General features: G+C 42.7%; 1 protein-coding gene across 2 annotated transcripts; it reads right to left on the reverse strand.

The window, feature by feature from the left end:
• Nucleotides 1-22,918: 22,918 nt before the first annotated feature.
• LOC117772621 (bromodomain-containing protein 4A-like) lies at nucleotides 22,919-59,562 on the reverse strand. 2 transcript variants are annotated; one of them, XM_034603891.1, is made up of 6 exons: nucleotides 59,442-59,562; nucleotides 54,160-54,307; nucleotides 52,427-52,495; nucleotides 44,947-45,040; nucleotides 38,305-38,406; nucleotides 22,919-23,788 (listed from the first exon to the last, which is right to left on the reverse strand). In XM_034603891.1, the coding sequence occupies exons 1-6, from the start codon at nucleotides 59,488-59,490 to the stop codon at nucleotides 23,540-23,542; spliced, it is 711 nt and encodes a 236-aa protein (XP_034459782.1). In that variant the 5' UTR covers nucleotides 59,491-59,562; the 3' UTR covers nucleotides 22,919-23,539. The 2 variants fall into 2 exon arrangements, with proteins under 2 accessions (XP_034459782.1, XP_034459783.1); XM_034603892.1 differs by lacking the exon at nucleotides 52,427-52,495.
• Nucleotides 59,563-69,375: the final 9,813 nt, after the last annotated feature.

Here is a 69,375-nt window from a genome sequence, read left to right on the forward strand (position 1 = left end):
AATCGGTGTCATAAAAACCCAGTCAAGTCATTTAATATTCACATCGGCCCATCTTCCCCCCCCGTGCATACATATGCAGTAATTGAAGTGTGATAAACAATAGCATTTTTGCCATATATTATCCACATCTGTACACATCTGTTTACATGTTGAATGTGTTGCATTTGTAGAAGGGGGGGGGCATATCGAGTGCTAACTAGAAAACCAAGAGGGAGTTCAGTGTGAATGACTGCTGCTGTCATGTATGTGGGAGACATGACCCCCCTTCTGGCGGTGCTTTACCTTGCAATACCCCCCCCGCCCCGCCCCGCCTCCTTACTCCAGCTGTGTGCTCCATGGGTCTGTCTGCATCCCGTCTCCTTGGGCTCTAAACCATCATTAACAGGCAGAGTAATCCGTAGCCTGCCTCTCTCTCTCTCTCTCTCTCTCTCTCTCTCTCTCTCTCTCTCTCTCTCTCTCTCTCTCTCGCTTTGTGGTTTCACATAAAGATGAAACCTCCTATGTCGGGGCCTGGCATTCGTGAAATGTCAGAAGAAATTGTCCCAAGGCTTTTCCGGCCCCGTAAAAAACGAAGGCAGACATACAAAAACCCGAACCTCTAATGAAGTACATTAACCCGGAGCACCGAGCAGCCACTCACAGCACCGTGTTGTTTGCTTACAAGCCACCGTGGGAGGACAAACAAAAAAAAAGCAAGAGTGATGGGAGGGAGATACACTTGACAAGCATGTTATTGAGGGAAAAGAGTCTGCAGTGACTCGGTGGCGGGGGTTCGCTGATAGATTGTCGTAGCCTATATCTTCTTTAAGGACGGGAGAGATGAAATGCTTTGTCCAACAGCACTGATACCACAAAAAGAAAAGAAGGACGGGGAAAAACAGAAGTGTCTGTGGAGCACATTTATCTGGTCGACACAACTGATGTCCCCACATACCACTGCGTCAAAGTGAGCTATTGCGTGTCCAGCTTTTTTGAAAAGGCTTTAAAAACGCATTTATCCCAATCGTATGCAGCGATTTTGTGCCGCTGACTTTCTGTGGAACTCACACTGGCATTTAGGGTTTGGACTTTAACACTGCGATCTGTCAGCTCCGGACTCAGCCAACAAAAAGAGTCTCCTCTGTTTGTGCCGCTGAGTTTATTATAAGTTCGGCCTCATACATCTGCAGCGTTTGGTTGGGATGTTGATCGATGCCGTCGACACAACGATTACTTGCCCGAGTGCTGATTTTCTGGCTTTCACAATTTTCTCCGTCCATTTACAGCGGTGTGAAAACGACGGGTTGGTGCTGAAGGCCAATGCAGAGTCTAATGCAAAAGGGTATAAGGGGGTTTGTTCAGTTAATGTTGTCTCTCCGCTCCATTCGCTTTCTCATCCCCTGTTGGAGAAGTACATTTAATCGCAGGCTTGCAGGAGCCGTGTCAGAGAATTGTTGATGCAGCGGATGGAGGCGGACGTGAATGAAAACATCAAGGGGCTAAGAACGTCTTTCCCAAGGCCAAGTTTAAAGGACTAATTGAACTTCAAGTCCAGTGTGAGCTTTGTTTGCATAAAGAAATGAGTGCAGGTGGATCTCAGCCGCTCAATGTGAGAGGGAACAAATTGATTTCGTGTTTTAATTCAATTTGTTAATGCACTTAGGTTTGTAAAGGTGATCTGGGATTAAAATGAACATGTTATATAAATGGCCTTGTCCTGTCTGTTTCACCCAAGGACGGTCAATCTGCACCTCAGTAATCACCTTAACAAAAAGTAAATCTTGAATAACTCGTGACAAAATAAGCTCTGTTACTGTTCATGTGTGTGGCTTGTTTGAAGTTTGATTGATTGCTGACATATCGCATGTCCTCAGATCCAAGTACACAATTCAGGCAGATAAAAAGCATGGAAGCAATAAACTGTATTTCGTTAATACATCATGTGTCCTTATTGCACCAAACCCAGCACTGTACCTTCTCTCACACTTTAAAATAGACCGAGTGTGAAGATGATTTGATGAATGCTTTGCAGATACAGACGGACTGAAAGACAAACAGAAGTTTGTGGCATTAGAAGTTAGTTTTGGTTTAAAAAGTTATTTTACCTTTGCTTCACTCCGATTTCACCATGGTAACAGTACTTTTACTCAAGTATATATATATCACCTTGTTATAGTGGCCGTGTTGGAGGAGAAGTATAAGTGTGTACTTTCAGATGTGTAGACGTGAGAGCTTTCACATCTTCTGAATCTTCTGCCTCACACACACACACTGAGAGAATATATGGATGAATTCCTTTGCAGAGGGTTCAAACAGCAGGTCGATAGAGGTGAGCAGCTCCTGCAGCAGCCAGAGGTCAGCGAGCTGCTGAGGGAACTTCCATTCACTCATCCTGCATTAACTTGTTCACAAGGGAAATACACATGACAGGTTTCCACTACTTTACTCCTTATTGATTGGTTAATAGATATATATGTACGTTATGGTAGTTAATTGAATTAGCAACAACAATCTGACAATATCATAATAGTAAATCATTATTTTGTTGATTTATTTGTTTTTATCCCTTCATTATCTACAGCTCTAATCCTGTGAGGGTTGCTGGGACCCCAGCAGTCATTGATCCAGAGGGAGGGTACAGGGACAATCATATTCACGTTTACACCTTCAGGTGATTTAGAGACGCCGTTAAACTTGTTTCTGAATTGTGGTTTGATGCTGGTGAAGCTCACACAGGCACAGGGCGCACATGCAAACGACACACACAAAAACCAACAACCTTCTGGCAACTGTGCTAACCACTGCACCTCCATGCAGACTTTCTGTGTTATTATTTGTCATTGTTTGTCTCGACAATAGATGATTTGTCACAACATTTTTCTACAGATATTTGTGCCTCTTGTGTTTCAGGTCATGATGACAATTTGACAGGGAGGACTAAAGACCTGCATTCGTGATGACATCCCCATTAAGATGGATGACAAGATAAACATAGAGCATCTTTCACACCTGCAGACTTTAATCTAGTCAGTTTCTGCTATAGTTCTATAATTTTGTCCAATAACTCAAACATTATAACACACTGTGAACTGTAATTTACCTTGTGTACAAAACCTGCTGAAATCATTCATCAAATATTATTCAGAAGAGCCGTGCTGCAGAAGCCCGACACCCACATTGGCCCCAGTCGGTCCACACATCTGTAAAATGATGTCACGTCTTTCTACCCAGCACTAGCTCCAAATGCAGTTATTTTTTTTACGGTTCCCCCCGGTAGCTTTTCATTCCAAGTAATGAGTAACAAGTGTAGCAGGTCACTGGTTTACATTCATCTCACAAGCTTGTTTTACAACAGACAAGATGACGATGATCTGTCCAATCTGTCCGGGAGACGAGGAAGAGGCAGGAGGGCCCGTCAGCAGAAACGACGGCGGGACCTTCCAACCCGCTGGACGACTGTCGGTCCATCAAACGGCTCCGCGGTGACAGGAGTGAGAGAACTGCACGGCTAATGTGGCGCTTCCTCCTTCTGCTTCCACGCTCGAGTGCGTTTGGGAAGAAAAAACCTGTCACATTTATGACTAATCGGGTCCAGAATGCGTCTGATTGGTGTCCAACTTTAAGTGGTGACTGCAAAAGGCTAAAGAAGGAGATTTAGAATTGGCCCACATGGGTTTCACCATATGAATCACTCACATCGTGCACAGCTTCTGCAGCAGACTTCACGTCCATGTGGCTCATGCTGTTACCACTGTTCTGGGAAACATACTGTTTGCCAATCTGAAGCCCCCCCCCCCCCCCCTTTACTCACATGGTGAAACTTGTATCTCAATCATTATAAAGTAAGTCTATGTAAAGAAAAAACACGTGTATAGATAATTCATAATGTGACAGAGTGAATGGGGTTATACAGGACGCTGCTGTGGACGCCTCTCCTTAGCTGACATTTTGAATTGTCCCCCTTTGGCAGCGACTGTTTTAAGATGGACCACTCGTCACTGGCCTTTCTGAAACTTAATTCATCAGGAGCCAGATTAATCGAGTTAATAAATTGAGCCAATTATCCCAGTGCCGGCCAATTATCAACTTATGTTAGGTGACAGCTGACTTCAGAGTGATGGACAAGGAGGTACAAGGAGCCGGGTCGTGAATTTCAAGCGATATTGTGCGTAATCAGCGAGTGAGTGAGTGGCAGCGTCACCGATACAGAGTCAGTGATATAATGTGATTGAGTTTCAACTTTTTAAACAGAGGATGATCAAGGTTGCACCTGGAAAGACGAAGAGGAAAGTTTCATGTGTTTTCTGTCGCACAGAGATGGAATAAAATGCATATTTAAAATGTTCTTATCCATCTACAGTGTCACCGGTTTAATGACGTCGATGAATTGGACATTTCATTTTTAAAGGGAAACACTTAAACAATAAAAAGAACAGATTAAATGTTAATTCGTGCAAAGATAATTCTCTTTTTGATGTAGAATTGTTCCGGTCTCTCATGTCTGCACTTAACTTTTCAGTTATGAGATAAGATTAATAATTGTTGAGGTGTCCCAGTAGAGGGCCCACCACTCAACTCAGGCATGAAATGTGACGAGCGCTCTGCGGAGATCAACATGTGGCCGATGTTCAGATCAAGACAGGAAAGGTGACGACGAAACGAGAACTCATTTTCAAACTCTCCATTTCAGTGGCTGGTGACGTCCCCGCCGACTCGCTGTTCCCCCGACCTGTTCTGTGGGTATTACATCTATGAGTCACAGGAAACACGAAGCAGCCTAAGTTATATTCCCACCCCTAAAAGTGCAACCTAAATATTTCTTCCGGTTTTTCCTAATTTTGTTTTTGCTCTTCGCTCCTCACACATTTCCACCCTGCAGACTATGACACCCCCCCGTTAACTAATGTCAGTTTGTTCACCTCCTGGTGCCGGAACCTTCCTCATTATTCCTGACTTGTGGCCCTGACGCTGTCTCCTCCTGGACACACACACACACACACACACACACACACACACACACACGTTCCTTGTGTCCAATCAGCAGAGACGGGAATGTCTTACACCTGTGTTATGTAGAGCGGGGCTGCATCAAAATCAATATAATCAGAATCTTTTCAAGAAGATCTTTTCAGAGTCATCTGCGCTCATAGAATTGGATTTCACAGGCACAAAGCTGGTGTCTCTGGCAAACTCTGAACAGCCGATGGCAAGGAAAGAACTGGCAGCTCCGAAAGACACCAGGAATCAGAATGTGATGTTATAGTGGAATTCTTATATTATTATCATCATTATTTTGAATGTGTGTCTGTTTGGCTAAAACCAAATACAACTACATTGCAGTATAGGTCATTAACCCTGGCTCCTCCATATTAACAGATGGGACTTGGGCAAAGTACACACCGAAAGTGTTCAGGCATGAATGTTCAAGTGTTATTTGGTAAATTTGAGATTATTGTTTTGATGCTGTAGAAATGGGATAAAACATGATGACTGACAGCTGAGACTGACTCCAAATTACGTCAATAGGTCAATGACATCAGATTTTCCCTCCTTACGACATAACGAAATATATTAACGTGTATCTGTATGATTTTCTGCATTGCAAGCAGGTGTACAGGTGTTCCTAATAAAATGCTCAGCGAGTGCACGTTTGCCAGGAGATGCATCCTGTTACACATAAAAAGAACAATAAATACAAAGATAAATGAACCCTAATGGTGGTTGGTTTCTTTTCCGTGAGTTCATATTGTTGTGATGTATCGCTCTGACGGATCAGTTAATAGCATAATAACCTTTTAACTGTGTTTATCTGCTTCATTAGTGCTCAACATACCAAACCACTTACAAAGACATTTTATTCTCCCCTCTAAGAGATGAACCGTGTTTCAATATCATGCGCTGCCTTTCAATAAAAATGTGCAGGAACCGAGGCCTCGGATTTTTAGTGTCGGCACAATGGCTTCGATGTTTTGAAAAAAAAGGCGTTCGAATTTTCTGCCAATTCCCCGTTAACAGCTGCAGCTGCGATGGAACACCAGCTGCTGGTGACATTATCCAGCACCTTATGTTGTATCGATAAAATATCATCGCATATAAAAGTGTGATTCGCTCACACTGAGTTGCCGACATGAGACCGTCGTTAATGGCCCTTTACGCAAGCAACCTGCCTGTTCCCACTGTGAGAGACCTGGTGTGTTCACGCCCTCCTACTTACCTGTTATAACCATGTAGGATACAGAGAAAACACAGAATAAACATTAAAAAAAAAACACTTTACAGTGTCTCATGTGCATAAATTATCAAATACACACACAGACCTGCAGTGAGTTTGATATGAATTTGCTTAGATCTACATTCTCCCATTATTGCAGCTGCTGCAGCTCAGAGTTTTCTCTGGCTTTGGTGCCCTTTAAAATCAGATGTACCAGTCATAGGCGTACAATAATGGTAATAATGGTCCTTATTAGTTCCATCCTGCTGCTGCCAAGGACCACTCCTGTGTCATAATGACCACACAGTACACGTTCCAACTCACCAACGGGGTCAAAGTTTTTAAAGTGCGCAGATAGGATTTTACGCAGAACTTTCAGCGTGTGTGGTTACTGAAGATGACGTCTTTATTCCTCCCACCATGAAGCTCACAGTCTGATTCCCTCGCTGCAGTGGGGCCCATGAGCAGCGGAGCGTAACGTTGCACTGCCTCGCTTCTCCTTCAGATCAAAGGACACGTTTATCGATCGGATGAAGCAGCCTCGGTCGGCTCATCGATAGGTTCACACGACCTTCCTTCGTCTGACCCGAGCTCGTCACACGGCGAAGCCACAGGGTGACCAGTTGCTGACCAGTTGCTGACCAGTTGCTGACCAGCTGCTGACCAGTGTCACCACCTCCCAGTGACCCGGGCCGATCGTTTAACCAGCTCCATTGAACCCACCACCCGCTTCCTCCATCGACTTTTGTTTTACCACAGCTTTTCCTGCATTAACATTAAAACTGGTCTGTCTTTTTTTGCAGGACAGTTGCTGCAATTTTAAATTTGTGGCCACAGAATATTCTAGATCATTACATTTGAATCAGGGGGAAAGTCTGGTTCTGTTTAAAGATTTAATAAAATCCACAACAAGAGCATTTTCTCACCTGAAAGTTCAAACCACGATATCTTTGCTGTTTGTTTACATTTGATCTGGTTAGTTTTGGTTTCACATTGTAATTAAGGGACCTCGCTGAAGAATTTTGTCTGAAATCAACGTGTCGTCAGTTGGGAGGGTTGCAGAAAATTCATGAACCAGTTAATTTTGTTTAAAATACAAACAAAAATATGTTTTCACACTGCAAACCGCAGTCCAGTTTGATCCGGACTGAGACCGCCTGTATTGGTTGGACTGACTTTTGGTCCTGTGGTCCGACGCACCTTCCACACCAGGTATTTTGGTTTGGAGTAAACTGAAAAGTCAGAAGGTCTGGACCAAACCAGGTGGGTGTGAAACCGCCCTGAACCCTGACCAGTTATCATCCATGATGAAACCATACCTTCATCTGTACGATGAAAGCTTCCACATGGATAAACGCTACAAGCCCCAGTCAGCACATATTGGTTTGTTGTGTCTGTTTCCCGTGTTTATGCTAAACCAGGCTAACTAGTTGTTAACCGTCTGCAGCCTTGAATTTAAGACAATGGAAATCTTGTCAGTCTTCTCATGTCTCTTAAACCTTTTAATATTGTTTCTCCAAAAAGTGGAACCACTCCTTTTACCACTTTTTTCAAAACCCTGGTAGCCGGCCAGTCTTTCTCCACCCGACTGTTCTTCTCCCGTCGAGCTCCACTGGTGCAACTCAGTTTTGCTTAAGGGCACCTTGATGGGAGCTGCTGCAAGAGAGAGATCAACGTTTCTCATCCCACACCTGGATTTTCTATCTTGAGTCACCCTGTGCAGTCAGACGTGGGTTTGACCTCTGGGCCGAAACTCCTCATCCACCACCGGCTGCTCCGCGGGACGTCGTCGGAAATCGTTATTAATAAGCACATCTCAAGAGCAGCCTTAAAAAGAGACAATTCAAAGTTAGATGACCATTAAATTAAATCAAATTAAATAACATTACGTAACTGAATAAGGTGTAAAAAGAATCGCACTGTGACAGGGTTTGGGAATTAGCAATTATCTGCAGCTGGATAATAGTACTTTTATTCATTATAATGATACAGTTCTCCCTTTTAGGAGCACGTTTTCACTGGGTCTTAGATAAGTTAATTGAAATAAAGTGCTGCTGTGATAGAGCAGCTCTCACAATTGAATAATACCCATTCTGAGACATTTGTCAATTATGGCAGGTTTACATCCAGGTCATGTGGAGTGTGATGAAGTGCAGCCTGCTTTTCATATTTATCAGCAGCTCAGTTCCAGGATATGAAATTTAAGGTCACGGTGAGTGACTGCCAGATGCATTTATAAATGTTCTCCTTCTTATTGCCTTCTACAATCTGCATAAATAAGCTGTGTTATGAAACCTAATTTTTATTTTAATCTCTTCTGCACTTTTAAATGAATTTAATCAACTGAGCCAAATATCTTGATCAAGATTAATAGTTAACTGTCCCATCGGATCACATGAGCGCGGAAAGAAATGCAGTTTGAAACTCTGCAGTATATATTTGAAATATCTGCAGAGTCATTTTCTTCCTCTCCTGCTTATTAAGTACCCGATTTTTTATACTTTTGCATATTTGGATGAAGCCTTTTTCAAGTCACCTTCAGATGGAGCCATCAGAGTTTAACTTTGATGAAAGCTTTCTGTGGAATCGTCAGCTGGAGTCCGAGCTCCTGCCGAGTTTACACAAGGTGGCTGAGATTGGACTTCAGAGCAGCGAGGAGCAGAGATGACAGACACGAGAACAGAGAGTTAAAGAAACAGCTTCATCTGATCTGTGTGGAGGTTTTTCAACTTGCTCTCTGTGTGTCTTCTCGGGATTGGACGCCTGCAGAATCTGTCACGTCTGTTTGGACAAAGTTAGAAAAACTACTGAAGATATATTCAAACTGTTGATTCTCTACAAAATCCACATGATGTTAGTCGGCCTGTTCATCACCGTACAGCAGCTGGAAAAATCCTATCAAACCACATTTAAATCTGGATAAAGCAGATTTAAATGTGGTTTGATAGTATTTTGATAATATATTTGGATCTGCAGCAACTTTTTACTGGGTTCTTCAAGTTTCATGGAAATCGGTTCAATTGCTTTTTTGCACAATCCTGCTGAAAAACCAACGAACAAAACAAATGGACGAGGTGAAAACATAACCTCCTTGGCAGGGGTGACTTTTTCTAATGTACCTTAAAGACACATGAAAGTCTGCCAGTCGCTCAGCGCCTCAGTGTAAATGCCACAGTGAATATACGATAAACTTGCGTCTTCAAAAAACCCTCACAAGTTGCTTCTTCACGCCTCAGCGTGGCATTTTAATAATGTAAACACTACAAACCAAGACAATAAGCTGGAAACACAGATAGAGGATGAGTTTGAGGAAAATACAAAACAAATATGTCAACATGTGAAAAAGCAGCGGAAACAAAACTACAGCGGCCCTGGTGTCAAAACCCGAATCACAACCGGTGAAACTCCAAAAGAAAGAAGAAGCTGAATGAATGAAGTGTTGGGGGGGGGGGGCGATAATGAGAAGCACCGCGCTTGTTTTGATTTGCATGAAGTTCACAGGCTCTTAGTCGCGCCGTTGTTCAGCGCGACTCGATGAGTTAAAGAGGGAAATTAGCTTGAAATGTCTCCAACATCACAGGCAGCCAAGAATGAGGGAGTTTAAAGGTTGGAGTCGGCAGCAGATTATTACTGCGCCTCAAGAATGATCAGGAATAATCTCTGTTGTTTGTTGTCCCACTTTGATACACACACACACACTCACACACACACACACACTTCAACCGTTTGAAGTGCATTGTATGAAAATTACTTCCTACACGATATCACGCGGCACCCTTCTCCAACCCCTTATCTCCGAGGTTGTTTTTTTTTGTCTGCCTCCTCGCTGTTGCTCTCCATTTATCAGCTGCTCTGGCGTTTCCTGTTAAAGCCCCCCCCCCCCCCCCCCCCCTTCGCCCGTGGCTTGTCTCCTCAACAATGATGGACACAGGTGGTCAGAGAAAGTGTCCACGTGGCTGAGGCCGGGGCACCGTCCCGCGGCTCTGGCAGTGGCCTTGAAGGCTTATCGTCCCCGTGCAGAAGTGCTCTTTCATGCTTTTGATCTCGTGTAAATTTGTTTCTCTGGCTTTTTTTTTCTTTTCTGTTAAAGCAATTTCCCCCCCCCCCAACCCCCTCCCAACCCCCATCCTTGTCACTGATAATCCCGGCGGCGAGGGGTGCGATCAGGAAGTTATGGGAGTGTCAGTTGCGTTGCCCTCGCGTCTCTGTGGCGGTGACCTTGATTGGCAATCTTAAGGGGGGGGGGGGGGGGGGTTTAGGAGATAAAAAACGTTATAACGAGATAAATACAATTAGCTCATTATCCGAGCTCGCGAAGAAACACATCTGCCATCGAGAAGAGGTCACAAACAAACCGTCCTTTACTAATTCATTTGGATCTGAAATTTAATAGCTCTCCTCCCACACTCGATTAGAGGCGATGAATTAAACCAAATAATTTGAAAAACATAACCATAAAAGACAATAACAACATAAAGAGATGACATCAGTAAGGAACACATATTGTTAGTAGCATGTGTTATTTGACAAATCAGACTTTACAGGTAGAAAACACTGTAAATGAATGCAGTATTTAAACAGCATTTCATTGGATAAAAATATATATATTCATATATATAAATATACTCTTTGTTTCTCTTCTGCTGGCAGTCCTCATTGGTTCAGAGAAACCGTGCAACACAGGTTTACTCACCTTAAAAAGCTCTGTGTGTTCTAACACGCGTGCCTTTAAGGAATTAAAGGCAAGGAAACACAAAATAGCAGAAAGAGAACGTGCAACACTTAATGAATTTATATTAACACGGAGCCTGTTAATTCAGGGGTTCATCTCATTAAACGTGACACATTGCTCACCTCTACCTGATGAGTTGCTGCTTATAATAAAAAGGAATGGATATCAGTGGCTGTCTTGATGATCATGTAATTGTTTGTCTTGATTATAACCACAATTCACTTTTTTATATATGCAGCGATATTCAAATAAAGACACCTTAACAACTTAACAATTTGCTGCTCACGTTGGGTTTAGTGGGAAAACACTGACAGACTGATCCTGAACCTGTGAGCGATTGTTAATTGTCAGTGATCGAGGACATAATCAAATCCATCACTGACCGTGTCTGTGACGAGGAAACACACAGGATCCTCGAGCATCACGTTTCTCAATCTACTTTATTGCAGCGGTGCAGAAAAACCTTTGGCACGATCCTGAGGAGGAACTTTAATTCCTCGCCGAGGCCTCGATGGATGTTTAGCTGCTCTGCTTCTGCGCTTCCTGCCCCGAGGCCTCCAAAAAAAATAATGTTATCTCCTATTCATTATTTGACTTGTCGTATCAAATAAATTACGTGAGAAGGGAGCTACTTCCAAATAATATGAATCAGTTTGGAGAAACTCGTGCCACAGTATCAATAAACTGCCGCCAGACTCAGCCGACCAGAACGGCTCCATCAACAATATGTGATTAGGAAACAGAGGAAAAAAAGGCTTTTACTATTGGGATTGGATATGATGTATAGCAAGAGGAATAATGCTTATTGGTTGTGGCCCCAGCGAAGGAAGAGCCCGTCTCTCGGCTGCCGCGGCACATCACATGGAATTTGTTTCCATTTCTACAAGCCACCGAATTAGTCAATTTCGTCCCTGTTTCCCTTTCCTCTTCTGTGCATCCCAATAAGCTTAACGCCATATCAGAGCATGGCAGCGGGCTGATGAGAAAAAATGAGCAGCGAGCCCGTCTGAGCTGCTGCTTCGGCACAGCCGGCTCCCGTTTCCTGCAACCACACGCGAGATCTTTGATCTCGCGTGTGGTTTGATCTCCTGCAACCAATCTTTGATCAACCCGTCTTCAGTACGATGCACACTCACACATACAGAAACACACACACACACAGACACACACGGAGCAGATGCATTTAATATGCTTGTCTGAAAGGTCAACCGTTCAAAGGTAATTGCCTCATCCAACTTAGTGGAGATGGTGATGAGATGGAATTGTTTATGCGTCTTCTGAACACTTGTCACAACTGATGCTTTTTCTTCTGGTTATTCTCACGCACAACCGAAATTGAGAAAATCACTTTAGCTTCATTTAAAGTGTGTTATTTATTCTCTACTTTTCAACACCACGACGGTTGGAACAAAACTGTAAATGCGTTCAATCGCAAATTCATGAATATCTCTCCTCGGTAGCCACCAACAGAACTCTGTAAAAAACTACAGCTCGGTTTTATAGATCATTTAGATCATTTGTTCGGAGCAGTTTGCTTTCGGTTCCAAATTCAGATCAATGCGGTTGAAATAATGTTGCATTTTCACAGACGAATGAAACTTCACGCGAGAAACAACAGATTATTATTCTTTTCTGAAGCTCCGTCACTTTATTCCACTTATCGATACAAAATTGGTGACAATTGCAATGAAATGTGTGATTATATAGAGAAAATAAAGGTGTAGTTATCACTGAATAGATGTTTTTCTTCCGTGTGCAGCAGGAGGTGACAATCAGTGTGATGCTGAAGAAAATGTATGATGCTACGACGAGGACAGGATCAATAGGTCAGATCAGCACTTAACTTCTGATGATAATGGATAAACAACACATGTAAACAATGAAACTCTAGCTTTTTGGTGTATTTTGTTATTGATTGTGTTTGTTTGTGTGTCAGTCGTATTAAAGATGAGACAAAGAGGAAAGAAAAAAGAAGATTTGTTAAAATTTTGGTGCAGATCTGAAAAAAGAGGCGTTTCCAGGACTCTATTTTTCTTCTCTTTAACATTTTTTTTATATTTTCAGTAATTTCCAAGGGAATAATTCATAGATCTTGATGATAAAACCCTGATATATGTGAGTCTGTGTAATATAATGTGGCTTGATTGAATTCTCGGGGACTGTTGGCAGTGATACGCGCTCTGCCGAGGGCTTCTGTGTGAGTACATTAAACTGTGAGAACAGATGGTGAAATACAGTGAAGCCCACTGAACAACGCTTTTGCCTGTGTCTCTTTATCATATATTGTTTTACATTACCCGGAACAAAACAGCTATTGTTTGTTTCTAACACAATAATTCATCTGTCGTGAGAGGTACAGCAACAGTTTGTTTTTGTTTTTTAGCTGCTCGGCTTCAAATATTTGGGGATGAGAAAGTCGAGGTTCGGAAAAAACAATATTATGTATTTCGCGATTGTTTCAAGTTGTTCTTTTGGTTCATTGCACTGAAAGCAACAAATAGTCTTATGGGAGAGGGAGAGAGAGAGAGAGAGCGAGAGAGCGTAATGCTGTCGTTACGGCAGTGTGAGAATATTCCGTTTGAAATACAAAGTGTATTTTTGCAGCAAAGGTTAACTGACGTGCTCCAGAGCGTCTTTGACTGTGAAGACTTTTGAAAAACGTGAACATGCAATCGAGTGTGAAAACAGTGGTTTGAAAAAAGCTGCTCCTGCTCACTTCTCCTGTCTTTTATTTGAGGTGTGAGAGTGAACTCTGTAAAAAAAAAACCTGTGTGCCGCAGGTCGGCTGATAATTCCCACACAGCCTCCCTGAGCTTAGCTTCACTCGTCGCCTGGCAACCAGGGAGCTCGTTAGCCATTTGTTTTATTTTCTGAGGTACTGTATATGGTGGGGGGGGGGGGTGAGATATCACACGATCCAAAACAAGAGGCTTACAAGACTGTATCCAGTCTTTCTGGCGACGGAAATAGCTCAACACCAACATGGCAGTTTGAACTGAGTCACATTAATAACGACCAATGTCAAGTCTGAGAAGTAAAACCAGAAGCAGTGACCTTTAACCATGTGTTATATGATTGATATGAACTACTGCTATAGTCACACCAGTGCCACATGTTGCCTGTCCAGTCTACGGGTGTTGATTTGTGCACAGAAAAGCCGAAACAAAGCTTCTGTCGTTTTTTGGCCCCATCTTTGTTTTTTGTTCGTTTGTATTGAAATAAATAATGGCGCAGTTTGTCTTGCAGCCCTGACACAGGACTCATTTATGATGATCAGTTTGTGTGATCATCATAATCACGCTTGGGACTGACGGCTTTCAAGGTAAAGTGCCATGCTAGCTCTTAATGCTAGCTCTTAATGCTAAAGACAAGCACACGGAAATAAAATTAAGAACACGAGCAAGTCCAGTTGCTCACGTTCACATCTACAGCTCCTGAACCTGTTTTGATCAGATTGGATTGTATTTCCGAGGCTGTTGTTCGTAACGTCGTCAAACAGAACAATCGATAACAAGTCAAGTCACAGAGGAACATGTTATGTTATATATTATTGTATTAGAAATTGGCCAATAACTCTTTATCTGGGTACATGGAGTTTACAGAGTAATTATAACATTTCAATAGGTTATTAGTTGACATATAACAATGCAACTGTCCAACTACTGAGTATTTGTGTATTTTTGAAAATTGCTGAGAATAACAATCTTCCACAAACAATTAGCGACATGTTCCAAAGACTCGTGGACTTTAAAAAATATTTTGTAAAGAGCCACAGACATGAATTTGTCTTTTATGAGGAAAAAAGAAACGGTTTAACACATCAGCCAATCTTACCAGTGGAACTTTGCACAAAAAGTGATGTCATACTGTAATTGGTAGAAGTTAAGTCTGTGTTGCTGGCGTCTGTTACAGATTTAAGAAAGACAAAGCAAATTGAGGAAGAGCAGACAGACGTGTTACATAAAAGTGACACAGAGGATTTGTTCCAGAAGACTTCACCCAATTCAATTAAGTGGGCTTTTCTGGATGAGCTCTCAAGCGTTTTCTTGCATCTCTCAGGAGAAAGCACTCAAGTTAACCTGTCTTTTGGTAATGGTGAAATGAGCTTGTTTTCGTAGGGTTACAAATGTGTTGTTGTGCGGGATTGTGTACTGCCCACACAGACACACACACAGACACACAATCCCCAGCACTGCAGGGTTTAAAACTGAACGCCAACGAGAGATGTGATCATGTCTTGTTATCTTTTGTTCTCGGAGGATTTTCTGCAGCACCAGCAGACGCCTTTAAATAGCTGAGACTTGCTTTGTTCTGTCAAATATCACTTTACCTGCTGTGGTGATGCTCCAGACTTTGTTCAGCAAAGTCTGAACAAAGTGTGTGTGTGTGTGTGTGTTTGTCTTTGTGCGAATGTGTTCCTCTGCTTAATTACAAAGCTGGGAATTTGTGCCAGTCAAGCCTGAAGGTCAGACATGATGATTACTAGCAGAAAAATATGTCTTTCATTATTACAGAATAGTCTGCAGGGGGTGGACACACAAACAAAACCACATGTCAATATAACACGATACAAAATTCAGCTCAGACGCGTAGCAACAAAATACCGTCTCCTCCTGTAATGTGCAATTGTATGGTAATTTAAGTTGTGTGATCAGACTACATTTTACTGCAACGTACATTTTATTCTGTCCTCTCCACCTCCAGCTCTAAATATATATTAATCATTACCATTTTTGGGCTCCCAAGCATTTCCCTTATAAGATAAACAGATTATGAAAAGAAAAAAGAAAAACATTGCCTTAGTATACACCAGGGGGCGCTGTAGATGCTGTGCCGTTACTACAGAGACACAGTTCATGACCTTTATGATCTTTGAATTCTGCAAGGAAAAATCTGTTGTTTTTAAAAAGAATAATCAAATATTTCAAGAACAATGTAGTAATATTACGAGAAGAAAGTCGTTATTGAAAAGTGGATTTGTAAGTTAATGAGAAAAAAGTCGTAATAATATTAATTTAACAACAAAAAGGTCATAATGTCACGAGGATAAAGAAAATAATTAGGAAATAAGCAGCAACATGAACCTGCGTTCCTCTGTCTGGATCCAAAATGTTACACACGCATCCATATCTCTGTTTCCTGAGAAACTACAAAGTCCCTTTGAATCCTGCAATTTCCTCCAAGTCTGTGTGAATCTATCTCTGGATTATACAGTCACTTGCAAAATAAGTTTCCTTTGATAATGTGAAGCTGAAGAAGTATTATAGTTGTGAAACGTGCACTAAAGTAAAGCTTAAGATGTTCCACATTCCATTTGAATGCAGGCGACGGACGGATCTTGTGATATTCCTCCTCTAACATGACACTCATCTAATATTATCACTTATTGCGACATTCTAAAACTTTCTTGTGAATTTGAAACTTTATTCTCTTAATATTCCAACTTATTCTGATAAATTTACAATTTTTGGGACTTATGAAGTTCAGCTGTATTATTCTCACTGTCCCTAACATGTGGGTGGTGTAGATGTAGCTGGTGTAAATCCAATCAGTAATGTGCTCATTAGAGAACTAACAGTTTACCGCTGCTGATTGGTGAGAAGTGGTGGAGGAGGAGAAATCTATATTTACACAATAATCAGTGCAGCAAAAATGTTTTCTGTACAGTTCGAAACTCTCAGGAGAGTCAGACATTGAATTTAATTTCAGTGCATTTAAAATTAAAAACGTGTCTCCACAGTCAAAACCCGGGTCTATTATTCTTTTCCGTGCACACAGCAGCAGTTTGTCATTCAACAACGCTCGCTTGTCAAGCCGAGACGTCGTCGGGACAATGGAACATGGAGGCTTGAGTCCGGCAGAGAAACCTTTAGAGTTTAATTGCGGAGAACAATGAAAAGCTTCCAGTCAGGTGTGCAGACTGACTTTAACACCGAGTAAACTAAATGAGTTCACTGTGAGTTCTTATTTCATCTGTTATTCTATTTATTTTCCGCGGCAGGAGCCAAAGAAAAACAGAGCAAGGTTCTGATGAAAGTGTCACACGCTGCCAACGCTTTGTTCAATTTTTAAAACTGACCAACCCCCGGTCTCGTAGCTGCTGCTTCTATTGTGACGTGGGCTGTTTTTGAACTGTGACGATCGTGAATTATGACAAACTGCGTTGACTCTGTGTTTTTATCTGAGTGTCTGACGCTCTCCTCCTCTTCTTCACCTCTCCAGTGGCTCTGTCTCTTTCGCTCTCCTCCTCTTCTTCACCTCTCCAGTGGCTCCGTCTCTTTCGCTCTCCTCCTCTTCTTCACCTCTCCAGTGGCTCCGTCTCTTTCGCTCTCGTCTGTCTGTCACCCTCCTCATCTCCTCTCCTCCCTCGGGGGAAAAAGAAGGGATAAGAAATACAAACATACAGAATATGTCAAACAAAATCCATCACTTGTTATTCTTTATCATAGAAATTCACACATTTTTACATTTGCTAGTCAATCAGCATTATATGGCTGACGATCATTTGTTTGTCTGAACTACTGAATGGATTATTATGAAACTTGGTGGAAGGATCTGGTTCATGTGATGATATACAATATTTTCTTTAACGTTGAGAGAAGCAGCATTTTCCACATTTCAACATTAAAGCACGAGCCATTCTAATTTCTCAATTTTCTTTTTGAACACAACAACTAATATCAGATTATACAAACTATTAATCCATCGTTTCATCCTATCGTGGCTAAATAGTCGTCAACGCTCACTGTATTGTTTTATATTCTCATTATATATGAGCTGACAGTCTCACAGCAACACTTCTTGATTACTGCTGCAGACCAACGTCCGATCGATGTGCATCAATCCGCATTATATGGCTGCTTATGACTTTATATGGCTGTTTATTACTTTATATGGCTGCTTATTACTCACTTTATAGTGCAATCAGTGGATTCTACGCTCAGATAACATCCATCCTCCAAAACCTAATCTAACATCATCCCAGAGACAACACGTCTGAGTACTTGAAGCAGCGGGGGGGGGGGGGGGGGCGGCCGTTGGGCTGTTGTGTGATTTCGAACTGCGCCACACAGAATAAATCAAACCTTACAAGTTGTTGTTATTCTGTTGAGATGAAACCATGTTTTATCCAGCGTGTTGGAGATTTGCGACTGGGACCCACAGAGAAGTGACTCTGTAAAAGTCACAGGTTCAGTTCTGGTACTTTTGGTTGCAGTGTTATTTTTGATCAGCTGCCTCAAACACTGCGTAGGTGTAACTGACAGAGCTCTGCCGACTATAACTGCACCGACGCTCTGGATTCTTACTGCTCCTGATAAAACGGGCCTCAGAATCAAAGGCTTTTGAATATACACACTCTCCTAAATCTAGTTTTTGAAGTATCCCCCAGAGGCTGATTGTCTGAATACTGTACATTGCAATGAAAAGTAGAAACACGCGGCATCAAAACAACGCTGAAAATCAAGCCCTTGCATGTATTACCAATATTAGACTGTATACTTCTATAACTCTGTTAAAAAAAAGCCTCCACTTGAGATCACATTCCTCCCACATTACCGTCTCTGTATTGGATCCCTGTAAAACCCTGAGAGGACAAATCTTTTTCCTTCTGTGCAAAGCCCTTAACAACCGAACCCCATCATAAAGAGCTCACAGCAGCGTATTATCTCAATGGATACAGTCGGGGCTGGCTCGTTATATTATATTTACGCTTCTATAGGCCGAGACTGCTGGGAAAACCTCCATGATGCACTGGGCACTTTCCTCTTCTGCTCTCTCTCTCTCTCTCGCTCTATTTCTCTAATGTATTTATTTTACATTACAACCTGCTTTCAGAGACATTTTCTGAAAAGGTTCCTGCCCTCCCCCTATAGCTAAAATGTCTGGCAAATGTGTGAATGAGCCCAGCGAGCGAGTTGGAGTGACGATGACGTTTACGTGCATGTGACGAACATGAAACTGGAAGAACACAAATATCTCAGGACGTAAAAAACGAGGAGCCGTGCACGTAGAAGAAATCTACAAACGTTATGGACATTTTTCCTATTGTCGTGAACACGTCTGAATCCTGATCATCTCCTGCTGCGTTCTTCACATGAGAAAGATAAACTCTGGAAAATGTATTTTCATGTCTGAAAACAACAACGTCACTAACCTCCCTGTCCTCATGATCGTCATTAAAAAAATCCCTTTTATCATTATTAGTTGCTTTTCTCATCAATGCTGTTATTAATTATACTATTAAATCAATGAGCATAAAGTGTAACCGTTATAACAGCCAGTCTGTTCAAAGTGCATGGGCACCGTTGGATTTCTCTTTATAACATTGTAAGGTCTCGACCTCAATCTGTAAAGCACCTTCAGGTACTGATACGGCATTAAACAGCCTCTATATATAAATAAAACCGAATTGAATAGTCAGATTAATTGAAATCCTTGGACCCAAAATGTAAAGCAGCAGCAGGAGGTCAAAAAAACGATTTCTTCCTTTTAGAAATCTGTGTAAAAAGGCTAAAATGTTCTGACACGACATCCTTCAGCAGCTGTTGTGGGAAATATGTCGAACTCTTGAAGGACGTCGCAGGAAGGAGCCAAAAGATCCAGATGAAGAGATGTTGTTTTGATGTGTTGGACACGTTACACGGGAAGTTTCCTTTAACAATTTTTTAATGGATGTTTTAAAAAACATGGTCTCTGGGCATTCAGGTCTTTGAAATGCAGGTCTCACCTCGTCCAGCTCGGGTCCTGGGGCTCGCTGTAGGCTACACGCTCCCCATCAGCCAGTCTGCAGCCCCCTTTGGTGCCTTTGAGTCCGGGGTGATGTTTTCTTTGTGTTATTAATTTGTATCATTAATTCATTTGTGTTTTTTCCCAGGTTTAGATGAACTCACATATTTCCTCCACTTCCTGCCCTTTGTGTGTGTCCTCCGCCCTGATTCGTTCCACCTGGGTCTCGTTGTCGTCCCTTCACTCGAGTGTTGCCCTGTTGGTTGCTTCACTCTGTACGTAACAAATCCAGCTGCACTCTTCGGGATAAACACCCGTTTTCGTTACCATGGTTACCCCCAATTAAATCTTACCTGTGGCATTTCATTTTCTGTTTTTTTTTTTTATTACATATCTTCTTGTTTTTTCCCCTTTGATATTTATAAGCTCCATGGTTTCTGCAACAGTCCTCGTAACTATACAACACTTTGCAATAAAATGAACACATGTACCTTTTTCTATGCCGGAGAAGGGGTTGGCCTGTGTTTGATCTGAAATATAATATAACCTTTAAGTTGTATTTGTACATGTTCGGCATTGATACTCACTCACTGGTGAAGGGTTTTAAAACCAACTTTCACTCCCTGCTGATTAGTTTGTGATGGCACAGGGGGGGAAGTGGACAGTGAGAGATTGACCGGTGGTTTGAGAACAGGTTTGTCTTGGTCCCTTGTGTCCAGCGGTTTGTTTTACGTCTCATTTTTTCCTGGCTGTTGGTTTATGATGGTTTATTCTAACCTCACCTCAGTTTACTACGCGTCAGATTGGTCTGCCTGATCCTCTGAAGGTGTTTTTGAACCTTGACTATATCCTGGGTCGAGCTTTTTGTGTTTTGTGTCCAGTTACACGAGCCAGGAACAACTGAGTGCAGTTGATTTCACTTTCAGAGTAATCACGAGTATAGATTCGAGTGATTTACTGCTCATTTCGTGTGGGAACTCAGCACTTTACACACTGATGATTAATCAGCAATCCAAGTCACAGATAAGCTACGGCTGCTTGGCGACGTCCCTTATTGGCAAAATAGTAAAAGTGGCTATAAGTTAATGTTATTAGCTGAACATTTTAATGGCGTTTAGGTAAAAAAATTATAATTATTGACGTGATTAAATTCCACGATGCATTAAATCATTAGCATATTTCATTACATGCTGCCAACACCAAACAACAGAGACAGAGTTAGCAACTGGGTGGTGAGCATTTAGCTGCTTAATGTTTCCCTCAGGAATTAAAGGAGTAAATATATTATTCTTTTTTGATGAGTTTTTCAATAAGTGAATCAATAGTGAAAACAGTCGACAACCATAAGACGGGTAGTTTGTGAAGTTTAATGTTAAACTGCATAACTTGTTTTTTGTCACACATCAGATACATTGTTAATATATTTACATCAAAACATAACTCCAAATAAAAAAAAAAAACACAGGTTAAATCGAGTCACGTCATTTCAATTATTTCAGTCTCGGCAACAAAAAAAAAAACACAAAAAAAACCATGATCCTAATATTTATTCAGGTAGTATCCTTCCACAAAATGTACAATGAATGTCAAAAAGAAAAGTGCTGTACGCCTATACATATGTATATGTTAAAAAAAAAACAAATAAACCTAAATGTTACAGTTTTACAAAACACAAAACAACGAGGTCAAGGGTGAAAAAACAAACATGGCCATTTTCTTCAGGACATTGGAAATAAATCAATGCGACTGAAAAACGTAAGGATGAAAACAGTATATGCAAATGCAATCTTAAGCGCAATATAATAATAATAATAATAATATAATCATGATGATAATATAAGGAAGGATCTCTTGAATAGTAGATGTGTCACAAAAAAGACAAAGTAGTGTTTCAGTGTTTTTTTTTTCACACAGCGGGTACGGCAATATCAAACTCCTTCAGCGGTTCAAACCAGACACCGCTGCTTAAACTAAATGCTAGCACACATATCGAGCCATCGCAAGACAACAAGGTGAGCACGGGAGAAAGTCTCACACGTTTTTTTTACTCTCTCCCATCAACCAACCAGTAAGAGTAAAAACACTAAATTACCTTCAACATCTCACGGATTGTTATTATTATTTTTTTTTCACATTGAGCACAAACACGAGTATTTTCTCTTCTTTGTTATTTTTTTTTTTTGTCCAAACATACATCTAACATGGCAAAAAATGTGAACTTTCGATTTTTACGCGAATTAGCTAAGTCCGGCGGGCTTGTGTGTGTGTGTGTGTGTGTGTGTCTGTGTGTGTGTGTGTGTGTGTGTGTGTGGGAGGCAGTATCCTGGAATTGGCTCGTCAAGCACATTAGCTTATGTATGGTCTGAAATCAACAGTCACAATGTAAATTCTGAAAATAAGCGGCATGCCTTCGTATATAACCGAGCATTCTCTAAAAAAATACAGTAGCAAGCTTTTCTCTTCAGCGTTTTTCTGATTATTTAAACTCTATTACTACAAATTAAAATTCCCCAAAATATAGTTAAATATGTTCAATGTGCGGGTTGCCCCGGTCCCTTTTAGGTTTCTACCACAGCGACGGAAAATCATTTGCGCTGCGTTCCGTCCAGGACAACCCGTGTATGTGATTGTCTTCACCTATCACACCTGCACTAAGGAGCGCCTCCTGGTGGCTGGTAACACAAAGGACCCATGAATCTCACACCCACCTTCATGAGGAACTCAAGTTTTTTTCTCACATACAGATATGGAAAATACAGCATATGGCATAAGTCTCATGTAAACTGGGAGCGTATATAGCACATTGCCAATCAACTTCGTTTAATTCACATTAAACCAGGTCGTTTTGATGTAAACGCTTGCATGAAAGAAAACGGATTACAAAATACAGAATGAAACCATATGTCTTTGGCAACTACTGGTAGATAATAATAATAATAATAATAATAATAATAATAATAATAATGAAATTAACCAGGATAAATGAATAGTAAAACATGGAGAAATAGAAGAAAGGCGATACTGCTAAATCTCAAGCCCTTTGTTTTTTTCCCCGTAGCTGATCAGGATAACATTCGCTTCCGATTGGCCGAAATATCCACGACAGCAAAGCTGCGGTGAGACGGAAACGAAGGGTTCAGTTGAGCGGCCGCCAATTCACGTCTTCACACAACAACCCTGTGGTTAACTGTCTTTAAAGGGGTAGTCCGCGTCGTTATAGATCGATAATTAGCTTCACAAATCAAATGGCAGTTGTTCCATTTTTTTGTTTTGTTTGTTTGTTTGTTTGTTTTTTCACGAGAACACATCCAATCACACAAACAGCATAGTATACGACTTTCAAAGAAGCAAGCATATGATTGACATACAAACAGAAAAAAACAGAAAAAAGAATAAAGAAGAAGCACGATGCTCGGGAGAAAGGTCACTACCACTGCGGGAGGTGTAGAAAAACAGAAGGAGAAAAAAACAAAAAAAAAACATCTTGAGTGATACAATTTCAAACTCTGTACACAGTTTAGACGGTTGGCATGAAAGCAAAAATATTCAAAAGGTTGAGGGAGCAGTCGATAACGGACAGCGTGAGTGGGAACAGGTGAGGGTGGTGGGGGGAGGGGGGGGGGTGGAGGTGTCAGCTACGCTAACGTCAGTGGAGCAAACGGTGCACAATACACAGAGGGTTCAGGGCCACAGGTTACACACACTTCCATCATAGCAGGGGAAGGGGGGGGGGGGGGGGGGGGTGTTTTAATCTTATAGAATAAACAGACGCAGGGTGGGGATGGATGGATGGATGGATGGATGCACGTTCCGTTCAGCAGAGCTTGGTTTCCCGTGAAGCGCTTGCGGCCCCCTGATGCGTCCCGTGGAGCCGAGAGTTGCGTGGCGCGTCACACGGACTGCTCTTTGGGGAAGGTGAACGGAGCTCGGGGGCCCGGGGGGGCGGTGAAGCTGGTGTTGGAGTACATGGGCTCGCTGGCCAGTTGCTGCGTGTAGGGGTGCTGAGGCAGGAAGGTGACAGGCGGAGGAGGGTAGGCTGCGGCGGGCTGGGACTCGGGGAAGTGTTCCATGTTGCAGACGCGCTGGTAACTCATGTATTCAGCCGGGTTCAGCAACTCCTCTGGGCGCCCCCCAGAGTCCTGCGAGCAGAAGACAAGAGGAGAGAAGACGATACAGCAGGGTCACAGGGTTTTTCTTCATCTCAGACGGGGTTCGACTGAGCCCGACATGGAGTTTCACTACATCAGAACATTACAGCGCACGAGAGGACAGCGTGTCTGAACTACAGAGACGTTAGTGAGCAATGGCACAATCCAACAATTCTTCATAAACTCAAATTCAAGCAGATTCCTAAAACATCTTCATGCACATGTTCATTTAGAACGAGCAGCCAAGATGCCGAAATGCTGAATGTCTTTGAATTCTCTAATTTATACTGTTGTGTCTGTTGTTGACCTGATTTCTGTATTGACTTACCAGCTTGTTAAAACATGGCAAACCACTAACGTCAGCCATTATGTTTATATATTTATTCTCATGATTCAAAAAAGGTGCAGAAACAAATGTTGCACGCTGATTCAGGTCAGCAGGAGTTCTGTGGTGGTGTAGATGTGAGAGGCGACAGATATACATGTATATATAGCAGTGGTGTTTGTTTTAAGGTTATTGTTTTTTTATGTTTGGACTTGGATCAGACAAACTTTGTAATACAATAAACACACAAAACAAAAACACAGAAACAAACAAAAGAGATTTGCATTCAGTTGGAAGATTTGATATTTGATTAAATGTCAACAGTGGGAGCAGCGTCCGTTTAAAGAAGAAGCTCTCCAGAGATTTGTTTGTTTTGTTGTGCATTTATCTATGTGGGTGTGTCTTCGCAGCACGTTCCTGTATTTGGTTGTGTTGTGTGTATTTGCAGTGCATTTGTCTATTTGGTTGTGTTATGTGTATTTGCATTGTGTTTGTACATTGGTTTGTTGTGTGTATTTGCAGTGCGTTTGTATATTTGATTGTGTTGTGTTTGTACATTTGTTTGTTGTGTGTATTTGCAGTGCGTTTGTATATTTAATTGTGTTGTGTATATTTGCAGTGTCTTTGTATATTTGTTTGTAGTTTATTGTGTGTATTAGCTGAGCACGCTGTTGCCATAGTGACGTTGTCTTAGTTTGTTCATGTTCTGTCTATTTGCATGTTTTTTTGTTAAGTGTGTTGAAGTCTCTAAGGCACCATTAACATTACAGTTCCCACAATGCAACCCAGTAGGAATCGTTCATGTGCCACTCAGCGACTGGTAAACTCTCACGTCTCTCAGACCCAAACGCTCAGTTTGATGTTTTAGACTTTTTTATTCTAAGAAAACAGCCCATAACGACACAATGCGTTAATCGACAAATGCCTTCGTGTAATTATCATCATCTCCACAAGGGTGAACATCCACTTGACGCTCGGTCCGGACAGAATCACACGAAGAAGACATTTAAACTGCACTCGTTTTGTTTCCTGCAGCTTTCAAACAACTGCAGCCATTATTCTGCTGAATATCTCTTACATCATGTTGTTTGAAACAATCCATTCTCTGTTTGTCTGTTACATTTCCAAACACAGCGCTTCTACTGCTGCTGCAAAGTTTATAATGGCTCTGAGATGTTTGATGGAGCCGCGTGCACTCAGTCCTCAGGGTGTCACTCATCACGCCCACGTCTAAACCTGGAATCTGGCGATGCAGCTTGAACAAGCTTTGTCTGCAAGAAAGTGCTGAAGATTCTACTTCTCAGTGTTTTAAGCTGCATCCATGACACCAGGTTGAAACCGGCATTTTGAAACTAAAACTTGTCCACACAAGCATTTTAGCACTGAATCAGTTTTAATCCCTGTTCATACTAACACGCCAGAAAACACATATCACGAGTCTTCAAACAGGTGCAGCAGCGTTTCCACACTTCTATGTTTTAGCAGCTCTTAAACTCCAGAGTAGTGTGAACGTCAGGAGTATTCAGAGCAGAGTTCACACACACACTGAAAAGCAAGAGAATCGTACAGTACATCCTGCTTAGTGGAGAAATGCACTGGTTGGATTTAACTTGATGAAAACTCAGATTTTCTGATATCATAGCACTAGGATGCACTTTGGATTTGTGGATATCTAGTGTGCGCCCTGCTTATTTTGGCCATGAAGTTACAACAAAATACACAAAGCCCTAAATATCCTGTTCTATGCATTGATTATATTAACATTGTATATTTTGGTTACTAAAAGGGTTTTGGTTGGGTTTTAAATAATCTTATATGAGTAAATTAATTGAGCAAATAGTTTTGGGGCCAAAACTTCCTTCTTTAGAAAAATCCAAATGTTAATGGGGAAATAAAACAACAAAAAATGGAATACAAGCAACAAACAGACTATTAGATAAATAAAAATGGATGTTTTCATTGATAATTTGCATTCTGTGTCCCCTGGTGGCCACATGGTCCCAATTTTTGATTTATTTTTTGATTCCTTAAATGAGTTTGATGTCTACGAAAATGAAAAAATGAAAATCAATTAAACGTGAGTATTAAATGACAGCAATGAATAACACACATGCAAAAAAAAATAAAATAAATGAGAGTGAAAATGGAACTTACGAATATTCCTCAAGCATCTCTACTTCTACGAAAACGATGATCCCAGCTCTGAAAGTGCATCGTGGGAGGCAACAAAACCACAAACTGACTTCAAGCTTCCTATAGATCATTGCATTCGATAAACAAAATATAGAACTGTTGGCAAAACCATGAAGCTGGCACATTAAAAGATATATGTCATGGGTAAAACATGGGGAACAGAGCGAGGGATTTGTTTTAATAAGCAGGTTGTAAGCAAACAAACGTAAATATATATAAAATCACGTTTGTGTAGTGACTAATATAAGAAAATAATGTTGCGTCCATCTTCTTTGAAATTATCTTTTCCCTCAGCTTTATTAAAAGGGATTTTTTAAACATAAATTTGGACCAATACAGAGATTGAACTCTCAAGAAGTCATTTAAAGCTCCTCTGTGGGGGATGAGTGGGGAAACAGCGGCTCTCAGACACTCAGCGGGCCGAGAGTTGATCTTGTGTGAAGGTGAACGGTGTTTCCACAGCAGAAGACACACAGGTAAACCCGTCCTGACACACACGCCGCGCTCCACGATCCGACACGAGCGCCCGAATGGCTTTATTTGTTTCAGGTCAATATCAAGGACCGTTTCAAACTGCCGGAGAAAACTTTGCCCGGAGACTTTGTCAGGTTATTAATTTCTTTGCTCGCCGAGGAGACCTTGGTGAGTTCCAGCCGTTTCCAGCAAATCAAAAGCAACAGCGTGAGGAGAGGTTTTCTCTGCGCGTGGGTTTGACTCAGGACAGTTTGAGAGTCGGAGCGGAAACGTAAGCAAACTGCTGTCGACAGGAGTTCTTATCTGGTTTCTTGAATCTGTGCAGAGAAAATAAAGCATAAAAGGGACAATTGTGTATAACGATGAAGGACAAGTGTCAACTTCTTTCCCTTGTACAAAAATAAGGCCGAAATACAAACGAGTCTGCGCAGTAGTACTTTGTTGTGTGGAGCCGCGGTGTCAAGGTCACATCAATACGCATACTTCAGTCAGTCTCAGCTGACATCATCAAATAAATAATAAAAACCACCAACTTATCAGAAACATGAACATCTGAATGTACATACATGTGTGATAAGAACTTTGTCTATGATTGTACATGAGATAATGTGTCAGACGAGGAGAAAGCAGCAACTTCCTGTCGTTTTAGCTTTAGTAATAGTTGTTTTTTTTCAAAAATGTCAAACTATTCCTTTAAGAGCGCAGCGTTAACACAGTGAAAGAAGGATTTTCTTTTGAATGGTAAAACTCTTTGATTTAAGAGTTGGTGACATTTTGGAAATAAATGTTTTTCACTGGACATGAAAGTATTTTGAGAGACAGACACAGCGAATTCAAAGTAAAGGTTGTTCTGTTACTTCTTTCACTTCATGATGATTAATTCATCATGTTACACAAAGGACTGTAGATTTCTTCCATCAGAAAACTGGAGACGGTGAAACACATTTCCAGGAGCCAAAGAAACACATCTTTCTATAAATGCTGTGAGAGCAGCTCGTCAAAAGGTTTCCTTCATAAACAATATTCTCCAAAATAACCTTTAGATTTCAGATTCTTTTTTTCATTGTACCACTGGGGGCATCACAATTTAACCTCTTTCAAATCCTACATATTGGGGATTTAAATAAGTTCATAATGTCAATCCGCCAATTATAATAATATCAAAAAAAATAAAGTTGTTTTATTTCCTTGAGTTCTTAAGTTTGAGAGTTTGACCCGTAACTTTCTTTTCTTTCATCAAAAACATGTTTAAGACTAAAGTCTCTTCCACCTCAGCTGAATGTGTTTTTTCTGTTTCTCAGCTCTTCCAGAGTTTCAGCATCAAACTCCGGGCAGCGGTCCAAGGATTTATATAATAGATGGACTATCGGATAAAGGCCAATCTGAAGACATATGGTTCTTGAAGGGAAATTTAATGCAAAGAAGCTCATAAATGGAAAAGAGGAGATAATTAGATGGTCAATAAATACTAGCAAATAATTCAGGAGCTAAATTGCTCATCCGCAGAGGGTCAGAAGACGGCTGGAGCCAATCACAGCTGATAGTGGGCGAGAGTCAGGAAACAGTTTGTTCTGAGATACAGAAAAACAACCGTTCACACCTCAGAAATCTCACAGAGGCAGAACATGGAAACTCCAAAAAAGAGCCCAGAAAACTTCAGTAGATAATAATACATAAAGAATAAAGCAGCTCCTCGCAGGTTTTTTAATGTAAAAATCAATCTCATCGTCTCATAAATCACAAAATTAGTAAAGCAAAGACTTGTGGGCGTGTTCCCTCTGAACGTTCCCGTTACCGGATCAAACTCTGAAACAGGAGTTGATTGAAAACAGTGACTGTTAACTCTTCAGTGCTCGTTCTGCCTCTTTCTTCTCGTTCTTGTTTGACACTTTACGCAGAAACAGATGCAACATCTGCTGGGGAACAACATCTGGAGCTAAAATTAAACTTTCCCTTCACAGGATGTTATCGTGAACTGAGACTGTGTCAAGTCATTATCGTAATTCATTACTGTTGCTCGTCTTGTCTTTGTTATATGAACCTCATGCAGCATCTTGTGGGGCCATTTTAACAGTGATTATATAACTTCAATTCAACAGTCAACAGGGGGATACTTGTTTCAGAAAGTTTTACCACACTTGCAGCTGAGAGGATGTGTTTTGCTGTTTTTGCACTTTTCCACAGATCCAGCTTTATCTTAAATCACTTCCATATCTTGTTCCAACGTTTAGCAGAACAGTAAAAACACTCATTGCCCCGGTTGCTCGTTGAGATTTATTCCTGCGTTGTTCAGCATCTGGGCCGCGTCCGAACCCATGAATCAAAAGATCTGTCAAACAAGAAGCTGCAACTCAATAGTCTGATCGATACAACTGAATTTTAAACCTGTGCAGTTTTAATCTAAACTTATTCATGAATTTATTCCATTTACTTCCACAGTGGAGCATAATGTTATGTAAATCAATGTCTTTTCCTCACACGTCCCTCCAGCCTCTGACAGAAACTGTGTTCGGAGTAAATAATTTAGAAAAAGGCTCAAAACCTACAAAAAAAAGTTTTAAAACTATTAAAGAAGACGACTTATTGTGTTTGATCTGATTCTGTTTCTACCTACTGAAGAAAAAAACGAAATGAAAACAGCAGGTTTTAAAAGCCGAATGGACGGATGATTGCACTTTGATACCGTTTCAGGACCCTTTGTTAAATCTGCCAGTCGAGCGAGTGCAGACACTGAAAAGCACAGATCAGAATAAAGAGGTGTTTCCATACATTACATTCAACTTCACAGCTGCTCACACAACAAGAATAGAAAAGTCCGCCGCTCGGGAAATGGAAGATTCCACAATTATTCAAACAGCAAAAAGCAACAGATGCTTTTCTTTGTGATTTATTTTTAAAATCAATAACGCAATTGTTTGTGGCTTTTGTACTTTTCTGCTGAAAACGTAAGTGGCGAGGTGTTCTCTAAGTTTAGTGACCCTCTTTCTCTTTTTCTGTCAGGTCCGACTTTCTCCTCCATCCCTCGCTGAACTCAAAAGCTCTTTATTGAAAGTTTGTTGAAATGCGCAGCTTAAATGCATGAATTTAAAAGTGCGGGTTAATCTAAATGAAATCTGGATCACCTTGAAGTCATTCCCGAGCAACAGCGCGTCGGGCAGATAGGATAACCTTGGAGAAGAATGGCCCCCGTATAAGTTTCTGTATCTGAGAGTATAATAACTCAACTGTCACAGCAAATGGATGCTGGGAAAATACAATCAGGCCGTGATTAACAACTGGCCGATTTATTCCACTGATTACTTTCCAAGTCACTGACCGAAGCCTTTTATTCTTCTCCCCAGAATAAAGTGAGGATTTTGTGGACTCTGGATGTTCGGAGCTCGTGGTTCAGGCTTTGGCTCGGTAAACAAAGATTTTATTGAGTGGTTGTAACCTCGTGACTGGAGCGAGTCAAGACGAGGCCTGGTGCCTTATTACAAACACAGAACGTCAACAGGCAATTCCCACTGGGACTTTTGTGTGGAAACTGTCGGTTCCCCGGTGACAGTAAAACCGCCAATTCACAGAGCTGCTGATTGAACAGCTTGTGAATGCCAGGGTTAAGAAATGAATCGATATTGGTTCGTGTGTCTGGTCTGTGTCAGAACTGGTGGTTGAACATGTTTCCATGTCTCAGGGGGAAGAGCGGGTTGTCCACTAACCAGATGTTTGGTGGTTCGATGTCGTTGGGCAAGACACTGAACCCCTATTAATACTGGGTGAATGTGATTTGAATACATTTTTTTACTGGAAAACCTCAACAAACAATAGAAAATGTTAACGTCACTTCACATATCAATTGTATTAGGGTTTGTAATCCCTGAACACTTTGAAATTATGCAACTGATTCATCTAATCCCCTCCTATTGGTCCTCTCGTCAAAGCCACGCCCCCAAAATCCCATGAACGTGCACTGCCTGAGGCGACGACTTTTCGGGGATTTACTCACTAACTTCTGATTCAACGAATAAAAATTAAAACTATCTCAAAAACAAACTTCCAACGCTACTTTCCAACAACTTAATGCCTCACATTCCTGATGAAAGAACGTTATTTTGCTATTTCATCCCCATTCACTCCCGGACATCTTTAATTGTACCCATGTGTTAAAAACATGGTGACATTTTAACTATTGTTTTGGAGAAAGAAAAAAAAAAGGGAGAAAGTAATGAAGAAATTTAAGGTCCAAAAGTCAGAATAAATTATATCTAACTATGGATATTTCTGCCAGACTTTCAGGAGCTGCCTCCCACATGCGGCTGCCAAAGATTTAATATCAAAGATAAGTTCGGGATGTTAATGCAGCCCTCGTTCTGGAGCAGAGTTACAGTGTGTGAGAATATTAAAATCTGCTAATTTCCTCAGGCTTAATCACGGGGGGGGGTGAAAGCAGCATTTGGTCTCGTTGAGTTGAAAAACTGCTCTGTATATATATATTCAGATTGAGTTATGGTGTTGGGTGCATCGCAGTGTGAAATGTTCCGTATCCATGGCGACCTAATCGATACCTATGAGACCCCAGTGTGTTTACTTATTTTTCTGCCATTATTTTTGAAAGTGAGTTACACATGGAGTGAGGATAGCAAAAACATTTTTCTGGCCCAGTTTCGGCCCACGTCCATGGCCTGAATTAGTATTCATATTCACCACATGAGCCACTTTAGGTCCAGATGCAGATTGCACCATGTTTGCCGTATTCGTTTTGGAATATTTGGGCCACAAGACGACCAGAGGAGCCACATTATTGCCTGATCCGTGTGCTGTCTGTGCCTGATACGTTATTTCCAGGGGACGGAGCCGTGGGGAAAGTTTATTTGTTCTCCCCCCACAGTTCGGAGCCTGGTGTGTTCTTGCATCGAGTGTTGAACTCAGGTTGTACATATTTATTCACCGGTACAATGAGGGAACCGCTAATTTATTCAAGAGGCAAATGAACCTTTAAAACCAGCAACAATACAAACTGTCAAATGGAAACTTGACACTTTAAAAAGATAAAACTGGACCTTTTGTCTTTTTTGTGCCTTTTTAATCTTATAAAACCCATTTTTATAATAGACCTCGTTTGTTTTATTCTTTTATTTATGTTGCCTTTAACCAAATTTATTGCTTTTGTTCTGTTTTACGTATTTTAAGTACTTTGTCAACCTGTTTTTTAAAGTGCTATATAAGTTAAGTTTATTATTACATAACGCGCTTGCAGTTCACTCACGTAACGTCCCAGGAATCCCAAGCAACTGACCTGGTCTAAATTCTAAATGTGTGTCCTGTTGCCGTCCGGCGAATCCCAACGAGTGAATAATGCAGCTTTAGAATTCTGTTGTGTTACAGTTGTGAGTCGCTGCAAAAGTTCCTCAGTTAAATCTTCTCATTCTGACGCGGCTCTTGATACATTTGAGCATCACACCCACAGATTCTCCAAAACTGAAAAACAGCTCATTCCACTTATACAGTTGATTTAATCTTTGCAGGGCTTTTATTGCGCCCATAACGCACTTGACGACTACATTTAGATGAAATTGTCTTCACATGAGAAGAGAATTGCTGCCACAGTATATTTCTATAATAAACTCTTTGCCGTGCACCTCGCCGCGTCTCAACGACTTCCTCGAGAAAAAACCTCCTGCATTGCCTGGAGAATTATTTGCCTTTGGAAGTTTCATGGAAAGAAGCAGTCCCAGCGACATGGCGATTTGTGTCCCCTCATATCACACTTTGCTGTGTGTGAATAATGAATATTTCGAGTGGTACAGGGGGGGATTGTATTTGTGTGTGATGGCAGGATGTCTTCCTCTCCTGTGTGGTGCAGATGAGACATCAGAGCGACATCTCGGAGACGAGAGCGTGTTTTGCGCTGCCGCCAATCAGGATCGTCAAGTATGCCATAATCACTTGAGGAACCCGTTTTGCATGTTTGTGTCTGTTCAGGAAAAAATACTTTGCACTCGACATGTTCAATATTTTATACCGTCTTTGTTGTTGTTGTAGGAAAAACAGTGACTTCAAATACCCTACAGCACAGTTACATCCCGTTTTAATATTATTCAAAATGCAAATGCATGGATAACGATTCACCATTCCACCGAGATGTTCATGCAGAAGACTCATGCAGCTAAATCTCCCATGTTTTTGATATTAGAGGGGATTGTTAACTGTTTAGGGAGACGCTATAGATTTCTCCAGGATCAGGATTCATGCAAATGAAGTCTAAGAGACGATATGAAGATGAAGGGTTTTAAAAAATGTATTTTTCTCGCCAATGGGTCATATTTTACATGACATTTTCTTAAAAAATAATAGAGCTCTTATGCGGCTGATCCTATGATCTTACGCAATAATGTGCAAGCCGGGCTTAGGCTGCGTTGTTCCTCTGTTGCATCAAGGAACTGCATGTCTGTGTCTGTGCTGTATTGTAGTCGAAATAATAGCCTGGAAATATATGTCTGCCCTCAAACTTTCTGCAGAGCGGCAAGGGGGGGAAATCAAAAGACGGCCAGAGACTAAAGAGGGAGGTAGACAAGGGAACCACATGGAGCACAGAAAGGGAGGTCGTGGATGTGAAGGGGGCATGAGCGGCGGGAAGGAGTGCATCAGTCTGTGTACCTTGAGGCCAAAGTCTGAGGGGAAAGGCCTATAATGGCATGCGCTAGTGTGAGCTAGGCTGGATGGTTGCATACTCGACAAGGTCCCCAGGGCCAGTGTGAGCAGAGCTTCGTGGGCTGGGGGAGGAGGCCAAAGCTGCAGTATCCAGCTCCGCATACTGGACATCACAGTCCTTGTGGCCAGAGTTCTGGAGACAAGAGAGGCGAGAGGTGTGTGTGAGGAGTGAGGCAGCCAAAAATATGAGAGTGAGAGAGCGAGAGAGAGTGAGAGAGAGAGAGAGAGAGAGCTTGTGTGTGTGTGTGTGTGTGTGTGAGAGAGAGACAGAGACAGAGAGAGAATCTTGACTGAAGATCTGATGGTCATGGGGACATTTTTTTGCGTTTGTGAGCAGTGGTGTTAGAGAAGGAAGGCAAATAAAAATGTGTTAGCATGGAACATACAAAATGTCAGATTAAGACCGAGGCCACATCCACTCCAGCACATCTTCGTTTGAGAACGGCGATTTCAAACTAAAATGATCTCTGCCCACATGAGAGTTCTGGCTCCGTATCAGTTTTCATCCCTGTACATAACACATGACGACTCACAAATACTGGAATTGTTTGAGTAACAGCAGTTGTATCATTGTAAAATGCAGAATTTAACTGCACAACAGCTGTTAGCAAAGACAACAGAGTCGGCAACGCTTGTAACTGATGATCAATGTTGCGATCGTTAGCCGAGAGTAATGCCCGTTGTTTTCCTCCAGAAGGGGTCATGTGATAGGAGCCTGACGAATCAGCAAAGGCTACGTTGGGAAAAGACCCAATCAGCAAGCGGTTTGAGTGTCGAACTTTAATTTAGGAAGGTCTCAGTTTCTGAATAAAATGCTAAACGCACAAACTAAAGCAGAACTAGCAGCGTTTCCAAACTTCTCAGGTTCAGCGGGTCTCAAACTCCGGGGTTGTGTGGACGCCGCCTCATCCTGAGCAGAGCTGATGCGTTTTCAAACGAGCACGTGCAGAGTGGATGTAGCCTTAATGTGACAGACAAAAAAAGATGGAGATGTTGCACAGAAAATCATCAGACAGACAGAAAATGTATAATTATAAAGACCATAAACCAAAAGTTTGACACACGGAGAAGGACTCACACTTCGTTTACATGCACATCGGGTTCAGTTACAGGATTTTGTTTTCTTTCTGTGCAAAACTAGAAACCAAACACATATTGGACATGTGTTGCATCAATAAAACTCGGATTGAGGTGAACTCATGTCCACACAATCTTTCAAAAGACTAAATCTATGAGGACAGTCAGTGGATTCATGTGCTGCTCACATGAATCCACTGATTTTGGCTGTAACCACAGTGACTCCACACATGGAGGCATTTACACAACCAACCGTGACCATGTCCACGGAGCCGCTGTGCATGTAAACGCAGACAAAGACCTTCATTCAACCAGCATCCGACCGCTGTGCACAAACACAAGTCGATGATTGACCGACCGATTGACTCGATGGGCAATTGGCCGAGTAGATGATTGAGTAAATGACCTTAATGGGATAATCAATAAATGACAATGGAAAGCTTGCAGCGCTGTTTTTCCAATTCCCCCCACCCCACCCCCAAAAAATAACTAGGTTCTGAGACTTGGAGACACTGACACACAGAAACACGAAGGAATAATAAGAGACAACAAGGTAACACGAGCACATTCAATGAGGTTTTGATTTCCTCTGCCCTTCTCTGATGAGCTTTTTAATGTTGTGACAGAACTGACACGTAGTTTTAATCACTGACCTGAAATGGACGTTAAAGATGGAATAACATGTCATTTTATGAAAAAGCAAAAACAAAGTGGAGGTGGGAAGCAAGCGTGAATCACAGAGCGCTGATGTATTAAAGAGAGAACTAGAATTACACACGATGACAGGAATCAAAAGATAACGCTGCCCACATTACCAGGAGTAAAAACCTCCCAGACGTTTTTTTTCTTTCTGCTGCATAATGTTTTTTATATCTATTCCTGGAGCAGAATTCGGCTGCAGGAGAAGTGATTGGATCAGATGGTGGTGCCTCTGCTTTTTAGTCCGCCTGCTTTAATGAAATCAGTGGAGCAAAAAGAGGGTCAGGAGGAAGTCAGTGCAAAGCAGAGCTGTGATCTCCCTACATCTCAGGGTGGATGTTAACGGGGGAGTGTGATGGAGGAGATACCTGTTGTCCCCCAACTGCACCAGTGGACCTTATTTCCATCTGAGAAAAAGGATTACACAGGAATGATTGAAGCCTTCACATTAATAATTTAAAGTCTACAGTGCAGTCGCTCCACCGTTGCACATTTCCCCACCTCTCACACTCTGCACTCGCTGGATATTTAAATATCTGGAATATTTGTCATGACCAGTGTGCAATCAGGGGGAAAATTACAGCCACATCGCATTCAAAATTGGCAGATAGTGTTTTGCCCCCAGAGAATCATCATTAGTAACACTTGATGCTCAGCAGTCAATGCATGTCTCTCACAAATAGTGTTTTGCAAACCTCAGTGGTGGCTCGTTCATCTTAAGAGCAGCGCTAAACTCCAATTTAAGTGGAATGTTTGCAGAGATAAGAAAAATGGATCTAAAGAAAATCTGTCCTGTGTCCAAGGATTATCAGAATTAAACATCCGGTTCCTTTGAGCAGAGAATTGAAGATGATAGTTTAATATCCTTGAATAACTGCGCAGAAAATTAAAAAATCAATTCGTCCAGGGGAAAGGAGGGAGAGTGATTCAGACATCCCTGTGAGTTTGAGGAAAGAAGAGGAGTTATTTAAAAAAGCATAACATAAATGCAAAGCAGCAGATTTAAAGCGGCTTGGCAAACAGGCTAATGCATGAATCACAAGTATGCATGTACGTTTATTAAGAGCATGAGGGATGGAGCACAGTTTCCATTTAAGGTGATGTTTAGCCCGAGTTGTGCATCAACTTCACATTTGAGCCACATAAGTTTTGATAAACACAGCAGGCAGCAATTAACATTGAAGTTACACAGCGGAGAAGAATGTCAGAGAAAAATGAAACACACTGAGATGTCTGTAAACTGACAAAACAGATCAATTTAGCTCAAAGTTCCCCTGTTCATGTAATAACTTTTCAAGATGTAAAGGACAAATCAGGTGAAATATATATTTTTCTTATCGTCAATAAATCCCATAGAAAGACAACAACCATCAATGTGTCTCTTAACCTGGAGCTTTTTCACTCCCACTTATGTGTTAGCGGCACGTGTGCATCCTGGAAAATCTTCTTTTTAATTTTGGCGTCGGTGTTTTCAGGTTATAGCAGCACCACTGATCTTCAAGTCGGGGTCTCGCCTGTTTCTTATCTTTCTCCAAGTGCAGTTAACAGCAAAATGGCCAATTCTATTTGTGCAGCTTCAAATCATAACACACATTATCTTACATATCGAGGTCAAGACCTTAACGATCCTTCACCTCAGTTTCAGTGTCTGTCGAATATGTCACAGCATAAATATTGGAAACACTTCCTCTATCTGTTTCAAAGTAAAAGCACTCTCGCGTTTCTACTGACTGAATCCATTCATTTGTTTTAACAAGGTTTTTATTGTAGGAGCAGAAGCAGTAGATTCAGAGCTTTAGTTGAGTACAGAGACCGACTGTTATTCATAGAAATACAGTCGGTCTATACAGGAGCCCGCGGCGTCAGAGAAGTGGCTACACTCTGCAGGTACTTCTACTTTGAGTACTTGAAGGACATTAAACTGCAAGTACTTTTTTGACTTGTCTTTTTATCAATACTTTTACAGAGGGTAAAATGTTTTAGTACTTGAGTACAAGCTCAAAACAAAATATGAGTAAGTAATAAAGTAATAAACTACAGTGGCTGCAGTTTGGAGCTCGATGACTCAGAGGAATAATCTGTTGGGGAGGCTGTGGATACACAGAAATACTTTTTAGTGGCATCAGAGTTCATTGGTGGTTTTTGTATTTCGTGGCATCGACAGAAAGAAAAATACAAACATGTCGTAGTAAGTTCAGAATTGGTTTTGAACAAGTTATTTAAAACTTTGTACGAGGTTTAATTTCCAATTGCATGAATCCAGATCCGCACCCACATCAGCTTTCTGCAGGTCAAACTTTTTTCATATACAACATGAGACTTCTGACCTTCAACAGCAAAGCAGGCAGCAACAATAATATTAATATAGAGCTGCTCTTGGTAGCTATTCTATGGCAGACAATTACAACAGTGAGACACTTTTCTGCTTGTGCACACACACACACAGACACACACATGCACACACACACACTGTCCAAAAGACCAAACGACTTTATATTTTCTTTAACTCAAAGCCGAGACTCGAGCCAAAATCGAGCAAAGCCCCAAACGCACTCGAGCATCTGCGCCACTCAGGGAGGCTCACCACAGTTTAGCCGAGGAATCTGATAACAAGGCGAACACTTCACAGTCAATACACAGGGGCGTCGACGAACTGAGGAGCATCACGCCGAGAAGTTCTCTGCACAGAGTTGCCATGCAAACACACGAGTAATTACGATGGTTCGGAGGAAGAGGACGGGAGGTGAGGCCGAGGGCGGAGTGGTGAGTGCTGGGGTCAGGGCATGATACACACACACAAACACACACACACACACACACGTTCAACAACACACAAGCACAGACGAAGCAGCAATGTTAAAACATCCTCAGCGACATTCAGGAAGCATCACAGCGCCGCATTTCAATTCTGAATCAATTCTCAAAAAGCTCCAAGCAGCGAGTTCCATCCTTTCACCGGCAATCACGACCAGCCGGAGGGCGGCGGCTGCTGGTGACCCCGACACAGAGACGCTACTTTCAACCTGCTCGTGGCGTCGCTACTCACCGGCTTATCGGTGAAGGGGGTCGACTCAGAGGGCGCCATGTCGTAATAAGGAGGCTGAAGAGGAAGCTTCTGCATTTCCTCGTCCTTGTCGAGATGAACCACCTACAGGAAACACACAGGGCTCAGCAACACTCATTTTTTTTCAGACAGGAGCTCTGGAAAATGTCCAGACGTTCTCCAGAGTTTGACTTTCACATATGGAGAAGCAGCAGGAGGTTCTGTGCCTTAGATTCACAGAGATAGGGAGAGATATTTGTCGTGTTTTTACTTTTTTCAGTTATGCTGGTTTATGGTGAGTCGTGTTCGAATGTGTCAAAACCTGAGAAGCTCTCTCAGCTCACTGTCTCGCTAGTGTCCTTTCACAGGACTCCCAAGATGTGAAAACAACATGTAGACAAAACGTCCATATTTTGTGTATGCGCCAAACGCCTGGAAGTTCAGTGTGAATCAAAACATTTGCAGAAAAAGGGCAATGTCAGCATCTAAACTTAATATAATAATACAAACACATTAGCACCTTCATCTCATGGTTCTATCCTGCAGATATTATTACCACTGTTATATAAATATATTTATATATATTTGCTCACTCAGACATTAACCAGAGCTGGTAAAACTCCAGAGATTGTCCTGAGGAACTAAAACGTTCTCACATACAGCTCCTGCAGATTATTTCAGAATATCAATACCAGATAATAGTACATGATAGAGTTCAGTGCTCGTCTGAAAGTAGCTGCAATGACCTGAAAAAACACCACAGACCCGTTTACACAGTTTATTCTGCACTACAGTTCTGACCAAAGTTGGTTTAGCCTCTGGCCCATCACTGACAATACTTCCTTTGTTGCATAATACTTTAAGATGTAAAAAACGTCAGCGGCAGAATATAAGGTTTTAAAGTTTTTTGACGTCGTTTGCTCACAAACGAGACGTGAAATCTGACAGACGAGCAGTTTGAACTCCGTCTGCTCCGCTGAACTCTGTTTGCATCAAAGACACTTTGTCTAATTAATCGTCAGTCAAAGGTGATGATGTAAACGTCTGAAATAAAGCAGAAGCCAGAAAATGCTGTAAATCTAAACTGGGGGCGAGAGACGAGGCCGCGGCTGAAGGGAAACGAGGACGCGGGGGGGAAACGGTTGTGAAGGTGACGCGTGATTACAGAGCAGATTAATTACAGCTCAGCAAACACATATTGTCAACATGTGGATGAGGCTCATTGAGATCATGTTTATAATATTCAGTCTGAATCCATTAAGGGACTCGCCGCCGTCTTTTTACAAGACAAACAAAGCATAAAACAAAACACTTTAACGGCCTCGCAAACTGGGCTCCCTGTCTGGATGTGAAAAATCCCAGTCTGGTGTTTACACGTCCCCCCCCCCCCTTTTTTTAATAGTGTGATGTTGCTAAAGTGAAGTATTTAAATTCATCCCAGAGCCAAAGACGCCTTTGAATGGAGACTTTCTACAACTGTGCCTTGGCTTTGTCACATTTCCAGAAGGAATATCTCAGCGTTTGAGGATTTGGAACACCGGACCCCCCCCTGATAGATGTAGAAAATTTAAATTTGAAAAAGAGCCTTTAATGTGTCAAATGCTTTTCTTTTTTATTTACTCTCTGAAGAAAAACTAAGGCGACGTGCTTATAAAAGATACAGAGGCTTCGATTTCACTTAAAAACATTTAGGAAAAAATGTTGAACAATCAGGGGACTAAACAAACCTTGTGAATTCCAAAAGCGGAAATAAGTCAACTTCCTATTTGTTGAGGTTAACGTTCAAAGACGACACAATAATACATATCAGGACGATTTCAATGACAGGAGCCTGAATTTCATAATTGCATAAAGCTTTCACTTTGTATAAATTACTACGTGGCGCAGATAACGATGTTATTCCCGCAGCAACAGCAGAAGGATGTTTAAAGCATCGTTTATATTAGAATAGAGCGGGAAGTGAAGGGTGAAGACGAGAGGCGACGCTCCCATTTGCTTTCAAACACGTGTGTATCTCACCATAACACACAAGTCACACCCTGAAACCACAGTTACACCGGTTTCCGCAGCCCGTCCCTTTGTGTGCTTCAGTTTGACTAATCAAAACTCTGCCAAATGCTGTTTGATCCCCATTTTTCTCACCCTCAAAAAAAAAAAATTGCTGTTGAACGCCACTTGGTTCGTGTGAGCGTTTCCATTCATATTACATCAAACGGCAGATAATTTAATGGCTGAGCGGTTGAGAGGCGAGCGGAGCACCAGGCTTCATATGTAATTAGCTGGAGGAAAGCGTTTGTTTTCGGAACATAAAGACATCGGCCTCCTGGACGCCTGTCGTCTGCTTGGCCCCTCCGACTCCGTCTCACGGCAACGTACGCTGATTGTTTGTGATGTAGCGAGCGCAGATGTTTATACTTTGGCTGCGTTGCCAGTTTTGCTTTGTGCATTGGGCGATGATAAAAAACCGCCGTGCTGCCAATTTCCACAGGCCAGTCAGGACCCCCAGCAACCGATCCTGAAATAGAGCTGCAGCATCCAACTTTTTCCAGCCTCCAGTTTCAATATTGGGATATTTCATATGCCATTTCCTCTCTCTCTCTCCCTCTCTCTGTTTGTGTATTTGTGCCTGAATCCAAACCTTTCCCAAAATCTGCTGTTCTCTGGTGTTCATGGTGTTTTGGACTCAGAACTGTGGTCAGAGCTGAGCTGAGGATGTTGCAGCCGCAGGAAACAGAACAGACTGATCCGAAAACAGTCAGAAAACATTATTATGCCTTTTTCTTTTTATACCTATATTAGACACTAACGATATATTATCCTTGTTTCTGTTTCTTCGTTTAAATAAGAACATTATTTCATGTATATGCGGTTTATTAGATTTTGTATTCCTTATATCTCTATTTTTTATATTTTAAGTTTTACTGTTGCACTGTTTTCACTTTCTTTTAATTACTTTTACATCTGCTGTGCCATCGTTTTACAGGCGATGTTCATCTAATGCACAACTTTGCATAGGATCAGTTATTTATCTTTAAATCTGTATTTAAATCTGGCTTTGTCAGTTTCAAACAAAGGCAAAAAATATACATTTAAATTTGAAATGCAATTCTCCAGAGTGTTGAAACTCCTCTGGTATTATAGCTTTTAAGTCTCTTAAAGCTTCTGAAAAGGGAAGATTTAAAAATAAAACGGAGGAATTCAACCTGCAGCAGTTACATTGAACAATAAAATAAAAGTGAGTTGTTATTATTATTATTACAAATCGCCTGGCAGCTCAACAGATGCTGATTATCTCAGTGTCAGTTCAAGACACAGCTCATCAAGATGATTGACAGGCAGGAAGTTGTCTCTCTGAAGGAAGGAAGGCGGAACTAAAGACCCTGCAACCCTCTATTACTGTTTGTTCCATCATAGTATGTGAAGTATAACGTGCAATATCTCATATTACTGCCACTTTAGTGTAGTATTAGTTTTCTGTCTCAGGTAACGTACTTACATAATTTCTGGTTCTGCATTTACTCTGTATACACTTTATATTCTATATATATATATATATATATATTTTGAGATGTTAATACTAGCTTCATTCTCTGTACTCAAGAATTATTATCTTATCTTTAAATATTTTGTTGTACACATGTAATATAATAATGTATCAATAGAAATAGTTTATTCCTGCATATTTTACCCATCACGTATATATATATCTCATTATGGACCTGCTGTGATATATATATATATATATATATATAAATATATATATATATATATTGGTACTTTGCTAACTTGCTGAGCGTGCAGCTTCTTTTAAAGTAACTGCAGCAGTAAAGCTCAACACATTAAATCCTGTCCGGTGACAGTTGCCGGCTCATCTTCCCACTAATCACCAGAGAGTCGGGCGTCAGGTGCTGTTCTCTGGTGCTCGTGCAGGGAGGAGAGCACATTACCCCCCCCCCCCCCCCTCTCTCCATTACTTCCCCTGCACAGATGTCCAGCAGTTTGACCTTGGAGCGATAAAGACCGTCATAAAGTTGCTTTTAAAATCTCAGCAGTGCTGATGCACGGCGGCCAAATCGATGGTTTGAATGAACCTGTGATTATTCAGATTCTAATAACTCTTTTTTTTTTGTTGAATGACTTGTTATTTTGTTCGGCAGTAAAGGTCTGAGCCGGCTCGCTGTGACCTCTGTTCCACGCCTTTGATTTCTTTCTTATGAGAGTTGCCATTTTTCTCCTAAACTGTGGACCGAGCTGTGGACAAAACAACAGCAATCACATTATGGTGACAGACTGTGTTTTCATGCATGTCTGACCACCAGCTGATTTAAAATATTGCTCCCACAGATCCAGTCATCAAGGGAGCCGGGGGCCGAGTCGGGAGAAAATGAGATTTCAGATTTCCATCGGGATTTGGGATTATTTGTTTTGACCCGCGGCAAATCAAGTTTCAGGTTGTGTCGCACACAAGTAACGCAGCTTTGTTAACTCCACTGTGAACAGCGACATGTCTGCTCTGACCGTCGTCTGCATACAAAGATGGACGACTCGACGGGCTCCCCGAAAGTGAACCCAAATCACCTTGATCGCCCCCTGGTGACTGGGCTGCAGTATAGGTCATAAACCCTGACTCCTCCATGTTAGTGGGTAGAACATTTACTGAGCTAAAAAGTCAAAGTAAATGTTGACTACACTTTTCCAAAGATGGTTTCTGTCATTTCAGGTGCATTGCCTTCATATCATATCTGATCATTAAGATGATTGGCAGCTGAGACTGACTCCTGATTGGTCGAACGCGTGCATTGATTAAACCTCAATACTGTGGCTCCACACCACAATCACTACTGCACGATATGGCTCCAAATGACACCAGGAGCACATGGCAATAACCGAATCCGAGAAATTCTTGCTCCATTTTTGTACAATGGAAGGAAGTGGAGATGCGTCGTCCAGCTTTATAAACTGTCTAAAGCTTCGACAGGTAAGATAAGATAAGATAAGATAAGATAAGATAAGATAAGATTCAGTTGTTACAGCAGCAGGCAATAAGTCTGAATATGTCATTATTCTCTACATGCTAATTGCTAACATGAAGTAGTGGACATTAATCTTTAGTGTGTATTTTTTTGGCAGCTAGTATTGAATGAATCCACATACTTCATTTTGTTGTGCAGAAAACTATAGATTGTGGTGAGAGTCATGAATTTTGATGAGTCGCGTCACTTCTCCACTGAAACACATCAACACGTTACATCTTTTAAAATCTAAATTGATGAGGTCTGCCCCAGGAACTTCCAGCATCAGGGATCAAACTCTGCTGTGTGACGGTGTTTTCTTTTATTTGCCTCTTCAGCCCAGATCAGTGATCTGAGGAAATTGCTACGGCGGAAATAATTCTCCCCTCGCTAATCCACTCGATGTTGACATTTCAGTTTGTCTCTGATTAATAACAAAGCTGCTCGTTCAAGTTATGAAATCATATCTCCTGCTTGAAAAAAACAACAACACACTGCTGAGAGATGAAAGTGTTTATGAGAGTCGAGTGGTGCTTTAGAATCTATTCCACTCGCCTCCTCCAAATTTAAGATACTGAATTAACACTATATACTTGTAGTACATAGACCTATGCTGCATAGATCAGGTGCATACAGTTTTCACCCTATAGACATTAAATCTGCTTCCCAGCATTATCATGATTATTATTACTAGCCTATTATTTATTATCAGCATTAATGTTATAATTTGTGCCGCTATCATTGCTACTGTTATTATTAGTAACATTATTACATCTATGAGTATTACAATAATTATTCTCATTATAAAGTGCGGTAAACAAACTGATCCTGGTCTCTCTCTCTATTGCCTCCACCTCTTTCTCTGGTCTCAACCCGACGGGTCGAGGCAGACGAGCGCTCCGAACCAGACTCCACCCCGAGTCTGGTTCTGTCCAAGGTTTCTAACTTGGTTCTTTCTCCACTGTTGTCAAATCCATTCACACAGTGGGAACTGTTGGGTTTCTCTCTGTGATATGGTAAGGTCTTGACTTTACAGTATAAAATGCCTTGAGATATTGTATGTGGTGGCGCTAAAAGAATAGAGTTACATAGAATTGAATTCAATCTCGGAGCCTATTGGTTTATTATGATGACGAATTAGCCTCTTAGGACAATTGCCAATATACTTTGTTTGGTGTTTTAGGTCCAGACATCATTTTGGCTAATCTCAATTAAAAACTTTCTACATATGAATGCAGATAAACAAAAAATCTGATATCTGATGCATTTTGTTCTCTGTGCTCTGCTTCTTTTGGACATGAACTGTTTACCTGCCGGCGACCAAAGCCGGCCCAAGTGTGATTGTTTAGACAGGAACCGAAAACCAGAAGTTTTCCGCCTCAAGTCCAACTGTTCTAATCAACTGTGATGTGTTATTTCTGACGTGGCTCCCGAACACATTTTGATATATTTGTGCTTGAATTGGAAACATTTCACTTAAACGTTGGAGACACATTGACAGAAATGTGATGTAGGATTCTGGGGGAGATTTCAGAATCTGTACCCGTTCCAATTGAGTGAATGAGAAGAAGAGACGAGGAGGAGGAGGAGGAGGAGGAGGTGGAAGAGGAGGAGGAGGAAGGATCTCTCTTACCTGGATGTCATCAGATGTCAAGTGTCCCTTCATGTCGCTGTTCTTCTTTTTGGGCGGAGGAGGGGCCGGCTTGTGGGCGGGCGGGAGGTCTGTCCTGTTAAGAGAGTGAAAAGATAACATGACACTCAGCACAGTCAGAGATCGTCCCTCTCTACGTCCCTCACCTTCTACAGCACTCTAATGAGAAGTCCTGCCTGCACTTGCCTTTTTTCACTCTTTCCTCGGATTTTGATAGATCTCGTGTCGGAGGCTTTGTTGCGGCGGCAGCCATTCCCCCTGCCCTTTCAAAGGCTCTCGCTGGAGAGACACTGTGCTAATGAGAGTGGGCTGTAATTGGACACTGAGGTGAGGGGACGGGGATGGAGGGGGCATAGGGGGCAGGGAGAAGGGCATGTGTGAGTCAAGTCCTCGGGGTGGATCGAGCCTCATCCGGAGTGCCACGTGGACAAACACCCTGCCCACTGCGAAGCCACTGTTTGTGAGACATGTCGTCCTGAGTGGTGACTCAGAGAGCTCAGCAGGCAGCTCCTGCTCTCCACCTTTCCCTGGACCCCCGGTACTAACATCCACTAATCCCAGTGCACTCACCCTGCCTCTCTGTTGACACACCTGGGGAAGAACAAAGCCTCAACACCTGCGCTCGTTCAGGAGCCGCCATTAACAGAGCGGCAAACGACTAGTTCCTTCGAAACAGGGGATGAGATTTTTCGCTGGAGACGAGGGCCACTCCAGCACGCAGTCATTGATGCGATGATAAAAAGGGAAATTAAATCGTGAACAGGAAAGACAGCGGTAATTGAAAGCTTGATGTTGAAATAGTTTGAAGTGCGCGCAGATAATTATTTCAGACAAGGAAGCAGAAGGGTTGTTGCAATGAAATCGTTACAAAGAAAACTCCTTCCCTCAAACACGCCGGCAGTCAGATGTCATCTGCCATATTGTGACATGATATCAGCAGCGAGCAACGATAATGAAGTGGATCACAGGCACTGAGCTGTGTACCTACAAGCAGCATCTCCGGCTCCTCCCGCCTCCCGACCGCACCGGTTTGCGTCCTTATTGAATAACATGACCTTTCCTGCAAGGCCAAGTCGGCGTTTTAATGTGCAGAAAATTCGTGCATGAGTGCTCCCCTTAACTCTTTCTTTCACGCTCATTATTTCCGGTCCGTATCACCTTGTCTCCAGACAGGGCTGCCGTGCCACTGCCAGATTCATGTGGCACCCTGTTCAGCCTGCCTGCAGCACCGAGGCACAGCAAACACACACACACAGAGCGGCAGCGTGCAGCAGACTCCCTCGTCTACAGTCGCAGAGCCTTCACAGGGGCTGGCATCCATTTTCTCACAGACAGATAATGATGAGTCTTGTGGAAATGCGGTTTGTGCAGGTGCAGCGGTGCGTGCTCATTATAAAGAATCGTAATCCGATGCTGATGACGGACCGGATTCGGATACAGACTTCTGAAATCTTGCCGTGACAGCAAACAAGATCGTTTGCTTTCAAGAAACGCACGAGACAAAGTGTGACTCTCAGCCCCGTGCACACAGCGAAACGCCCCAATCACGAGTTTCCCCTCGGTTTGCTGAGACAGAATCGTTGACGACCGCCCCGTGCAGTGACCTCATTGTCATTTTGAAATGTGGCATCACTGAATATATATTTTTTTCTCAATATTTACTGTGTTTTTTTTATACACATCTTAATGTCGGGTCAGATTTATTCAAGCAGTTTATGTTTAATTCAGCATTTTTATTCAGACCCTGCTGCATTTTTCAGCTTCCATTTGATCCCCGAGGAGCCCGATGATTGCATTTCAGAGCACATTTCGAGAAGGAGCCTTTTCATATGAGCAAAGCGTCGGGGTCCCTGTATGCAGAGTAGGTTTATTAAATCTGACCAAACATGAATACAAACTCCACATAGGAACCACTTTCCCCGTCATACTTCTCTTTTCTTTATTCAATTCAGCTACTTGTGTAATCATGTTACGAGCAGTGGCCTCGGGGGACAGGCGGTGGTAGACTGTCACTGCAGGTCGACACAGAAGCCGGAAAACAGCAGGGGAAGGTATCATCGGTGTTTGATGAAGCGACGTGTGTGCAGAGCACGGGGTGTGTGTGTGCTCGGGCACATGTGGATTTAGATGAACGTGTGTGTGTGTGTGTGTGTGTGCTGTCTCACTGGTGTACGGAGGCTCCTACGACTCTCAAGAACTGATGTAAAATATCATTGTGTGGCAGCAATGATTAAAAGAAGACATTATGCTTATCCAAAGATTTAATGCTTCTTTGATCTCGAAACTCTATTCACGATTTGTTTTCATTTTTTTTCCAGCTGAACGCAGCTCTTCTCTTTCCTTTGAGCATCGAACTGTCCATCAACAGCTCATTTAATAAAAAAAAGCACATATCTCTGAGTCTTCTTACAGTAACTGCTCCTTACACTTATGAAAGTTATAAAAAACATTAAACTCAAGTATCTGCCGAGATCGCGACAGGTCGGCTGTGCCAGGAAACACGTGGTTAGATCATCAGCCGGATTTAAAACAAGATAACAGCTTATTTAAATCTATTCATCAGAAGAGGAGGTGAAAAGTGAAAGTGAAATAAGCCACGAACCCTCCTTCCCTTTGTAGAACATGTGAATGAGCACGAGTGCGACGGGTCAGAATTCAATGGGGAAGTCAATCTGCAAACTGTGATGAATGTTTAAAAGACACTTTGGTGGATGATTTTAAAAGTTTCTTTCTCTTTGTCTGGTTTGGCAAACTGTATTTTTATCATCTCTGTTTTGTTCCACATCTCTGGTCACATTGTCGGCTCTCAGAACGACGACAGCGACGGATAAACCCAAGAAAAAAAAGACAGAAAGCAAAATGTTTTCTCCAAAAGATTTGATATATTTTTGTTGTTTTTGTCGAGGAGGTAAAATGTCAACTAACGGAGCTGAGTGAGTAAACATGTCTCGCCTCTTTTCCAACGATGAATGACCATTCATCACATTTCAAAGGTCTCCACCACAGACTGAACATAAAGATGGACGACATGTCAGCTCCCAAAGAGTGAAGCCAAAGTGTTTCCATCGCCACCTGGTGGCTGGCTGCAGTATAGGTCATGCACCCCACTGCGTTAATGGTTGGAACATGGTTTTCTCAAATATGCTTTCTGTTATTTCAGGTGGTTCTCGTCACACTGACGTTTCTTCAAGTGTTCATTTTCCCGCTGACTTTCATTTTAATTTGTTATTTTATGCTATAAAAAACGGAGTGAGACATCATCACAGACAGCTGAGGCTGACTCGTGATTGGTCGAACGTGTGTGTCAACGATCCCACGCTGCCACAGCTTCATCCCACGATCGTATCTGCGATATCTCAGCTAATTTCTGGGCAGAGGACGAAGAGGAGGAAGAGGAGACACGTCGTCCATCTTTATCTACAATCTATGGTCTTCACGCTAACGCCGTAGAAAAGCACGGGCGGCCACTTTATAAATCATACGGCACAAAATCAAACCATGTCTCTACAAATCACTCCTCTCAGTGTCATCTTTCAAACTGTGCTACAAGAGCAGTCATCCATTTTTACAAGTACAACATCCCATTTTTCTTCTACACACGTTTTTTCCTCCTCTTAAGTGAAACCATATGTTCCGAGCGTGCAGCTTGAAATCTATTCAATATGTATAAAGGTTGTTTTCCTGCTATGATGTACGCTTCTGCCATATGGTGAGTGAAATATTCAGCACGTGCGTGTGTCATCCTGCATTTTCCTGCCTGACGCAACACGACCCAATTAATTCTGCACTTTGTGTTTTAAAGTTAGCGCGATCCGTCATTAGTCAGAAACGATGAGGCTCATCTCGGGCCCGGCCACCTCGTGTGCAGCATCTCAGCTGTGCAGCCTCCGCGCACACTTCCTCCTCGGAGCTAAATGCGATGCAGGCAGCATGTGGGCGTTGGCTTTGTGAGAGGCAGACACTAATGAAAGCTGACAAGCACCACAAGCCTGTGGGGAGCAGAAAGCACCGGGCAGGGAACCATAAGCTACATTGGAGTTTGCACTGTTTCCTCCTCAGACGTCCACCTTGAAGACCTCGCTCCTCCTCGCTCTGCTGGCTGCAAAGGGATCAGGGCGGCTTAAGGGGAGATTTAAGGAGGATAGCGAGGAGAAAACATAACTAATCCCTAAACTGAGAAGAGTAATCTGTGACGGAAGATTTACGGCAAAGAAAATGACTTGTACAATGCACTCACAAAAAAAGTGACCTTTCTATTAGGAGAGTTTCGGGCACCAGTGCCGCAGCGTTGAGGCGAACGCCGGTTAGAAAACGCTCCGTGTGCGGCACGTGAGAGAAAGTGAAGTGTCGCATCGCCCACAGTCGCTTGGATTAAGCGCCGCCACATGACCACGGCCCCGCTCGTGGAAAACAAACGTGAAGTATTGGAGCTGATCCCCGGTGCTCCGCATTGATTTCTGTTGATCACAATCTTACTTGGCAATTTAAATGCTAATGATACTTTTAATTGCAAGACGGGATAAATGTGATTTGATCTTTAGGAGGCAATTACTTTCATGCTTTGTCTTGCTCCGATCTTTCCAAAAGGAGAACGACAATTACTTTGCAGAGATCGTCTTTTTTTTTTGTCTTCTCCTCACAAGAAAAAGAAAGAACAAAACAAGAATGAAACAAAATGACTTCTGTTTTTGTTCCTTGACAAGTTTATCAAAAACTATTTCTGTAGTCGGGGCTTTTTTTGCTTTTTTTTTTTTTAAAACATGTATCTTTTACAATTATACACACACACAGCCAGTTTCCAACACCTCAGGCATTGATACTAGATAACATGCACTGCAATACAAATGAACATGATTAAACAGGTGATTGTTATAGACAGTTGTACTGCATGTATAACATTCTGTACAGAGTCACCAAGCACCATAAAACAACAATGACAGTCCATGTTGAATGACCCAGAAAGACAAGAAAAGACAAAAACCTACTTTGGTTACAGCTTAAAGCTAAAAAAGGTTTCCAACAAGGAATGACCGTTCATCACACTGTAAAGGTCTCCACACGGCAATGGTGAAAAGCATGGGTGAGCAGTTTGGAAATTAAAAATGGGGTTACACAAACTCAAATCATCGTCTCTGCAGATCACTTCTGCACGACGGAGAGTCGGGGCCATGTCGAGGAAAACAAAAGCTGGAGATTTCCCAAAGAAAAGTTGTAATATTACGGACAAAACGTTGTAATTTACGTCATATTTATGAGATTAAAGTCATAATTTCAGGCTCCGTGCCATTTAAAGGGGGAAATATCGGAAGATCAGCCTGTCGCTGTGTAAAAACGAGGAATATGGAGCGTCTGTTCAAGTTATACCTGAGTATAAGTTTCACAAATGACAAAATACTTCGTCTTCTGTCTCATCAGCTCCTCATCTTCATCAGTATCAGGACTCATCGACAGTGAGATTATCATCGGTCATATATCTGCTGTTCGTAGTTTCTCAAGAATCAATGAGATTGGAAATCAAGACTCTGAACTGCTGACTATGATATTTATAAAATTATATTCTCGTGAAATGAAGACTTAATTCTCGTAAATTTCTAATTCCTTCTCGATTACGACTTTATTCTTGTAACGTTACGACTTTATTCTCGAAACTTTAAAACCGATTTTTCTTCACCATGGCCCCGATTCCTCCGCCAGTGTCATCTTTCAAATTGAGCTTCAAGAGCAGATATCTCTTCTTTCTTTTTATTTTTTTGTTTTATAACTGCAACATCCCATTTTTTTCAACTTGACTTCACTGTTAGACTCCATCAATAATTTCATGTGTCCTCCAAAATCACAATGATGCGACATTTTCAGTCCTGGAAAAAAGCATTTTCCAGCCACGGAGGTTGGAAGAATTTTGCTCCCACGCTTTGTGAGAAAGAAATAAAAAATGGGCGTTGATGCCATTTAGTGACATTGACGTCGGGCTCATGACTCAACGTCCCCTTCGCGTCCCGCACGTGACTCCGCTCAGATACTGTGGTGAATGCGGCCGGGGGAAGTTGGCATCAAAGTGATTTATACCAGCGAGTATCTGCAACTGTGTCAACACCAGCTGCACGTCAGGAGCACTCGCGAGTTAATTCATTTTGCGGGGGGGGTTGGGGGGTGAGGGGGGAACGAGTGCCACGATTGGCAGTGCTTTTCGGCATTTTGGAGGTCGTACATCACACTGGGGCAAAAGACAGAGTGATGAACACATTATTCTGAGAACATCGCTGTTGACAATGCCCATCCATTTTGATAATCAGTTGACTATTGTGCCAGTGCGGCCTCCGAGGGGCCGGTGATGTGTCGGGATTGACCAATTTCGAGTCACATCATGTGCTGCTTTGTGAGGGCAAACAGAGGCGTGACTGGCGGTGCAGTCAGGCATGTTATCAAATGCCCAGGCTTGATTAACAGCTCATCAACATGCAGAATTAAACAGTCTGGCTAAATGCTCCCCCCCCCGCCACTCCCTTTTTTTACCCTGACGACAGACATTCATATAAAACTATGAACTTCTCCAACATTGAAATAAACCCCCAAACATTCACTTGCAACCCATCTGCCTTCAAATGATTAGACATTTTCAAAGTAAAAGTCCACTTTTTTTTTTCTTCATGACAGGCAACAGGAAAAAAAACAAAAAAACAGAAAAAACAAATATTCATCTAGACAATTAAAGCTCTGAGTCACATTTCACTACATTAAGCATCACATGCCGAGCTACAAGCAGGGAGCTAAGACATCAGTTGAACAGCACTGACACGACTTTGACTCTTGTCATGCATATTTGACGACAATCATGCACACAAAAGTAGGGTAAAGAGCGGGGGGGGGGCAGGGGGGGGCGGAGGAGAGAGGTTGCACAATGTGGTCTGTACGACGTTATCGTGGCGTTTCAGCAGTTAACATCGCGACGGAAAAAAAAATGGACGAGCGTACAGATTCGTCTCCGATTACCAGTTTTGATATGTAGGTTCAGACGTGTTCGCCACAAATCTGATAAACTCTGAGTGGAGCCGGATATTTTATCTCGAGCCTTTTAATTAAGTTTTATCTTGGCACCGTTTTGCTTGATTTGCATCCGTAGTTTATCAAAGTGCTCTGACGTGACGTGATGGAGCGTTTGTCACGCACGTAAATTACATAATCGTACGATAAAACAAATCGTGAATTTCACTTAAATCTTTGAATTTGTTGAATGCAAAAGAACACACAAAAATATCTGTTAATTCCAAGTTCTTTTGCAACAAGCCCGGAGGGAGTGTCTAGTGCATGATCGTGCTGTCGAGCGTTCGATGCCGTCAGTGCTCACAATGGTGTGCTCAAGTATGTCACTTGCAGGCCACCGTTACATGCAGGCAACAGGACAGAGGATCCAGGAGGACAGGGTTCAGCGGGGGATAGACTGGGGTCAGGTGCCTCTACTTTCCTTGTGGGGGACTCTGGCTTCTCGGGAGCCTGTGTCACACAACTATCAGCAACAGCAGCAACAGCAATGCTGAGGGAGGGGAGTGGGAAACAGAGAGCAGTTACTTTGGCATCCGACTGAGAGAGAAAGATAGATTAGCAGGGAGGGGGAAAGAGACAGAAAGCAATGGGAGAGGTAAGAGTCTCTGTGCTTCATTTGTCTTGAGAAGCATTCCTGAGAGGTGGAGGCAGTGTGGTCTCTGGGCGTCTGGTGCGAGCTCAGCGGTGGACCTGCCGGCCGCCGCACAGAGCCCAGACGTGCAGCAGGAGGAGCCGCCGAGGCCACAAACCCTGGCAGCGCGTCTCGTCTGATGCTCGATGTTAGCATCGCCGCTTTGAGTATCAAATCAATTACACGATTCTGGAGTGGGGGGGGGGGGGACCTCTGAAATATGTATTATAATCTCATCATGTGAGTTGATTAAAGGCTCGTGTGCACCCTCAGCCAGATTCTGCACAACCCCCCTAACCCCACTTGTTTTGGTCATATTCCCAGGGAGGATGGTCCGCCAACCTCTGCAGCATCCATCCCATGGGTGTGTGGTTTGCATCTTGTATATCCAGTATACAGCCCCGAGCATAATGGAAACCCTGGCAACCACTGAGCTCTATGTCGTGACCAGGTGTTTTAGACAAAGACGACAAAGGATTCAACTTGAACGCTGATTTCTCTCTCTCTCTGGTGAAAAGACATTTCTTACTATTCTTCCTAAACGGACGGCAGAAAGACTTTTAACCACCTTCGCACAAAAATTATATTTCAGATTTTCACGGCTCTGTCGCTTGTTGTTCTCTCAGCTGCGTCATCTGCAACTTCTGTTTTCCCTTCTGTGTGGAGGCAGCAGCTGGTAATGCTCAGAACTGTCATGGCCCCTGGTTTGCAGGCAGAACAAAATTATCTGGCTGGCCGGAGGAGGGGTGGTACGGAGTAAATAAAGCTGGAGAGACGCAGGGTCCCTGAATCTTTACCAGCAATCTGCCTGGGAAACAAGTCTGACTCATTCTAAAATGCATTCTGAACACTGATCTCCAAATTAAACCACCTACAGATGTTGCTTTCGCAGGGTTCAGACAATAAATACCTCAACCACCACCTGAAGCCCAATCTCCGGGGTTTTGTTTTACTAGAAACTGTTTCAAATAAAATAAATTAGCAAATTTCCACCATCATTTCTCGGAGTAACATTTAGAGACGGCTCAACAATCTCCGGGGAACATCTCCCCTCGCTTCCTGATGATATCCCACCAGAGGTGAAGCTGTTCCCAAGAAGAACTCGCCGCACATCGTCCTGTGATCAGTCCTGATTAAAACAACACTGTCTTAATGGGAAATGGGCTCGCTGCAGCTCACATTACAATCAAGTAACCGCTTAATAGCTGCTGTTCTAATGATTATCATCTATTCTATCTGCCACTGTAAACAAAGATAAACTCGCACTTCTTTCACGTCTCGGTTGCAATTAGATAATTTTTCATGCACTGACGTGTGAGAAGAGGAAGATCATTGGCTGTCAGAGAGAACGCGAGGGAGGTAACGACATGTTTTTCTGCCTCTGGACACATTTTCTCCCCCAAAAAAGGAGTTCTGTCCTTCCCAAAAATGTTCCTCCCTCACGGACTGACAAGAGTTCACACTCCATCTTACCACCTGTCCAGCCCTGCTGCAATACTGTCTGGGAGAGGCGTGGTACTCACAGGTCATTGTCTGTCTCGGTGCGGGTCTTCTGCTGCCGCCGATGGACCATGAAGACGGTAACGGCCACTCCGACGATGAGTCCGATGGCGACGACGCCGCCAAGGATCCCTATAACGCCACCCGGGGGCCCCTGTGCCATTGGCTTCTCTGCGGAGAGGAGGAGACAGAACGGTGTCAGATTAGCTGCTCTCTGAGTAATTGATGCTGCTGGGTTGAACTTAAAAAACGGCAGCCAAGACAAAAAAAAGACAAACTCCGCCAATGTCACATCTCAATGACGCCCTCGGGCGAAATGAGCAATAAATCACAAAGACTCTGGACATACTTCAGAAACTGGTTAAGAATATTTCAGAATGAAGCAGGAATCCATCCAAAAGAGGAAGAGAAGAGAAAAGTTTGACTCGTGTAAAAGGAAAAATCGTTACAAGTCATTTGACATTACATGTGCCAGCCTTGAGGGTCTCTGTCGTAAAACACATCCAAACCCTATTTTCAGACACACATTTCGGGGTGAGACCATTGTCCCGCCCGGCCTGGCGCTGGGTGAATACCTCACTGTTGTGGTCACTCGGCAGCTGCTGCATTTCTGATGTGTTCCCCCTAAGTTGGCTCGGCTTTGACAGTGAACCCACATGCACTCTCCAAAGCATGACAGACCTATTATATTTTAAACTCCTTGCCAGCAGGGGGGCAGAGAAATTCAAAATACATTTTGGAGAAAGAATGTGCTCGGTTCCCAAAGTATGTTTTTTTTATTTTATTTTTCTCCACCTCACCTTATTGGGTTGAAGTGTACGGCTGTCAGATGGACTGACTCGTGAAGGAGACATGAAGGTCTAGTAAACATTGCAGATTTATAATGTTACTCTCTCTGCACTGAGTTCAGTCCTCCAGTCGGCCCCTGTGTTCATAAAGCCAAGGTTATTAACTTTAAAAAGGCTCAGGACTGCAGAGGGAGAAAATGAAATTCAAGTTATTGATTAAATCTTTTTTATAAGACCTGCACGGGGTTAAATATGTCCGCTAAAGGATTTACAGAGAGACTGTAAACTAATTCTCAGGTGCATTGAAAGTTGAGATCACAGCCTGTTGTCTGCAGACTTAACCCCACCCCTTTTTCTGTATTTAACCGCACCACGATCTTCCCTTTACCTTAATCAAAGCACTTTTATTGCCTTAATCTAACACAAACACACACACACTCGCTGTGATCACTGGTCTCTGAAAAGTATTGTGCATGTTGGACTACTGTGCACGTTGAAAAATGACACTAAACTTCATGCACTGCATTAAAAAGAGATGCAAACAGCATCAGAACATGAGGAGTTGAGAGTTGGGTCGAAATGTCAGAGGATAAAACAATTTGTTTCGCTCGATTCGTTTTCCTTTATCTTTTCTGATTTTACAACCTCTCGCTGAAATTAATCATTCCGTATTTCAGGGCTTCAGGAGAAACTCTGTGAGAGAGAAATTCAGAAATACAAAAAAACAAACCCAGAAATAGAAAATAAAAATCCCATGCCAGTATTTTATTCTCGGAATGAAAGAAACAATATAGTAGCAGACAGACGTCCTCCAGGTCGGTCCCATCTGGCTGTTTCCTCTCAGGTCACAGTTCAGGTGCAAGAAACACAAACAAAACTGCTGAAAAGCGTCACGGTGACTGTCAGAAAAAGAGAAGTAGTAGATGAGGAGCGTCGCACTTTCCAAAAAGAAATTTACTAGTGTTTGATTTTTCTCGGTGTGTAAAAAAAATAAACTAGTCCACCCAACGTCCAAGGGCAAAGTCGCAGTGATGAAATCCAGAGTCATTACAGCTGGAAACATGCAGCCCGACTGCAGGAGCTGCAGGAACAACTGCTCTTGGATAAAGTTGACGCTCTTTGGTGGAGTTTGTGTGTCCAACGGGCAGCTTTTACAAAAACACACATTCTGATAACGACACAGAGACAAAGTACCTGTATTCTGTGTATTCTAGTACTTTATTGTGTTGTATTTACTTAGGGAACGAGTGTTCAGTTTTTAGTAGTTTATTAAATTCTATTTTGAGTTGTTTTAATTCTTCGTATCTGTTTTATCGCTGCTTCGCTCTATGTGCAAGGCCCTTGACATGCTGCTGTCTATCTATCTATCTATCTATCTGTCTGTCTGTCTGTCTGTCTGTCTGTCTGTCTGTCTGTCTGTCTGTCTGTCTGTCTATCTATCTATCTATCTATCTATCTATCTATCTATCTATCTATCTATCTATCTTTCTATCTTTCTATCTATATATCTATCCAGATGCTTGGGTTAAGTGTGATATATGTGATCAGTAATTTAAAACGGCCCCTCAAAGGATTAGAACAATTAAAATAGCCCTTAATAGGTAAATGGCTGCCAACCCCCTGCTGCGTTAGATCAGAATATAATTCATCCGTTAAAGAAAGTTAAATCACTGGCGGCCCCACGTGAACCACCTGATACTGGACCGTCCTCTATTGTCAGAAGCTTTTTCTTTTCTCATTGCAGCAAACAGCACTTGCATCCGTCTTCTTCGACGAGAGCTGTTCAAACTGTCCTTTTCGAGACGAGGGCCAAGGGACCAATCAATGTTCGCGAGGTTGTTGTGACGGGACGCCGCAAATTCTCACCATCTTCCACTCTGAAAAGGAGAAAGCCTATCTGCCGCCCTCATGATGTCTCCATTATTATCTTGCCGTCCCTCCTGGTAGTGACAGAACAAGGCCTTGCTCCCAGGGGGGCTCTTCTCAACAGCCCCTGCCTGCTCGCTTGATTCACTGCCAGTAATGACGGACACAGAGGACGGCTTCGCATGCGGCCACACAATAGCCGGCACTTCGGCGCACCTTGTCGCTCGCTGCCTCAAAGTCTGTGATCACATATCATGTCCATCAGTGTCACGTCACGCCACAGTTGTTGCGGCAAATGGTCGCTCTCATAACCCCTTTACATTTCTTTCCTGTGATGCATTTCATTAAAACAGGCGGTGGAGCAGCTTTGAAGACTGATCTGGCTGCAGCACGGCCACAGATTTATAAGCTGGAACTCCTACTGTCGTCTCGTCGGGGCCACAGGGTGAACGGGCTGCATTTCATGGCCCTAATGCAAACGCCAGATACAATAGTCTGTTGTGTAACACGCACAGGAGTGGACGGGATGAGAATGCCATTTCCCTGTTGTGGAGCCGTAGGCGCTTGGCACACAGGATTTAGACTGTCACCTCCCACAGCATAGGTAGTGTGGGCAGCGACTGGCTCTCATATCGAGGGAGAATCATTACAGAACAAATAATGATTGAGGATTACATTTTTTGGGGCTTTTATATCATAGCATCCCAATCATGTTAAGTACAATGGAGTATATGAGCCATATTGGAAATAGAAAATCATATTGGAAATAGAAAATCTGAGATTTCAAGAATAATGTCACACGATTACAAGAATAAAGTAGTAATTTAATGAGAAAAAAACATATTAGAAAGTAAATTTAGTTAAAAGTTATAATATTACCAGAGTAATGTGGTAATTGAGAAGAAAATCTTAATATCACAAGAATAGAGTCATAATGTTATAGGAATTAAAATGTGTTTTTAATAAGAAAAAAAGTAATAATATAACAAGTTTAAGTTGTAAATTCTTAATATTGCGAAAATTAAGTCGTAATTTAATGAGAAAAAAGCCAAAAATATTACGACAATAAAGTAAAAACTGACTTGGAAACAAGCAGCAAGGAGAAGCTGTCGGATTCCACACCTGAATCCAGAGTCTTTGATTAAAGATTGTAATATCAAAGCTAATATCATTATTTTTGTAAATCTTCAACCTTTGTCTCATAATATTAAGACTTTATTCTAATAAATCTTTGATTGTATTCACCATTTATGCGGCTCTGATAGTCGTACGTTTTGAAATGTGATGAGACTCTTTTCGCGGCTCCTTCCTGTCGGTGCGGATACGGCGGTGAATGTTGTGGAAGGTGAAACTGAATGATTAGCGAACACGCACCATTACTCTCTCACTGCACAATAATGCTGAGCTGGGATCGTTTTTATCACAAAAGCGAGAGCTACTCTGTACAGAAGCCAAGCCCCTCCGCTGTATGTGCAGCCAACAACACACCTTCAAATTCAATTAGTGCAGCTCAGATAGTTTATCATTGCACCAGATAACTGGTGGCTAAATGACTCAATTACTACAGGGAGTGTGTTTCAAAGGGCATGAATTGCTGGGAATTTGGAAAAGTAACAAGACAACAAAGGTCAATTCTATTTGGAGAAACAAAGCTGCGGTTTCTAACACTTCGTTGGATTGTTAACGACATTAATAAACCCGGAGGTTATAGTTCAAGTCACACGCCGCGCGAGTCGAGGAGAAATGTGATGATCTGGCGAGCGCGGCAAACAAACGAGTCACTTCCAAATATTTATGTATAACCTTCGGTTGCGCTCCGCGTGCTAGTTTTTTTTCCCCGACGCCCATGACTTACTCCTGTGAGAGTAAATCGCTTGGAAATCCCCACCACACTGCACACAATGGGCAGTGCTACACGAAGAGGGCTTTGTCCTTGGTGTAGAATAAAGAGAGTGGATTGCCAACAGTAACCGGCACGGGGGCTGAGCTCCCGTACGCAGGAAGTTCTCTGCAGAATACGACAGTGCCAGTAGCGACAGCAACACCAAAGGAGCAGAAACTGTCTCTCAACTCACTGCACATTAAAGAGAGGAACATACTAAGTGGGTGAAGCAGTAGACCACGACTTTCATATAATGTAATGCCCCGCTTTTATTCAAGTATTTCTACAACGTTCTTGTCTGGGAAAGATGGAGGAAATTATGCACTTTCTGCTCCACCGCAATTTGTTGCAGAGCTCGGGCAGAGGATCTGAATAGCGTTTACACGACTGAGTGGAAAGTAAAGTGCGGTGAAAAGCTGCAGAGAGCGTCGTCTGGAATTTGCTACAGGAACAACAATTAAAGCAAAACACGACCTCCTTCCATTGAGATGTCGCCAAAATCAAGAAGGACAAGAACCCTGCAGAATATACCTGTAAAGTATAAAATCAATTAACCTCTCACCCCCCCTTTGATTTTTTCACAAGTGGAAAACCTGCATGAAAATGTGACCCAGCTCTACTGAGTAAAAGCTGCTGTTCAAATATGTCTTGTAGCTGCCACTGAAAGATTGCTATTGATTTTCAATAAGTGTAAAGCACCCCTCCGCGCACTGGCTCTCTCTCTGCTGTCAGTTCACCACTGTGGCACATCTGAGCTGACAGACTTGACCTTGGCTGTTTGTGGCTGCAGCTCCGTCTGAGGTGGCGGCAACCTTCATTCCTGTCACATCTACTCCCCAGTGTTCATTGAGCTGCGCCGAATATATGAGCTGTTGTTGTTGTTTTTCTCTGCTGCACAGTACATCCAAACACAGGCTACAGTCACAGGCCCGCGCACAGTCCTCCTGCAGCTTTGATAGGCTTTGCGGCATTACTTTTACGTCAGCTGGAAGCCCACGGAGAATCAAATTTCCCTGACAATCCGTCAAGATGGCATCATTGGCTCAGTGCGACTCCAGCCCGGCAGGTTGCTCTGTTTGATGCAGTGCAGACGTGCAGCCAGCCACAGGTCTCAGGGGATTCAGGGGACACAGAGAATTGCTGCTTTGAATGTGATTATTTCTCACTTATTCCTCAGGCAGAACCAACCAGAGTTTTATGCATGGTCCCAGCACGCGGCGAATGCTATTTAGAGAAGATCTGGCAACATTTTCATGGTGCAAAAGAGGCTGATCAGCCGAAGCTGCGGCTCCTTTTTGAGTAAATGTGAAGTGCATGCGGAGCGGCAGAGCGATTCGGCAAATGGACCGTCCAAATGTGAGAGAACAGTGTAATCTGGAGCGTCAGCTGCACTCGATAGCCAAAACATGTGGGCTCTAGGGTTACCAGTCTCCCATAGAGCACGTTAGTCACACATACCAGAACAGGAAGGGTTCAGGTGAGAGGCCAAAGGGTGAGATATCTCCAGCTGGAGCTGGACGTTGCCCACTCCAAATCCAATCTGTCACAGAGTGTGCGGCTACGCAGGATTTAACTGGGAACAGGTTTTTGTTCTGCAGATTTCTGCCATGTACCTGCTGAGGCCTGGTGTGGTTCATCAAGCTCTGGCACGAGGAATTCACGGCTTTTATGACGTCTTTAAATGTACAGTCAAACCGTGGCAATCTGACAAGAGACAGCAAGTGTTTAGAGGAACTATAAGGCTGCACAGTGATGGTATTAAGATGATATTTGTGCAGCGCTGCTTTGTAGAAATGTTCCAGTCGCACGTCTGATCGTCGTCCAAGAATGAATGCGGCTCCTGGCGCTCTCGCTCTCTCCCATCAGAAATTGTAATTGCTTTATCCTCCACAGGGGCCACAATACTTTCCAGCAAAACTGGGGAGTTTTCAAGTGGACAGATTGAGAGTCTGGCTCCTAACCCTCGCCAGCTCCACGCCACCAGTGCCAGTCTGAGACGGCCACCTGTTCTAATACCACAGTGACTGGTTTCCTTCCACCGCTTGCACGTGTTGCCAGTCGAGCAGCACAGGGAAACAGTGAAGGTGTCATCTCTCTATTCATGACTTGTACACTTGTATGTGGATGTAAATGTCCGGGCTGCTGCTAATTTATCTGGAGGGGATTTTTAAACAATTTTTCCACATCGGGTAAAAGCTGTAGGACCCAATAAAGAGGAAAAGAAATGTAATTTAATGTAGTTCATGAATTTGTATTTCTCAGTGCCAACTCCGGGCAGCACAGGCTGTTACGTTTCCCTCTCCCACCCCTGCTGGAGTTGGTAATCTCGTTAAAGTTCAATGTTTCCAGAGCTGTCTCCTCCTGTGGGAGCCGGGGTTCCTGATGTCATCCTTTTTCCCGCAGTAGTTTAAACCTCTGGGGAGGTCTGCATCCTATTTCACCTGGATTCACACTGATGGCCTGTTTCTCCACCACCTCTCAGACCTGATGTGTCAAAGTGGAGATAGGGGCTGCAGGCGATGCACGGGGGGGAAGGGGGGGATTGTTTTGTGAGTGTGTGTGTGTGTGTGTTTGTGTGTGTGTGACTGGTCTACATCACTCCACAGAGAGCAGCACTTCATTAAACACAAATTGCTAACACATGGGATGTGTTTATTAAGATGAAACCAAGCCCATTATGAAGCTAACTCTACTGGACCTGCTGGGGCCTCCAGGAAACACACCTGAGCCCCGAGGAAAAACAACAAAATACCCTTTTCTTGTCTTGGTTCGTTTTTAGAAGATGTTTTCCCGAGCCTAAGCCGAGAGCCGCAGATCTCCGTGTAACCACGCACGCATCAGCAGGAAGTGTCTGGCGCACCGCTGAGTCCGGCGGGGAAGAGGACGCGGCGACGAGCATGCACCAAAGCCCCTGTCAGTGAATATGAGATTGCAGGCTGCCAGGCTGATGCCGATGCTGTCATGAGGTATTACCTCCTGTGACAGGCTACATAACAACAGTTCTAATTAAAGAATGATTGGAATGGGTGGACCACTGCCTCCTAATGGGGGAATAAACCGCAACATCCCTCCAGGAAGTGAATTGCACTCATTTATTAACTTCAGGAAGCCGGTAGCTGCTGTCAAGATGTAATAGCTTATTTTAAAAGCCATTCCGCCCATTAGCTTGTTCACGCCGGCACTTTAATTAGAAAAATATACATATAAACATACAGCAGCGTCACATACAGTCGACTGTCGGGCTGTGTGAAGTGCAGAGAAACGCTGCTGCACTTTCCTTTGCCATGCATCACCACTAATCTGTACACTGGCTCCGGCTCCGGAGAAAAAGAGCTGGCCAAGCAGTGTTGGTGATGGAGCTCCCAGTCTGCTTTAGCAGGCCCTCCAGCCCTTTCCATGCCCTCGCTGAACTCCTCTATGTGTTGAATGTTAATTTATTGGCTGCTCCCGGCTCTGAACTGGAGGAGCCGCCGCGCTTATACAGATCCGTAGCCTCGTCTCTGCACCTCGTCTCCACCTCCCCTACCTTCCTCTCCGAGTAAGCAAAATTACTCGTCTCCCTCTTGCCGAGCGCCATGAGGTCACAGCTGTAATTTTCTTTTGCCTGGTTAAAAGCTGACAGAGTAACGGACCCAGTCACTTTCGAGAGCGGGTTTTCAATTTATCAACACTTGGCCTAGTAAACCTGAAAATCCCATCCCCAAAGGCCCGGCCCCCCCCCCCCCCCCCTTCTTCCTGCCTCTGCTGCTAAGCACGCGTGTCATCTCAAACACCGTGCACACTCAAATGCATTCACTTAACCTCTGTGGGATTGAGAGTTAGATGTGAAATACAATATATTTATATTCCTGCACGGGACTGTTTGTGTTCTCACTGGAAAATTACCCATTGATTCCTGCGTGCACGCTGGCAGACCTCGGGATCTCAGAGCAGGGAGTATGAATCCACCCTTCAATATTCATTTGTTTTCGCTCCTGTCTGACATTTTCATTCCGTCTCAGGGATCTGTCCTCAGCTGCTCACGCTGAACATTTGATGACGTTATTATTTGTTTGTTTTCCGCTCTTTGCATTTTGAATTCACCCTTTTTATCAGATTGTTAACCAGACACTTATAACACCTACAGCAGATGAGGCTACTTGTACTTCACACCTTCATGTGTCACCAGTGAACATAAAGTCATCTGCTTCCCTTTAAAGGTGCGAGGACGTCGACATAATCTGCAGGTTTGGTCTATGAGGTATGAATCCTCCCTCTGACATTTTCAGTTTTATGTGCCATAAATTCTGCTGCTCATAAGGCCACCGTGAGGACGGGGGTTCACCCCTGAAGTGATGAAGAGAGCCGAGCAAAAATTAGAAACCTCAAAAACTCATCTGCAACTCGAAGGGAAATGACTGCGTGTGCAAATCTGAGCAATGACGATATTTCATCTGGATGTCAAATTAAGAATCAGAATCTCCCCCCGTGAAGATTATGTTCTAATAACATCTGGGGATGAAGGAAGCTTAATCACACACCTGACATTACGCTGATGCTCTTTAGAACTCCGTTAAATGAATTGTTGACGGGGGTTATTGTCGTCTCACGCAGACACATAAAGTCATGGAGCTCATCACTCAGAATCATTGTCCAAATCCTAATTAGAAATCACCTAAATGTTGTGATTGATCACGTGCACGCACATCGCTCGATACGCTCGCAGGCTCAATCACAGGCTGGTGACAGTCGCCTCGGTGAACTCTCAGTGTCCATTATATTTCAGCTGTCTGAGAATCTCTCTGCTGGGTTCGGTACTTTAGGTTCAGTGTATCAGGAGAATAACTGTAGCCAGAGGTGAAATAGGTTTTTTATTTTAGGAATTTATATTCAATTGCCACCGTCAAGGAGGTTATTTGTATGTTTGTGTATAAGCAAGATTATTGGACGGATTAGCACAAAGCTTGGTGTGGCTCCGGGTCAGGGGGGGGGCATCCAGGAATAAGTTGTTTTAAACATGTTCCTTTGTTTCTCAGAGAATAATAAATGGATCGTGGTGAGAGAAGAATCTGGGATATTTGTGTGTGGAGTGTGGGGAATGTGGTGCAGATCAAAATAAAAGATCTTGTGGATATAAATGTGGTTTCATAAGCACACAAACAATGCAACATGGGCCAAAAAAAAGAAGAAACCATTCAATTTTGGTGAATATATTTTCCTGTATCCGCCCCCTGATCTGGATCTGCATCAACATTTTAATGAGTTCTTTTAATATATATATATATATATTACATTGTGAGATAAAGTGTTTTTCAACATTTTCGTTGATGTGGGTGTGAAATTTGGTTCAGCTTGATTGAATTTCAGGGGACTATTGGGCCTTGTCAGAGGAATGTGCCACCCTCACTCAAAATAGCATCAGTCCGCCTGTAAGACTTTTAATTTTCTCAACCTGTCAACTACTGTTGTTCTTTTTCTGCAGTATTATAAAGTATATTTAATGTGGTATGATGTTGGGAAAGAAAAGAATCTCACACAAAATGAAATCCACTTGTACGATTGACGTTTGCACGGCCGGACACGACTTCTTCCTTCCTTTCGGGGGGGAAAAGACACAAAACAGACTAAGCTCCTTGGGAAGCCACTCAAGAGATGACCATCTCGCAGATAACCATCTCGTCTGTCCTCTGCAGCTCGGAGCCGAGACGGAGGTGAGCAAACATGTCCCCCGACGTGGTGAGACCCGTCGGCGGAGACTTCTCGAAGTTGGAAAATCAGTGACATGAGCGTAAAAGGTGCAGAGTTGGTGTGTTTCCTGAATTCCAAACCAAACGGATGTCTCATCTCTCAATACAGGAGCAAAAATAGACTCCGCACAACAAGTCATAAAGACTCTGGAGGCAGCGAAAGAAATGAACTGCAGCATATTTCCTGGAATGATTCGCAGGCCCGACTGTAATCTAACATATTAATGATGTTGTACGAGAGGAACCCTCACTTCACCCCATTTATATTTATAGAATTCAAATTATCAGTTCTGTGCTAAGAAGCTTATTTCAATGCAGATTCGAAAATAGTGCAGGAGGTCTTTCAGAGGACATATTGCTCTCCTAAAGGAAACAGCGAGTGGGGCTCGTTCCTCCATTAGCTGACAAACATGTAGAGTAACCATTACTATCTTGTAAAAGACATTTGATTTGCTCGGTAGACAATAGTTTTACTCAGTCGTGATTAGAGCTAAATCGTGTCGGTGTGATTTCAGCCCAAATGTGGAAAACAAATCAACGGACTGATTAGTGGAAACAGAAAAAGATAAAGTCAATACGGAAACTGATTAGATAAAACAAATATCACAGCAGTTCTCGTCTAAGCCCCCGTTTGCCGGGAGATGACTTGATGTGCTTTAGCAATGACGGTAACTCTATAAATTTCCCAATTAGAACCAGATTAAATTTGTTCATAATGACACACACAACAGATTTGAGCTGTTTGTCTGACACGTGACGGAGAAGTGAAATTCCACAGCCCTGATGCGAGTCGTGTTGTCGTCTTTCCAAACTAGAAAATCAACTCGAAATAAAGAAAAGGAAAAAACGAATGAGGACTTTGGATGATGTTCTTGGATCAGAACAAACATTCGTTGGATCATAAGTAACAGAACCTCGTACGATTCAACTCTGTGTGAGTGAGAAGGAAATAAAAACTGAGCACATGCTCCCTGCCAACACAATCCACACGTTCTTCACTGTTGCTGAATCAGTCTGAGGCTGTTAGATGACATCACATACCGGAATTGTTTCGAATTTGTCGCTGCTCACAGAGAAAACGTCATTTCTCAGCTGGCGATTTTCAAAGAAAGCCGAAGCTTTGCGACCCCCACGTGTCCATGTGCACGAAATACATGGAAAGTCAATCAGTATGTGGTAGATATAATGACTCCCAGTTAGTCAGGACAATTCCACTGGTAGGTATGGCCTCCACGCTGCTTTAACGGGATGCAGATTCCACAGACTGGCACTAATGTGCACTTCATTGCGGTTTATGGGAAAAGCCAGGCTGCTGCAAGGACTCTGCAACTGGCTGTTCTCTCCTGTGCTCGAGATTTCAGGCAAACACTTCAGTGAAAACATGATGCGGCACTCACATGGTAGGGGGAGCAATCGATGGGATGGATGAAATGCTTTCATCCTGGATCCCTCTCTCTCTCTCTCGCAGCGGAGGAAGCTAAAGAGAATAACACAGTATGGGTGCATACCGAAATTTTCCAAGTGGAAATAAACCCCTTAAAATTCACACAGGGGGATTCGCTGGATCTCGACAATCCCTCCACCTCGGCTGCTGAGAAAATACATTTGTGTCGCCGATCTGTTTATTGTCTCAAAAGTGAAATCCACACATGAAGCTGAAATCTCTGCTCTGATGTGACAAACGGAACCGACGTGTCTCTGACAGACGAGGAGACTTGAGCGGGGACGGGTACAGTCGTTAGAAAACTGTGCTGACGCAGCAGAGAATGACCACTGGGATGACTGGGACCACCATCGCCGCAAACTGTAATTTTATGGCCATTACACCCCCGAGGAGGAGGAGAACTATTTGAGATTTCTGCCGTGAAGGTCAAACCCCCGAGTCAAAAAAAAATCATTGAGCAATCTCAACAGAGCAATTTCGTCTGCTTGTGTTTTACCCCGAAAATGAGATGGTATCCAAAGAACAATAGCAGAATCCATAAAGTTGAGTATTTCCGATGATTTTGTTTGAGATATTTTCACTGTGAAGCAAGAGCATGAGGGTATTTTGGGATTATTTCAACTGGGCGGCCGGCATTCTCCACTGAGATTGATTTCTTTAAGGGCAGTTGGGCTAATATACAAACCTGACCCGCCCTCTGTAGTCTGACTCAAGGTTTGAAGTTAAAAGACGGAGGAGTGTCCTCCTCTCGACGGACAGAAGCAGCCTCAACTCAGATCTGCTTCAGAGCGTGTAACAGGGGCGACTATTGTGATTCTGCACGCATACCATCACACCCCCCCCCCCCAGCTCTGCTCCGAGCACTCGCTGCTCAGACAGACACCAGAGTTTCAAAGGAATTTCATCGAGCTGCTGAAGCTGCTTACTTCCACTGCTAAATACTGCTGGGGAATCTGAAGACTCTGCCGTGGTCACTGAAAATGTTCTGCGGTGGGAAATCTGCGAGGGTAAAGAGCATGGGGAGGAGAAGATGAAGAAGAGGAGGAGGAAGAAGAAGAAGAAGAAGAAGACCCCCTAAAGAGATTAAGGCTGTGCAAGTCTTTGGAAACAAAAAAACGAGGGCACTCGAAGCGGAATGTTTTCTACATCCCTGCTGCAATTACCTCCAGCTGAGAAGCGCAGAGCAGAGTTTGGATTTGTCATTGTTTTGATATAAATGCAGCTCCCTTTTCAAAAAAATATGCACGGACACGCACATGCGGAGTTTAGAAAAATAATCTCTCTCTCTCTCTCTGTGCAGGACAGTGAAATGACACCAGGTTTAAACATTTACACATCGGCCTCCATTTTGAGCTCCGTTTGTTACTTTTGGAAACCACTCAGCTGTGGTAAAATGAAAGAAGAGGGAAGAAAGAAGATGTCAATATGACCCAGTAAAAACACATTTTTTTATCCTCAGCAACCCAGGAAACGCACACACACACACACGCACACACACACACAGCTTCTCCCAGAATCCAAAGCAAACACATCTAACCTTAACCCTACCTTGACGGCAGTGACACAGTTCATGGAGACTGAGTGAAGATTCAGCTGTGTGATGATTCTGCACATCACAGCTTCATCTTTCATTTGAAGGAGAAGGAGGATTTTTTTTTTTTACTCCATCCCCTGATCCTCGTGCAGATTAAACAGAAATGCGCTTCTTGGAGACGCTGTATGTGTTTCGATTGTCTGGGCTATAAACCCCTGCTGCGTTTGGAGTCACAACATTGTTGGTTTGACAAGTGAAAACACAGAATTTAGAGAAAAAATGCATGAATTAGATGCACTGAAACACCTCAGAGACCAAAGACAAAGGCTGAACTCGAAGCCCGACACAGACAGAGGAGCCCCTGCTTTGTGTGCTGGTTTGTAAAAGACTCGCAAGTTGTTATGCCTCGACACTGCATTAATTTCAGATCAGACCGTTGCCACCGACCATCCCAGTGCAAAGTGGATCCTTTGACTGGTAATCACGTGGGAACGAGGGGAACTGCTCTGGAGACAAGTCGCTAAATGGTCCCGTCCACAAAGTGCTACCATGTGGAGGTTCTGCGGCGCCATTCGCAACCAAATGCTCCTTTGTTCGGTTTCACTGGAGCTGCAACAGCGTAATTTCAAGGGGGATTGGAAGCGAAGACCCCGGTGGGCAAATTGTTTCAAAAACCAGATGCACAGAGCGAGGTATTCAGCCTACATGAATATTTGGCTTGGTGAAGTTTCCAGCGTGTTTTACAGGCTCTATGAATAGTGCTGTTGGAGGGGGGGGGGGGGGGACAGTTTCTCTTCTCTGAACATCAGCAGGTTTAACAGGACTAAATATCACCGGGAGCAGTTAAAGTCCAGCTGCATTTATCAGGGACAAATTGATACCCATTAAAATTACTGGTACTAATACATATTTTACACCAAAATAAGCAGGTATACATAATGTTTTTTAAGCCATCACCGCCGATTGGAGCTTATAAAAACTTCTGCAGAGTCATTTGATGCAGGAGTGAATGCTGATTGTTTCTATTCCCATTGCAGACAAATGACAGTGGCCCAGGCTGAGGGGCTTGAGTGTGTAAAAACAGCCATCGTTTGTTTCAATTGTTGATTTTGCGTTTGTTGTGAGTGTGTTGCTGATGTATTGTTCCACAATTAGCCGACATCTTAAAGCTTCTTTGCATTGTTTGCAGCCTCCATGTTAAACACGTATGAAATGAGGCTGAATTGGATTGACAGGTTTATCAGGTGGCGTTTTTTTAAATTGTAACTTATCCGCTTTCTATTTTATGAGTGCAGATTTCACCACAATATTTTTTGCAATGGAATTCTGCAGTCGTCAGTTTTCCCCTCTTAAAAACAGCCGAGGTTCCAGCTGTACAGGTGTTAACTGCAGTTAGCTTACATTATATTGAATAAGTGCACGAGATGAAACGTTTTCCACTCACACGGACGGGTTTTCCCCTGGAGTTGCACCGACTCGGGTGAAGTTTCATCAGTTTGTGTCAATTTCAGTTTTTTTTCATACCGGATTTTGCTGCTTCTAAAACTTGCTGATGTTCAGTCTGAAGGAAAAACCTTCACCCTCAATACTTCATGTACCACGAGAGGCACCTGCAACCCAGATCCCACTTCTGCTGCACGTCAGGACAGTAGATGGGGAACAAAACTCTATATTTCATTTTAATTAAATACAAATCTGCTTAAACAATGCATTTAATAATCTGTCTCTGCAGAAACAATGCTCTGGTTACTCCTCCGGCTTTCATGGACATCTTTTATTCTTAATTAATAACCTGTCGTCCATCCATATCATTGTATTTGGTTTGCATCGAACCCTGCACAATTAAAACCCAACACTGTCTCATTGGAAAGGTACCAGCAAGACCGTTTAAAAGTCCCCACTGCACCTCGGTGTTCCTTTACGACTCAAAGGCCCGTTGACTTTCAGAGTGCACCTCGCTGATTAATCTTAACAACAGAGGGACAGACAGAGGAGCCTC

Source organism: Hippoglossus hippoglossus, chromosome 13, assembly GCF_009819705.1.
Source record: "Hippoglossus hippoglossus isolate fHipHip1 chromosome 13, fHipHip1.pri, whole genome shotgun sequence".
Lineage (NCBI taxonomy): Eukaryota > Metazoa > Chordata > Actinopteri > Pleuronectiformes > Pleuronectidae > Hippoglossus > Hippoglossus hippoglossus.

Bases quoted from the DNA above. Each gene is read 5' to 3' on its own strand.
- LOC117772621 (XM_034603891.1), bottom strand. From the start codon at position 59,490: ATGAAGGTTGCCGCCACCTCAGACGGAGCTGCAGCCACAAACAGCCAA. The intron at 54,308-59,441 runs GTCAAGTCTGTC...TCCTCTCCGCAG, and splicing joins TGCAGCCACAAACAGCCAAG to AGAAGCCAATGGCACAGGGG. The intron at 45,041-52,426 runs GAAAGTAGAGGC...CTCTCTTAACAG, and splicing joins AAGCCAGAGTCCCCCACAAG to GACAGACCTCCCGCCCGCCC.